Consider the following 72,089-nt stretch of genomic DNA (forward strand, 5'->3'; position numbering starts at 1 on the left):
ACAAATAATGGACTCTAGCTATAGGTAGCTGTTTTGAACCATCAGTATATAAATGTACAAATTAAAATCGTAACGCCCTTATAAACTCCCCTTTTACACACACACACACACACACACGTACAAGCACAGGCACATAAGCACATAGCCACACACAGACACAATCAGACATACACATACAGACACAAAAATACACACAAACACACAGTCGCACAACCACACACAGGAAAATGGACGTACACGGAATAGTGTAGGTTAGATGGGCTTCAGATCGGTATGACAGGTCGGCACAACACCGAGGGCCGAAGGGCCTGTACTGTGCTGTAATGTTCTACGTTCTATGTTCTAAAAGTATGGGGAAAAAGTTGCAAGAACAATTAGTCCACGATTAAAGTAAAAACAATAGTAAAAACACAGGATCTTCACAGTATATGCTGTATTTGTGATGGTGCAGGACCTCTGAGCCCATATGTACTGAACAGAGTTCACAGGGACAAAAATCAGCGATGGCAGCAGCAGCAGAATAGTTTTGGGGCTGAACTCCTGACTGACATCTGGTGGTGTAACTGAGAAGTGTCATTGCGACAGGCATTGTCTCAGGTTTGTGTTCACCTCCGAGATGGAAGAGTCAAGCAGCTTAAAATAAACGGTCACTGAAAGTAAGCTTTCCAATCAACTGGCAGCTTTCATAATTTTTAAAATTCAGTGATGGGATTTCACTGGGAAGACCCAGCATTCGATGCCCATTCCCAATTCATCTTGAACTAATTCATTTAGTCAGCAGTTGAGTCAACCACATTGCTGTGGGTCTGGAGTCACATGTAGTCCAGGCTAGGTAAGGATGGCAGTTTCCTTCCCTAAAGGGCCATTAGTGAACCAGATGGGTTTTTCCTCAACAATCAACATTACTGAGACCTGTTTTCAATTCATTGCATTTAAATTCCACTTGTTGCTGAGGTGGGATTTGAACCCATGTACCCAGATGATTATCTGAGGCCTAAGGCCTACTAGTCTAGTACACTAGCACTCTGCCATCGTTCCCTGTCTCATGCCAAGGTGATGGTATTTAGCCCCATCACTCACTCTATCCCAGACACAAGGAGACAGTAACCACCTGAGGCTATAACAAAGCATTAAAATAATCATGGATTTCAGGCCATTCAGGAAGATTTTTTCATGAAAGGATTAATTATTCACAGCAAATACTATTTAGTGTTAAATAACATTGATGGAAATAATATTCTTGTTTAACGTAATAATATTGGAATCTGTGGTGCTGAATGGACAGTTCCATTTCTACTTTCTCACATTTCACGTTCTAGTTTACAGCATTTGCCTGGAGACAGGGTCAATTTATTGTGGATAAAACTAGAGACTTAACAGAGTTTAGTGTTGTCTAAATGTTACCAGTATTATCAAGCTTATTTTCATATTTAGTTTCCAAGCTGGTGAAATACAGTCACATGTGCAATAACTTTCTGGGAACAACAGCAACTCTGAATTCCTCTCCAGAGTTTCACACAGAAACACCAACCTCATTCATTTGTTATCCCTGGAGAGAATATCCAACAGCCCAGCTTTAGCCAGGAATCTCCAGGAGTGGAGAGGCAGGCTGTGAGAGGAATACAAACAATTTGCAGAGAGACATCAATAGGTTAAGTGGGCACGAATTTAGCAAATGCATGTATAATGTGGGAAAATTGTTGGGAAGTGTGTTCTTTTTGGAAGGCGGAACAAAAGAACAGCATTACTTAAATGGAGAGAAACTGCAGAAAGCTTCAATACAAAGGGACTTGGGAGTACCTGTTGAAGGCGGTTGGAATGTTGACCCTTATTTCAAGCTGCTTAGACAGTAAGAGTAAGGAAGGCCAAGTGCAACTGTACAAGGTGCTGGTGGGACCACATCTGGAGTACAGGGAGCAGTTTTGCTTGAGGAGAAATCTCATTTCATTGGAGGCCGTTCACAGAAGGTTCACTTAGATGACCCCCGGCGTGGAGGGATTGTCTTATGAGTAAAAATGGGACTGTACTCGCTGGAGTTTCGAAAAATGAGAGGTGATCTCATTGAAACACACAGAATTCTTGAGGGGATGGACTGAGTAAATGATGAAAGGATGTTTCCCCTGATCAGAGAGTCTAGGAGTAGAGGGCATAAAGGGGCACTAATTTAAGACTAAGATAAGCAGGAATTTCTTCTCTCAGAGGATTGTGAATCTTTGAAGCTCATTGGAAAAGAGACATGTGGGGTTGGAGTACTTGTGTATATCTAAGCATAGATTCTTGATCAGTCGGGGAATCAATGCTGATGGGGAAAGAGTAGAAAAGTGGACATGAGGAGTATTGGATCAGCCGTGATCCGACTGAATGACAGAGTGAGCACGATGGGGCAGAGTGACCTATTCCCGTTCCTATTTCTGGTCTTTTGGTTAATTTCCCAGACAATTCTGTCAGCCTGGAGAAAAATGCATTTTCACAGCTATACAAACATCAGCCATGGAGTTAGAGTTGGGAAATGAATGGGCAGCTTGATGGACAGTCAAGAATCATCCAGTTCAGCATCAGAATGACCAGTCAATTTCCAGTTGGCTTTGAGAATGCAAAGCTGAAGATTGGCATATCAGTTTCCCAATTTGAAGGAATGAGGGCGCTTGGATAGTTGGATCCGGGAGATGGTGCCATAAATCTCCAGGAATGTGTCCATGGTATCAAAATTCCACCCACTTCTGGGCTCCTCCCTTCCCACAATCCTGACACACCTACACCATACAGAGAGCAACAGAGCAACAGAGAGGCATAGATAGAGTTGATAGCCAGAGACTATTTCCCAGGGCAGAAATGGCTAGCACGAGGGGTCATAGTTTTAAGCTGGTTGGTGGAAAGTATAGAGGGGATGTCAGAGGCAGGTTCTTTACGCAGAGAGTTGTGAGAGCATGGAATGCGTTGCCAGCAGCAGTTGTGGAAGCAAGGTCATTGGGGTCATTTAAGAGACTGTTGGACATGTATATGGTCACAGAAATTTGAGGGTGCATACATGAGGATCAATGGTCGGCACAACATTGTGGGCTGAAGGGCCTGTTCTGTGCTGTACTGTTCTATGTTCTATGTTCTATGTTCTATGTTCTAATTAACCACAACACCATCACATTCTCAAGGGCAGATAGAGATGACAGGGCCCACATCCCAGGATGATTATTTTTCTTAGATTTGAAGGCCTCAGAGTGGGCAGATGGCACACGGGAGTGGAAGTAGTGAGTAGTTAGACTGCAGCCAGCTTCGGCCCAGTGTCACTGGACAGTGGGCTGAAAGCTGGGAAATAGCACTCACTGCAGCCCATTTCACTGCAGAGACTCGGTGTCAATTCCAGCTGAGGTCAGGCTGTAACTCCGAGTCCACAGTTGTCTGCATTTCCGAACACAATGGCTCACCTTTCAAAGCAGTCAGAAAAAGTGGCAACCAGGCTGTCAGTGCATGGCAGGGACTGAAATGCACAGGTAAAAACTGAACACAAAGTTATCAGCTGCAAAAAAGTGACTTTACTCCGTCCATGCCAGCAACTTGATTCTATTTGTAATGATTTGCTCCTGTTGCGAATTGGCCAGTTCCCCGTTGGGTTTAGAAAGAGCATTCATTAATAAGGCAACGATAACAAAGTGTGGAGCTGGATGAACACAGCAGGCCAAGCAGCATCTCAGAAGCACAAAAGCTGACGTTTCGGGCCTAGACACTTCATCAGAGAGGGGTCGAGGCCCGAAACATCAGCTTTTGTGCTCCTAAGATGCTGCTGGGCCTGCTGTGTTCATCCAGCCTCACATTTTATTATCTTGGATTCTCCAGCATCTGCAGTTCCCATTATCCCTGCATTAATAAGGGAGTTGCTTTTCAGGACAGTACTGCACAGACAGCCCCGTGTGTTTAAACACGCACACACTGAACACGCAGTCACACATGTTGGCAATATTCAAGTACCATTAACCATTTAAATCCAAGTAACTTCCAATATATTAACTGTAGCCTGCTGTTAATCACCAAAACCCGGTCAGAGAGCATGACGACAGGAAGAAACCCGGTTCAGGGCACCGAGTACAGGGACACACCCGGTCGGGGGGGGCACCGAGTACAGGAACACACCCGGTCGGGGGGGGGCACCGAGTACAGGGACAAACCCGGTCGGGGGGGGCACCGAGTACAGGAACAAACCCGGTCGGGGGGGGCACCGAGTACAGGAACACACCCGGTCGGGGGGGGCACCGAGTACAGGAACACACCCGGTCGGGGGGGGCACCGAGTACAGGAACACACCCGGTCGGGGGGGGCACCGAGTACAGGAACAAACCCGGTCGGGGGGGGGCACCGAGTACAGGAACACACCCGGTCGGGGGGGGGCACCGAGTACAGGAACACACCCGGTCGGGGGGGGCACCGAGTACAGGGACAAACCCGGTTGGGGGGGGGCACCGAGTACAGGAACACACCCGGTCGGGGGGCACCGAGTACAGGAACACACCCGGTCGGGGGGGGCACCGAGTACAGGAACACACCCGGTCGGGGGGGGGGCACCGAGTACAGGGACAAACCCGGTCGGGGGGGGGCACCGAGTACAGGAACAAACCCGGTCGGGGGGGGGCACCGAGTACAGGAACACACCCGGTCGGGGGGCACCGAGTACAGGAACACACCCGGTCGGGGGGGGCACCGAGTACAGGAACACACCCGGTCGGGGGGGGGCACCGAGTACAGGAACACACCCGGTCGGGGGGGGCACCGAGTACAGGAACACACCCGGTCGGGGGGGGCACCGAGTACAGGAACACACCCGGTCGAGGGGCACCGAGTACAGGAACACACCCGGTCGGGGGGGGGCACCGAGTACAGGAACACACCCGGTCGGGGGGGGCACCGAGTACAGGAACACACCCGGTCGGGGGGGGCACCGAGTACAGGAACACACCCGGTCGGGGGGGGCACCGAGTACAGGAACACACCCGGTCGGGGGGGGGGGCACCGAGTACAGGAACACACCCGGTCCTCTGGCAACTCGTTCCATAAATGCACTACCCTTTGAAAGAACGTGTTGCCTGTTCGGTCTATTAGTCAATCTTCACCCTCTCATGTTAAACTTTTGTCCGCTAGTTTTGGACAGCCTCATCCCAGGGAAACGATCTTGTGTCGTTCCCCCATCCCTGGCCCTGCATGATTTGTTTTTCCTTTCTTCATGTCTGGGATGAGGGTATCACTGGCTGGGCAGCATTTATTGCCCATCCCTAATTGCCCAGAGGGCAGTTCAGAGTCAGCCATATTGCTGTGGGTCTGGAGTCACATGTAGGCCGAACCAGGTATGGATGGCAGTTTCCTTTCCTGAAGGACATTCGTGAACCAGATGAGTTTTCCCCAAAAATCAACAATGGGCTCATGGTCGTCATTGGATCCTTAATTCCAGATATTTTTTCTTGAATTGAAATTCCGTCATCTGCCATTGCAGGATTCGAACCCAGATCTGCAGAACATTATCTGGGTCTCTGGATTATTAGTCCAGCGATGGCCAATCCATCCTCGCCTGCACATCTTTAGTCTGTGGGAGGAAACCAGGGTGCCCTGAGGAAACCCACAGAGACAACGTGCAAACTCCACACAGTCGCCCGAGGGTGGAATCGAACCCGAGTCCCTGGGGCTGTGAGGCTGCAGTGCTAACCACTGAGCCACTGTGCCACCCCAACAGGAAGATAATGAACATGCTTGAGTCCTTCTGTGGTCGGTGTAAAGAACGGCTTGCGCGAATAACACTAATATGTTTAAGCAGAATCTTGACAGGTCTGTGAGACAGGGAGAAATTGATGGTTCGGCCAGGAAGGATGAGAGGAGTCTCCAGTGCAGTCTGAACACTAGAGTGGACTATTTGGGCTGAACAGCCTGTTTCTGAACTATGGATACAATCTGTTCCTGGGAAAACCTTTTCTATATTTAAACTGCGGATTTAAACCTGAGAAATGATGTTAGAAGGGTTGCTGAATGAAGTTATCTATAATGCCTGCAGCCTTGTTTGGTTCAGTTGTTGAGAATTTCCAATATTCTGGTCAGTGTTGGCAGACACTGTTAATCTGACTGCAGGTAACACTTTGCTGCAACTGATTTTAATGGGATCACTGTGCAAAGACAGTGCTGCATGCGGTCAGACCAGGACAAGTCCAGCATTAAGACATAGTAGGAACTGCAGATGCTGGAAATCTTCAGAAATCCATTTCTGAAGAAGGGTCTGGACGCAAAACGTCAGCTTTCCTGCTCCTCTGATGCTGCTTGGCCTGCTGTGTTCATCCAGCTCCACACCTTGTTATATGCAGTCCAGCATTAAGCTGTGTTTCTGTTGGTGGGGGCACTTCTCTCGCTGGGGATACCATGAACAAAGAAAGGGGTCAGCCGGGATTCCTGTTCCTACTCACCCTGTCCAATCACTGCTGTCACATACACAACACAAAGCAACACAGGACTCAATGACGAAGAGCGGCTGCATTAAATTTCCTTTTGCAGTCAGGTTCAGGCTCCATCTCGTAATTCCAAGACAATTCCGTAAATTGAAAATGAGAGCCTCAATGTTCCTGCACTCACGGATAAATGGAGCTTACGGGAAATGTCATGTATTGAAATGAAATCTTCTGTCAGAGAGATGACCGTGTGGCAGTAATTACAAGACATTACACAGAGCTAATACAACACAAATGTTTGAAAAACATTGCAGAACTGATGTACAGTTTGCTGAGGGGCACGCCAAGGGTGAAACAATGATCCAAAACTTGAAGATATTTGATTTCACATATTAGAAACTGGAACTCACTGCCCTGCAATATTAGCTCTTAACTCATGTAAATTGTCTCAGGCTCTGAATGAATGTGGACTTTGTTCGTTTGCATCGCGATGAAATGATAGGTTAGCCATGACGTGGCTACAAGGGGATTTTTTTTAACAAGGCAGCTGTATTTGTAAAAAAGAAGGCTCCTGTCTGCTCTCTGATACAGCTGTTGCATTTACAGTAATAGGAATATTTGTGAATGGCCTGCACATTTTAAACACCTCATGCTTTCCTGGCACTGCATCTGTTACCAATCTGTGAGCTATAACCTGCAGGATGAAGACAGTGCCAGGAGTCACCTTGCTCGGATACCACCCTCCATACACCTTCTGCCAGCCTTCAACACCTCCATTTCCAAACCACCAAAGCCCAGCACAGGGCTGATGCTGGACATTCTCTGGTCCATGAAGAGGCTTGGTTTGAACATTAATCTGCTGTGAAAGAAACCACCCTGAGCCCTGGTGTCATTTTGCAAAGAAAATGTTTGGGCTCAAATACATCAGAAACAAGCAGCGCCCAGGACAGGAGGATTAATCAACATTGGATACAGATTTCAGGCAATTGGCAACGGAGTGGTATGACCAGCCAGTACCTTCCCCCAGTGCATTGTGACTGGGAACACACTGCCTGAAGGAGATGGTGGGAACAGCTTCAGTTTAATTTCTACGGAAGAATTGGGTAAATATTTTGGGAGATAATTTATGGTGCTATGGGAAAAAATTTGGGGATTATTTAGATCATACTGTCAAAGAACTGGCAGATGGAGCGAGTGAATGGCCTGTTTTGTTCCAGGTCTGTAACTATCCCTTGTGTATCCAACAGGTTGATGCATACTGGCTGACCCATGGTTAGAATGCCAGCTTAGCTTCAAAAGAGATGTTCATGACCTCCACACTGTTTAACAGCATATGATTTGGGGGAGTAAACACCTCAATCTCCTTCATACACTGCAATCTCTTTGAGCACGCTGCTCTGTTGCAATGAGTGGTATTGCTGATAAAAGACACATTTTGTTGATGGCCTTTGTCTTGCATGCATCAGGACAATTTGCAAGAATACCAAAACAACCAGCCACATTTATACCGTATGAAAAAAAAGCGCTTGGTTGACAGGTAGACTCCGATTGGTGAAGGCATTACCGTGGATAATACACCAGTCAATGATGATTGACTGTTAACTTCAGCTTTTGCTAAAGGTCTCTCTGCATGTGGGCACACTCTGGCACTGGAGCTGTACAGCCTCACAAGCAGCTTGAAAGAATTAAAAACTAAGGGAGTAAACACTAGTAGAACATATGGAGTTGGTCCCCCATGTGCATTGATCCCTAAATACGTCAACTTTCTGACAAGACCTTGAAATCAGCCAATGCAAACGCACATGTTTGCATTTCTTTCAGGCTCAGCTGGGGCAGGGGGACCCTGATGTTTGGGCAGACTGGAGTCTCCATCAATTATGTCCAGACTCGCTGTTTCGAGATGGCCCTGGACTTTTGCAGTGAAGTGATACACAGGGCTAACTGGCTCTGTGTGGAGAGCAGTGTGAGGTGTTGAGTGGGGGAGGGGGCGCGAGGGTGTTGAGTGGGGGCAGGGGGCGAGGGTGTTGTGTGGGGGTGGGGGGGGCGAGGGTGTTGAGTGGGGGAGGGGGGTGAGGTGTTCAGTGGGGAAGGGGGGGTGAGATTGTTGAGTGGGGCAGGGGCTGACGTTGTTGAGTGGGGGAGGGTGTTGAGTGGGGGAGGGGGATGAGGTGTTCAGTGGGGGAGGGGGCGAGGTTGTTGAGTGGGGGAGGGGGATGAGGTGTTCAGTGGGGGAGGGGACGAGGTTGTTGAGTGGGAGAGAAAGAAAGGACCAACGATTCATGACCTTCTGTGAGAAAAGATGTTTCCTCAACTCTGTCTTAAATGGCCTTAAAATTACCTCTAGCCACTTTGAGATTTGCCCACAAGAGGAACTATCCTCTCCACCTTCACTTGGTCAAGACCCCTCAGGGACTTGCATCGTTCCATCAGGTCCACTTGTTGAGAGAGCGTTTAAGGCAGTGATTTCCAAATTCGAGTTGGTTATGGCCACAAGGTGTGAGGCATGAATGGTCATGGAGGTCCACAGCTGTGGGGCTCCTTTAACCGCTCGGACGTTTTCCTGTCATTCCAGTGCAATTGAATTCCCTGCTCACCCAATCCTCACCGTGCTCCAAGCACCCGCTTTCCACAGGCCAAACACAACCCCCATCAATCCTCACAACGCCCCCCCCTCTCCCTTCCTCCCCCCAACTCAACACCTCCCTCTCTCCCTTCCTCCCCCCAACTCAACAACCCCCTCTCTCCCTTCCTCCCCCCAACTCAACAACCCCCTCTCTCCCTTCCTCCCCCCAACTCAACACCCCCCACTCTCCCTTCCTCCCCCCAACTCAACACCCCCCACCTCAACACCCCCCTCTCTCCCTTCCTCCCCCCCCAACTCAACACCCCCCTCTCTCCCTTCCTCCCCCCCCAACTCAACACCCCCCCTTCCTCCCCCCCCAACTCAACACCCCCCACTCTCCCTTCCTCCCCCCCCAACTCAACACCCCCCCTTCCTCCCCCCCCCACCTCAACACCCCCCCTTCCTCCCCCCCCCACCTCAACACCCCCCACTCTCCCTTCCTCCCCCCAACTCAACACCCCCTCTCTCCCTTCCTCCCCCCCCAACTCAACACGCCCCCTTCCTCCCCCCCCCACCTCAACACCCCCCCTTCCTCCCCCCCCAACTCAACACCCCCCACTCTCCCTTCCTCCCCCCCCAACTCAACACCCCCCTCTCTCCCTTCCTCCCCCCCCAACTCAACACCCCCCTCTCTCCCTTCCTCCCCCCCCAACTCAACACCCCCCCTTCCTCCCCCCCCCAACTCAACACGCCCCCTTCCTCCCCCCCCAACTCAACACCCCCCACTCTCCCTTCCTCCCCCCAACTCAACACCCCCCTCTCTCCCTTCCTCCCCCCCCAACTCAACACCCCCTCTCTCCCTTCCTCCCCCCCCAACTCAACACCCCCCTCTCTCCCTTCCTCCCCCCCCAACTCAACACCCCCCTCTCTCCCTTCCTCCCCCCCCAACTCAACACCCCCCTCTCTCCCTTCCTCCCCCCCCAACTCAACACGCCCCCTTCCTCCCCCCCCCAACTCAACACCCCCCACTCTCCCTTCCTCCCCCCCCAACTCAACACGCCCCCTTCCTCCCCCCCCCAACTCAACACCCCCCACTCTCCCTTCCTCCCCCCCCAACTCAACACGCCCCCTTCCTCCCCCCCCCCCAACTCAACACCCCCCACTCTCCCTTCCTCCCCCCCCAACTCAACACGCCCCCTTCCTCCCCCCCCCAACTCAACACCCCCCACTCTCCCTTCCTCCCCCCCCAACTCAACACCCCCCTCTCTCCCTTCCTCCCCCCCCAACTCAACACCCCCCCTTCCTCCCCCCCCAACTCAACACCCCCCCTTCCTCCCCCCCCAACTCAACACCCCCCTCTCTCCCTTCCTCCCCCCCCAACTCAACACCCCCCTCTCTCCCTTCCTCCCCCCCCAACTCAACACCCCCCTCTCTCCCTTCCTCCCCCCCCAACTCAACACCCCCCTCTCTCCCTTCCTCCCCCCCCAACTCAACACGCCCCCTTCCTCCCCCCCCCAACTCAACACCCCCCACTCTCCCTTCCTCCCCCCCCAACTCAACACGCCCCCTTCCTCCCCCCCCCAACTCAACACCCCCCACTCTCCCTTCCTCCCCCCCCAACTCAACACGCCCCCTTCCTCCCCCCCCCCAACTCAACACCCCCCACTCTCCCTTCCTCCCCCCCCAACTCAACACGCCCCCTTCCTCCCCCCCCCAACTCAACACCCCCCACTCTCCCTTCCTCCCCCCCCAACTCAACACCCCCCTCTCTCCCTTCCTCCCCCCCCAACTCAACACCCCCCCTTCCTCCCCCCCCAACTCAACACCCCCCCTTCCTCCCCCCCCAACTCAACACCCCCCCTTCCTCCCCCCCCAACTCAACACCCCCCCTTCCTCCCCACCCAACTCAACACCCCCCTCTCCCTTCCTCCCCCCCCACTCAACACCCCCCTCTCCCTTCCTCCCCCCCCAACTCAACACCCCCCCTTCCTCCCCCCCCAACTCAACACGCCCCCTTCCTCCCCCCCCCACCTCAACACGCCCCCTTCCTCCCCCCCCCACCTCAACACCCCCCACTCTCCCTTCCTCCCCCCCCAACTCAACACCCCCCTCTCTCCCTTCCTCCCCCCCCAACTCAACACCCCCCTCTCTCCCTTCCTCCCCCCCCAACTCAACACCCCCCCTTCCTCCCCCCCCCAACTCAACACGCCCCCTTCCTCCCCCCCCAACTCAACACCCCCCACTCTCCCTTCCTCCCCCCAACTCAACACCCCCCTCTCTCCCTTCCTCCCCCCCCAACTCAACACCCCCCTCTCTCCCTTCCTCCCCCCCCAACTCAACACCCCCCTCTCTCCCTTCCTCCCCCCCCAACTCAACACCCCCCCTTCCTCCCCCCCAACTCAACACCCCCCCTTCCTCCCCCCCCCAACTCAACACGCCCCCTTCCTCCCCCCCCAACTCAACACCCCCCTCTCTCCCTTCCTCCCCCCCCCACTCAACACCCCCCTCTCCCTTCCTCCCCCCCCAACTCAACACCCCCCTCTCTCCCTTCCTCCCCCCCCAACTCAACACGCCCCCTTCCTCCCCCCCCCAACTCAACACCCCCCACTCTCCCTTCCTCCCCCCCCAACTCAACACGCCCCCTTCCTCCCCCCCCCAACTCAACACCCCCCACTCTCCCTTCCTCCCCCCCCCAACTCAACACGCCCCCTTCCTCCCCCCCCCAACTCAACACCCCCCACTCTCCCTTCCTCCCCCCCCAACTCAACACCCCCCTCTCTCCCTTCCTCCCCCCCCAACTCAACACCCCCCCTTCCTCCCCCCCCAACTCAACACCCCCCCTTCCTCCCCCCCCAACTCAACACCCCCCCTTCCTCCCCCCCCAACTCAACACCCCCCCTTCCTCCCCCCCCAACTCAACACCCCCCTCTCCCTTCCTCCCCCCCCACTCAACACCCCCCTCTCCCTTCCTCCCCCCCCACTCAACAACCCCCCTCTCCCTTCCTCCCCCCCCACTCAACACCCCCCTCTCCCTTCCTCCCCCCCCAACTCAACACGCCCCCTCTCCCTTCCTCCCCCCCAACTCAACACTCCCCTCTCTCTTCCCCCCCCAACTCAACACCCCCCCTCAGCCCACACAACTCAACACTTCCCCCTCACCCCCACACAATTCAACAAACCCCTCCCCCCAACAACAACTCTCACCCCCTCCCCTCCCCCAACTCAGCAAACTCCCTCCCCTCTCCACTCAACAGGAGCTTGTGACTCTAGTGCCACGGAGAGGCCGAGACAACAAACGCAGAGCTGGAGAAAATGGTGAACAGATTCCAATGGTGCAGTTTCAGAAAGATTCTCAGCACCTCTCTGTTGGTAAAGGTGATCGACACAGGGGCCCTGGAGATTGTTAATCTCGACAGCTTTGCCTTCGCACTGTGTATGTGTAACGGTAACCATGGCTATCCCGCGGAGCTACATGCCCAGAGAGTTGCTGCAGGGTCTCAAGCTCTTGGGTGCCCAAGCCTTGGCAATGGAGGCACCAGAATAGAACATCGAACAGTACAGCAGATTACTGGCCCTTCGGCCCATGATGTTGTGCCAAACCTTTACTCTAAACCTAAAGTCTGACCTCCACCCTTACCTTCTGCTATCATCCATATGCCTATCTAACAGCTGCTTAAATGCCCCTAATGTGGCCAACTCCACTACCCTCTCCAGCAATGCATTCCATGTCCCGACCACCCTCTGAGTAAAGAAGCTACCTCTGACGTCTTCCCTATATCTACCTCCATCACTTTAAAACTATGCCCCCTCCTAATAGCTACCTCCACCCTCGGAAAAAGTCTCTGGCTGTCCACTCTATCTATACCTCTGATCATTTTGTACACTTCTATCAAGTCAGATGGTGAACGTTGACACTGACAACTGGGAGACACTCGCTGAATGTCCCGGGGCAGTCAGCTTGGATGGGCGAGGGGAAAGAGAGGAGAGAAAAGGCTCAGAGAAAACAGACGCCAGACATTCCTCAACCTTCTCAGCACAATGTCCTCGCCTGCAGCAAACACAAGAGAGACAGGGTGATAGGGGCCACATCTCATATTTGGTCCAGCCTCACCTAATGCTGACCATCACAGGGAAAACTATCACCTTAGTTACAGAAGCAGCCTCAACAATCAGACGGGTATAATGCCCTGAATACTGAGTCCCACCAGGGAGTAGGGACAGGAAAGAATTCGCATTAATACTGCACCTTTCACAATCGCTTTAAATTCACGAGCATATAGTCACTGTTGTCAGAAACACAGGAGTCCATTTGTATACAGCAAGCCCACAAACAGAAATGTGATGATGTTCAGGCAAGCTGGTTTATTTACAGTGATATTACTGCAAAAACAATTATTGACCACAAGACCAGGAAGGAATCACTGCTCTTCTTTGATAGGAAATTTTTTGTGTTTGCTTTTGGGTCAGAAATTGTAGGTAGCTGACAGAGGGAGCACCGCACTCTGTCAGAGGGTCAGCGCTGAGGGAGTGCCGCATGGTCAGAGGGTCGGCACTGAGGGAGTGAGCACGGTCGGAGGGTCAGTGCTGAGGGAGCGCCGCACGGTCGGACAGTCAGTGCTGAGGGAGTGAGCACGGTCGGAGGGTCAGCACTGAGGGAGTGGGCACTGTCGGAGGGTCAGTGCTGAGGGAGTGGGCACGGTCGGAGGGTCAGTGCTGAGGGAGTGGGCACTGTCGGAGGGTCAGTGCTGAGGGAGCGCCGCACTGTCAGAGGGTCAGTGCTGAGGGAGTGGGCACGGTCGGAGGGTCAGTGCTGAAGGAGTGGGCACGGTCGGAGGGTCAGTGCGGAGGGAGTGGGCACGGTCGGAGGGTCAGTGCGGAGGAAGTGAGCATGGTCGGAGGGTCAGTGCGGAGGGAGTGAGCACTGTCGGAGGGTCAGTGCTGAGGGAGTGCCGCGCACTGTCGGAAGGTCAGCACTGAGGGAGCGCTGCACTCTGTCGGAGGGTCAGTGCTGACGGAGCACTGCACTGTCGGAGGGTCAGTACTGAGGGAGCGCCACACTGTCGGAGGGTCAGTACTGAGGGAGCGCCACACTGTCGGAGGGTCAGCGCCGAGGGAGCGCCGCATTGTTGGAGGGTCAGTGCTGAGGGAGCGCCGCACTGTTGGAGGGTCAGTACTGTGGGAACGCTGCTCTGTGGGAGGGTCGGTGCTGAGGGACCGGGCACTGTCGGAGGGTCAGTGCTGAGGGAGCGGGCACTGTCGGAGGGTCAGTGCTGAGGGAGCGGGCACTGTTGGAGGGTCAGTGCTGAGGGAGCGCTGCTCTGTGGGAGGGTCGGTGCTGAGGGAGCGCCGCACTGTTGGAGGTTCTCACTCCCTGGTGGATGTTTAGCACCTCTGTTGTCTTCGAGTTGGATATAAATAAATGTCTGACACTTCTCTCAAAAATTAGGAATCTGTTGTATAAAAATGACGCAATGTCACATGATCTTGCTCCCTCTTTGCAGCCTCGTGGTAAGGTGTAATCTCAGGGCCTCTTATCATGAGGTAGGTGACGCTGGCCAGGCCGGTATCTATTGCTCCAATGCTCCACATTGTGTGACTCCAGACTCACAACATCGGCCAGGCCAGCTGAGGCCGGCAGCTTCCTTCCCTGAAGTATACTAGTGACCCGGATGAGTTTTTACCCTAATAATCACCACCGGTTTCATGGTCATCATTAGATTTTTAACTGATGTCACATTCCATTAATGCTATGGTGGGATTTGAACCCAGGTCCCCTCAGCACTATCTAGGCCTCTATATTAATATTTAGTGATAACGCCACCAGGTCATCACCTCTCTCTAAAATAAGCCTAATGGTTTCCTTCCACCTAATGGGATCAGGAAACATTCTGCAGTAGCACAATGGGCCGAAGCAATATGATAGTGAGCTCACGGTTTGCTCCTCAATGGGGAGGAGGTCAAAGTGAGAAATGGAGAGAGTAGATGGAGTGGGAAAGTGGGAGGGAGGGAATGGGGATGGAAGAGGATCATGAAATAAAGCAGAAAATGCAACAAAGTTTCAGCTGGACTGAAGGTCAATGCCTGGAATAGGTTTAGCGTTGGTGTTGGGTGCAGATGGATGAAAGGGGATTAAACCAACCAGAGACCCACAACCCCAGCAACAGGGCCAACCCACATTAAGGAACGGGTTTGTGGCCCCTAAATCGTACAATTAGCTGGGAAACAGGTCCCTTTGACAGAATGATCTTCGACAAGACTCTCAGTAACTGTGGAGAGATTCCAGTGTTTTCTGGTCTTTATTTCACAAAAGGCAAAAGCGAAAGTGAACTTGCAAACTCTATCAATCACATGCAGACGTTCTGTGAGAGGCTAACCCTCCACATCTAACAGCAGAGAGAAGAGAGACAGACTCCAACTGGAAATCATAGCTTCAGCGGCTTCAAAGCTGGAACTGTGCAAAGCCAAAGATCTCAGCGCTGCTCTGTGACTGAGACAGAACCGTCCTGCGGCTATCAGTTCTTGCCTTTGACACAGATGTTAACCAATTTTTGTTGTCAGCAGGGAAGATTGAGCTCTCTGCATCCATCAACAGATTACATTACACTTTGCAATGGCCCACCTTCATCCATTGGCCAAAGTGGTCCTGAATCTTTACTCCAAGCTAAGGTATAGATAGGCTAATGGGTTGTGGGGACAGAATCCTTCCGTCCCCATCTCACTATCTCACACACGCTAACACACACACTCACTCACAACTACAAATGTAATTCTTAAGACTAAAGGGATTAAAGGATATGGAGAGAAAGTGGGAACAAGGGACTGAGTTCGATGATCAGCCATGACCACATTGAATAGCATTGCAGGCTTAAAGGGCCGAATGGTCCACTCCTACTTTCTTTTGTATCTAAGTCTAATTCTCTCTCTCACTCATACACAAAGGCAGATAAACACATTCACAAATTTTCACAAGCTCTCACAGACAGACAGAGACACATTAACAGTCACACACACACAGACAGTCATGGACACACACTAGCACACACACAGACTCATCAATGCAGACACACCAACAGTGACACACACAGCAGACTCAGACACACCAGCACACAAACTGGTGTTGTTTGCTGTAGAAAATAAAGATTAAATGTGGAAAAAATGAATAGCTTTAAATTAAATATAGATGCAGAGAGTTAGGGAAGATATATTAGCAATGGGAGGGGACGGGGCACAGAGTGGGCATAAAGGGGACATTTTCAAGTTGGCAGGTTGTGACTCTGCTAGTTCCAACCGTAGTAATGGCTCAGATAGAGAGACAGGTGGGAATGTGTCCTGGTTTGCTGGCATTACCAAATTAAATGGCAAGTGTGAAAGTGAAGTATGGGGCGGGCAGCAAGGTGGCAGATGGATTGTAATGTTGGGAAAGGTGAGGTGATTCACCTTGACCAGAAAAATAGTAAAGCAGAATTTATTTGAAAGGCTATGAAGTTAGTAAACGTTGACATACTGAGGGCCTTGGGTGTGTAAATTGCTCGCCATATGCTTGAGTATACAGCAAGCAGTTAGGAGGGAACATAGTATGTTGGCCTCTATTGCAAAGGGATCAGAGTGCAGGAATAGAGAAGCCTTGCTACAGTGATACAGAGAGCTGGCAACATTACCCCTGCAACGCAGTGTGCAGTTTCAGTCTCCACATAAAACAGAGAGTGTCAAAAGCAGAGTTTGGAAGAGGAATGTGTGACTTTCGAGGGGAGATCAGCCAGGTAAAAGAGGAGAAGCTGAAAGATGAGGACTTCAGGGAGGATAAACTAGCAACCAGGAGATGATGCCAAGATTCACAAGACTACAATGAGAGGCTGAGTAAATCTCGAAGTGTTGAAATCTCCTGCAATTTTTCTCGGGAGATGAACAAGATTTGAAAAAGTGGTTGACCCAGAAGTTGTTGCTGCTGGCTACTGAATCTCAAAAATGAGCCCATGGTCTCCAGTTAAAGGGATGGTCAATGTGAGGAATCTCTAGGCCCTGAGGGCTCTCAATGCTCAGTCACTGGGGCATGGTCAGGAAAATGGGATTAAAAGCCAAAGATCATCCATGACCATATTGAACAAGGATCTGGGGAACGGGTCTCCTGGTCACAGTGGAATGGCCTCTGCTGTGAAGTGCAAATGCCCAGCAGCAGACATTGAGAAACAAGCTGTCAAATTATTGCTAAACACCAAACCAGTTCACTTCTATCTCACTTAACCAACCCACATTTACATGTGACTCCAGTCCTCCACCAACACCATCTTTTAACAGGCATCAAATAAATAGCCATCAAATGTCAACCCTTCCATCGAAGATCACAACCCAAACAAAGTTAAAAAATGCACAGCGTATCATCAATACATTTGCTTAATTAACAGGAAACAATATTGTGACAGCTTTTACACAGTGAATATTATCAAGCAACAAAGTGTGAAGCTGGATGAACACAGCAGGCCCAGCAGCATCTCAGGAGCACAAAAGCTGACATTTCGGGCCTAGACCCTAGACCCCCTCTCTTATGAAGGGTCTAGGCCCGAAACGTCAGCTTTTGTGCTCCTGAGGTGCTGCTGGGTCTGCTGTGTTCATCCAGCTTCACACTTTGTTATCTTGGATTCTCCAGCATCTGCAGTTCACATTATCACTGATACAATATTCTCAAGCATAAGTTTCATCAGTTTATGTCAGGTACTTGGTGCAACAATGGTACACCACTTCCATCTGCTGGTCACAAACAGTATTACATACCATCAGAGCAAATGGCTTTCCCAAGATAAATAACATAGCCTACAATTTCATCGTCTGTCTCTACTTCTCAGGGATATGGGAACTGGCAGGAGACTGGCACGAGGTGATAGGACTAGTGCAGTCACAATGGGCTGAATGGCTTCCTTCTGCATCCTAACACTTTGGCGATTCCGTGATATTCTTGAACGATCGCTGGTATTAAATTCGGACTCTCAGTCTCACTGTTGGAGATGAGGTTTCCCTGTCTGTCCATTCATCTTCCATGAGGTGGTTTTACACCAACATCTAAGAGTTTGGTTTTGAGACAGACAGGTCTAGGAGAAGGCAATTTTGGGTTTCTTTATAATATTATGATACCATTATAATGTTATGTCGATTCTAATAGTGCACAGCAGACTCAAAAGGGTCGACTGGCCTACTCCTGCTCCTATTTTCCTGCTTTCTGTTCTTCATTAAGATGAAACAGTACAATACACAGTCATCAGAGATCCACCAGGCTCCAACATTAATATAACACTATTGAAACAACCACCGAATGATTTTCTTCATGCATTCTTAACTTCTTCGCTTCCCCATTCACTTTTTAACTCCACCCACAGTGTTAATTATACCTAGTGAGCAGCTGCTCCTGGTGTCACAGAGCTACAGCACAGTAAAGGGCCCTTCAGCCCATCATGTCTGCACCAGCTAGAAACAAGCACCTCTCTATTCTAACCCCATTTTGCAGCACAACGTGGCCCATTGTCTTGTATGCATTGGCACTGCAAGTGTACATCTAAATACCTCTTCAATGTTACGAGGATTTCTGCCTCTAACCAGCCTTACAGGCAGTGAACTCCAGATTCCCCCCACCCTCGGGGTGAAAAAAAATTGTCGCATCTCCTCTAAACTTCCTCCTCCTCAAATCTAGGGCCACTCGTCATTGATCCCACCAACGATGGAGGCATTTGGAAATGGTACTTTTTCTGCTTTAGATCCTCCCAGCGAACAAATAAATTGCCTGGCTACTGGTCTCAAAGAACTGACAATCCTCTAGGATGCCAGAACAAGTGTAAAGACCATAATCTTTGTATTTTTGATTGGGGTCTGAAATGGGGAAAGGACTAGTCTAAAAATCAAAGATGGTTGATGGATTGCTGCATGTTTTAAAAAGTAAGTTACTATGCTCATTGTAAGTGTTGTTTACGCAGTTGATGATGCTAGCAGTGGGAAAAGATAAGTTTCAGACCAGCAGGAGCTAAGGGACAAGCTAAGTACAAGTGCAGAATCAGCCAGCAACAAAGTGGCCGATTGGTCTGTGGATAAGGGACCAGTTATTGATGACAAAGGGCTTCTGCCTGCCAACAGCTACACGATTGGCTCTCAGGTTGCTGATCAGCTTGGAGGGGGTTGCAAATGTTTGTGGAAAATTCGGAGGGGAAGGAAGGTTTTAACTCTGTAGTAAAAAGCGCCTCAGCCCTTAAAGAACTAGGAGCATGAGTAGGCCATTCAGCCCCTCAAGCTTGACGTGCCACATAACACAATTGTGGCTGATCTTATCTCTGCCTTAATTCCACTTTCTTGCCTGACCCTTTAACCCATTACTAATTTACAAATCTGTCTATCTCCTGCTCAAATTTACTCCATGTCTCAGGATCCACTGCACTCTGAGATAATGAATTCCACAGACTCATAGCTCTTTGAGAGAAGTAAATCCTCCTGATCTCTGTTTTAAATCTGTTGCCCCTTATCATAAAACTCTGACATCTCATTCTAGACTACCCCACAACAGGAAACACATTGTGGATGTGAGTTTGCCGCTGAGCTGGAAGGTTAGTTTTCAGATGTTTCGTCACCATTCTAGGTAACATCATCAGTGAGCCTCCGACGAAGCGCTGGTGTTATGTCCCGCTTTCTATTTATCTGGTTAGGTTTCCTTGGGTTGGTGATGTCATTTCCTGTTCTTTTCTCAGAGGGTGGTACCAAACTCTCACCCAGAAACTCAACCTGAGCTACAAATCTTCTCAAAACTTGCTAGGAAACATTTTCTCTCTACATCTACTTCAATCCCCTTCAGCATCTCATAGACCTCAAAGGGATCACCTCTCATTCTTCTGAATTCTAGCACATATGGGTCTAAACTGCTCAATTTCTCCTCATAAGACAAGCCTTTCATCAAGATAGTTGTTTTACTTTTTTTTATTTTAGCCTAGTTTTCTAATCAACCATTTGAGATGGTTATTATACACCTTTAGAGCAGGTGGAACTTGAAATTATGCCACATTATAGTTACTTTATTCTGTCCTGATCAGTTGATGTAAGCTGTATTTAATCAAAGACCTCTGTTTTGAAGATAATGCGAACTGCAGATGCTGGAGAATCTGAGATAATAAAATGTGAGGCTGGATGAACACAGCAGGCCAAGCAGCATCTCAGGAGCACAAAAGCTGACGTTTCGGGCCTAGACGCTTCATCAGAAAAGGTGGATGGGGAGAGAGTTCTGGAATAAATAGGGAGGGGGGGGGAACCGGAGATGGAGAGAGGAGAAGATAGGGGGAAGAGGACTGTATAGGTGGGGAGGGGATAGGTCAGTACGGGGAGGACAGACAGGTCAAGGAGGTGGGATGAGGTTAGTAGGTGGGAAATGGAGGTGCGGCTTGAGGTGGGAGGAGGGGATAGGTGAGAGGAAGAACAGGTTAAGGAGGTGGGGAGCTTCACACTTAGTTACCTCTGTTTTGGACTTCTGTTTCTAAACTCTTCATCTCATATGAAGAACATGGCACACTGTTGGAAATGGGGTGCCGGTTACAAACCACTGCAAGTAGTTAGAGAAGGAGGATCAAGGGGCAGTGTTCTGATCAGCAAAGGGAGCATCCTAGTGAACCCTGTAAACAGGAATGGGTTGGTAAGTGGAGCAGAGTCTATGAAATGATCAGCCACGATCTTACTGAATGGCAGGCCAGGCTTGATGGGGCAGATAGCCTACTCCTGCTCCTATTTCCTATGCTCTTAACAACTTCCTCATGTCGCCTCTCACCTGAACCACCGTTTTTTTTTGTGTCGCTCAAGTATGTATGTGTACGGGGGTTAAGGGGAGGGGTGGTTTTGTAAACTGGCTTGAAATTTAACTAGCAGAGTCATATGCTAATGGTTCATGATTGCACCAGCTGCAGCTGAACAGACAAATTTGTAATAGTTACTCCTATAAAGTACAGCAACCTGCTCCATACTCAGTCAACCTGAGCCGAAACAACACATTAGTTGGGGAATTCTGAATATTTTTGGTAAAAATAGCAACTGTTGTGATGACCCTGACAAGAGTGGGTCTGATTTCTAGTGCACTAACCCATTGAGGAGTGACACAGCTTCCTAGATAACTAGGAATCAAACAAGGCACATTCATTCCAGAGAAAGCAGAGAGGTGAGCAGCTCCTTTTCAGGCTGGAAGAAGCAACAGAAAACATTTCTTCAGGGTCATTTGTAGAACCACCTGCTTCTCTTGATCTATATTAATGGCTGACACTTGGGTTATTGGGCCAATTTCAAAACTTGCATTAAATCCAAAACTTGAAAGTAGCGTGAACGAGGAGGAGGGCAGTGCTAGATTTCAAGAGGATGTGGGCTGGTGGAACAGGAAAGCACATCGTCAATAAAATTTAAATGTGGGAGGGGGCGGGGGGGAGTGCAAAGTGATACAGGTGTGATATGAAGAATGACAAGAGGTAACACACAATAAAGGACACGATTATAAAGGTAAGGAGGCAGAAGCAAGGGGTGTGGATGTGCATACACTGTCAACAATGGCAGGACAGGAGGAGAAAAGGAACCCTGGGTTTTATAAATAGAGACATCAGATACAAAAACAAGGAGATGACTGGGAAAGGTCTTTAAAACCCTGGTTGGGCCTCAGCTGGAGAATTATGATCATTTCTAGGCCCTGACATTTTGGGAAAGTTGAGGACATTGGAGAAGACACGAGAATGATTCATCAGAGGGATTCCAGGGATGAAAGATCTCAGCGACATGGTTACAGTGGAGAAGCCAACATTATTCTCCTTTCAGGAGAAGGTGGTTATGTGTGGTACAGGTGTTTAAAATTAGGAGGAATCCACAGGTAGTGAGAAACACTTCCTATTGGATCGAGTACCCGGGACACTGGCAGATGCATCAGAGGCAACGTGGGAATAATTGTTATCTGCAGCGAGTTACTGGGATCTGGAATGCATAGCCTGAGAATGTGGTGAATGCAGGTTATCCAAGACAGAGATTAAAAAAAATCATACAGCCAACAGTAAAAACATAGTAATGCAGGTCTTGTTCTTAAAACTGGCACAGACAAGTTGGGTCTCGGTCCGAAATGTCAGCTTTCCTGCTCGGCTTACTGTGTTCCTCCAGCTCTACACTGTGTTATCACAAACAAGTTGAATGGCATCTTTCTTGTAGAATTTTACAGTGCAGAATGAGGCCATTTGATTCTTAAGACAGACCCAGCTCATCCCATTCTCCAGCCCTATCTCTTTCATCCTCTGAAATTAGTCACTTTTAAATATATATCCAGCTTCTTTCAAACTTCCTACCACTCTCCCAGGGATCACATTCCAAATCTGAACAACACTCTCAGCAAAGATGTTTCGCCTCATCTCACTTGCTGATATTATTGATTACTCATTCATACAATATGGATGTTGCTGGTTGGGCCAGTATTTATTGTCCATCCCTTGTTGACCTGTAGAATGAAGTGGAGGTGCTGGCATTGGACTGGGTTAGACAAGGTCAAAAAAATCACACAACACCAGGTTATAATCTGGCACATGGCCCCCTAGACCTCACATACCACCCCACCAACCTCCAGATACAACGTATCATCCTCCGACACTTCCGCCATCTACAATCCGACCCCACCACCCAAGACATTTTTCCATCCCCACCCTTGTCTGCCTTCTGGAGAGACCACTCTCTTCGTGACTCCCTTGTCCGCTCCACACTCCCCTCCAGCCCCAACACACCCAGCACCTTCCCCTGCAACCGCAGCAAGTGCTACACTTGCCCCCACACCTCCTCCCTCACTCCCATCCCAGGCCCCAAGATGACTTTCCACATCAAGCAGATGTTCACCTTCACATCTGCCAATGTGGTATACTGCATCCGCTGTACCCAGTGCGGCTTCCTCGACATTGGGGAAACCAAGCGGAGGCTTGGGGACCGCTTTGCAGAACACCTCTGCTCGGTTTGCAATAAACAACTGCACCTCCCAGTCGCGAACCGTTTTAACTCCGTCTCCCATTCCTCAGACGACATGGCCATCATGGGCCTCCTGCAGTGCCACAATGATGCCACCCGAAGGTTGCAAGAACAGCAACTCATATTCCACTTGGGAACCCTGCAGCCCAATGGTATGAATGTGGATTTCACCAGCTTCTAAATCTCCCCTTCCCCCACTGCATCCCAAAACCAGCCCAGCTCGTCCCCGCCTCCCTAACCTGTTCTTCCTCTCACCCATCCCTTCCTCCCACTTCAAGCCGCACCTCCACCTCCTACCTACTAACCTCATCCTGCCTCCTTGACCTGTCCGTCCTCCCCAGACTGATCTATCCCCTCCCTACCTCCCCACCTATACTCTCCTCTCCAGCTATCTTCTCCTCTATTCATCTTCGGTCCGCCTCCCCCTCTCCCCACCCCCCTTTCTAAAGAAAGGTCTAGGTGCGAAACGTCAGCTTTTGTGCTCCTGAGATGCTGCTTAGCCTGTTGTGTTCATCCAGCTACACACTTTGTTAACCAGGTTATAGTCCAACAGATTTAGTTTAGTTTCCCTACAGTGTGGAAACAGGCCCTTCGGCCCAACAAGTCCACACCGCCACTTGAAACATTCCACCCAGACCCAACCCCCTATAACCCACACACTTCTGAACACTACGGGCAATTTAGCATGGCCAATCCACCTAGCCTGCGCATCTTTGGACTGTGGGAGGAAACCGGAGCACCCAGAGGGAACCCACGCAGACACGGGGAGAATGTGCAAACTCCACACAGACAGTAGCCTGAGGCTGGAATCGAACCCAGGTCCCTGTCGCTGTGAGGCTGCAGTGCTAACCGCTGAGCCACTGTGCCACCAGGTTTATTTGAAAACACAAACTTTTAGAGCCTCACTCCTCCCTCAGGTATCAGTGGTGGACCGAGACCCTGAAAGATTCTGTCTTCAAACAAACCTACTGGCCTATAAACTGGTGTCGTGTGATTTTTGACCTTGCCCTGGAGGTGATGGTGAGCTGTTTCCTTAAATCGCTGCATTCCTGGGGAAGTAGGCATACTCAGTGCTATGAGGGAGTTCCAGGATTTTGGCCCAGTGACACTAAAGGAACAAGGACATATCCCCAAGTCAGGATGGTGAGTGGTTTGGAGGGGAAGCTGCAGGGGGTGGTGCTCCCATACACCTGCTGCCCTTGTCCTTCTAGATGGAAGCGATTGTGGGTTCAGAGCTTTGGTTGAGTTGTTACTGTGTATCCTGTAGACGGGACACAACTGGGTGCACGGGTGGTGGAGGGAATGGAATGTTGAATGCGATGGCTGGCATGCTAATTAAGTCAGCTGCTTTGTTCTGGGTGGTGTCCTCTTGTGCAGTAGACATTCAATGACTCCATATCCTCCAAATGTACACTTGCGTGTTATTTCCCACGTCTCCCCATCCGTTACTTGGTACGTCCCAGTCCCTGTGTCATATGTTAGCCCGGATGGCGCAGAGAATGTACTACCAAACATTCACAGCTCAGTCCCATACTGACACTCTCATTCAGCAGGCAGTCAGTGGATGGCCATCGGTCATAGGAGCCTTTATCTTCTCCCTTACTAATCCCCAAAGTCAAGTAGAACAGGCAGCAGCACAGATCAAGGTATGAGCCAGAACTTCAGCAGAGAGACACACCACCATCAGAACAGTCATTAGACTTCATCTTACAAACATAGAACAGTACAGCACAGGACAGGCCCTTCAGTCCTCAGTGTTGTGCTGAGCTTTTACCCTAAACCTAAGGTCTAGCTAACCTCCACCTTTACCTTATACTATCATCCGTATGCCTAATAGCTGCTTAAATGCTCCTAATGAAGCTGACTCCACTCCCCTCTCTGGCAATGGATTCCACGCTCCTGCCACTCTCTGAGTAAAGAACCTACTTCTCACATCTTCCCTATATCTACCTCCACTTACTTTTAAACTATGCCTCCTCATAATAGCTACCTCCACCCTCGGAAAAAGTCTCTGGCTATCCACTCTCTATCGATATTCATACCAGTTATTGCCAAAATGTATGTGTTGATATTTTTTAGACTTCTTTAAAGTTCCCCAGGTCCTTTCAAAATCGACAACCCCTTATCACAGGCTCCTCAAACAGCAGAAATTGGCTCTCCTGGATGATAATGCCAGCACTCAAACTTTTTTTTTAAGAATTTCTCCTCTCACCCTTGAGTCCACTGTTTGTAGGAAGTGCCTCAATCTTTCAAATGCAAACTGCGCTGAGACCACAGAGGCTCCTTTGCTGTTCAGGGAAGGGTCTAAGTTAGAGATTTTGGGGTAAACATGTTAGCATATGGGTACTGACAGGAAAGAAATGATTTGGTAGATAATTCCATTATCATTCAGAGGCAGAAAGATCGGAACCCGAGTGAAGTCAAGAGGATGAGAAGCATGGCCAAAGTTTTGCTTTTACACAGAGGATGCTGGATGCCTGCAATGTGCTGCCAGGGGGAAACTGGTTGAAGCAGATTCAAGGGAAATGTTAAACAGGCATTCAGACAGATACATGAATAGGCAGGGGATAGAGAGATATGGACCATGTGCAGGCAAATGGGATTAGTTCAAAATAGCAACATGGCCAGCACAAACAGGGTGAGCCAAAAGGGCCCATTTCCTGCACTGCACTGTTTGGTGTTCCCAGGAAAAGCAGTAGGTACTCACTGAAAGCCCAAAAGGTAGTTAACTATAAAGATTGAACAAGAAAAACAGGAAGAGGTTTCAAAGAGGAAGTCATTTTGACACAAATATATATATTTTAAAGAACTGCCTAAAGTAGATAGGCCAACAAGATGCAAGGCCATGATAATGTGAGGCTGGATGAACACAGCAGGCCAAGCAGCATCTCAGGAGCACAAAAGCTGACGTTTCGGGCCTAGACCCTTCATCAGAGACCTCTCTGATGAAGGGTCTAGGCCCGAAACGTCAGCTTTTGTGCTCCTGAGATGCTGCTGGGCCTGCTGTGTTCATCCAGCCTCACATTTTATTATCTTGGATTCTCCAGTGTCTGCAGTTCCTATTATCTCTCTTACCCAAGATGCAAGGCCATATTGGATTTGGTACTGGGTAATGAGCCAGGCCAGGTGTTAGGTTTGGAGGTAGGTGAGCACTTTGGTGATAGTGACCACAATTCAGTTACGTTTACTTTAGTGATGGAAAGGGATAGGTGTATACCGCAGGGCAAGAGTCATAGCTGGGGGAAAGGCAATTAGGCAAGATTTAGAATGCATAGGATGGGAAAGGAAACTGCAGGGGATGGGCACAATTGAAGTGTGGAACTTGTTCAAGGAACAGCTACTGCATGTCCTTGATAAGGATGTACCTTTCAGGCAGGGAGGAAGTGACCGAGCGAGGGAAGCGTGGTTTACTAAAGAAGTTGAATCTCTTGTCAAGAGGAAGAAGGAAGCTTATGTAAAGATGAGGCATGCAGGCTCAGTTAGGGCGCTTGAGAGTTATAAGTTAGCCAGGAAGGGCCTAAAGAGAGTGCTAAGAGGAGCCAGGAGGGGACATGAGAAATCTTTGGCAGGTAGGATCAAGGAAAACCCTAAAGCTTTCTTTAGGTATGTCAGGAATAAAAGAATGGATAGAGTAAGATTAGGGCCAGTCAAGGACAGCAATGGGAAGTTGTGCATGGAGTCCGAAGAGATAGGGGAGGCGCTAAATGAATATTTTTCGTCAGTATTATTACAGGAAAAAGACAATGTTATCGAGGATAATACTGAGATACAGGCTATTAGACTAGACAGGATTGAGGTTCACAAAGAGGAGGTGTTAGCAATTCTGGAAGGTGTGAAAATAGATAAGTCCCCTGGGCCAGATGGGATGTATCCTAGGATTCTCTGGGATGCCAGGGAGGAAGTTGTAGAGCGTTTGGCTTTGATCTTTATGTCGTCATTATCTTCAGGAATAGTACCAGAAGACTGGAGGATAGCAAATCTTGTCCCCTTGTTCAAGAAGGGGAGGAGGGACAATCCTGGTAATCACAGACTAGTGAGCCTTACTTCGGTTGTGGGTAAAAGAGTTGGAAAGGATTATAACAGGTAGGATTTATAATCATCTAGAAAGGAATAATTTGATTAGGGATAGTCAACACCGTTTTGTGAAGGGTAGGTCATGCCTCAAACTTTATTGAGTTCTTTGAGAAGGTGACTAAACAGGTGGATGAGGGTAACGCGGTTGATGTGGTGTATATGGATTTCAGTAAAGTATTTGATAAGGTTCCCCACAGTTAGCTGTTGCAGAAAATACAGAGGCAGGGGATTGAGGGTAATTTACCGGTTTGGATCAGAAATTGGCTTGCTGTAAGAAGGCAGAGGGTGGTGGTTGATGGGAAATGTTCATCCTGGAGACCAGTTACTAGTGGTGTACCGCAAGGATGTGTTTTGGGACCACTGCTGTTTGTCATTTTTATAATTGACCTGGATGAGGGCATGGAAGGACGAGTTAGTAAATTTGCGGATGACACTAAGGTCGGTGGAGTTGTGGATAGTGACGAAGGATGTTGCAGCTTACAGAGAGACATAGATAAGCTGCAGAGCTGGGCTGAGAGGTGGCAAATGGAGTTTAATGCGGAAAAGCGTGAGGTAATTCACTTTGGAAGGAGTAACAGGAATACAGAGTATTGGGCTAATGGTAAGATTCTTGGTAGTGTGGACGAGCAGAGAGATCTCGGCGTCCATGTGCATAGATCCCTGAAAGTTGCCACCCAGGTCGATAGGGTTTTTAAGGCGGCGTACGGTGTGTTAGATTTTATTGGTAGAGGGATTGAGTTTCGGAGCCACGAGGTCATGTTGCAGCTGTACAAAACTCTGGTGCGGCCGCACTTGGAGTATTGCGTATAGTTCTGGTCGCCGCATTATAGGAAGGATGTGGAAGCATTGGAAAGGGTGCAGAGGAGACTTACTGGGATGTTGCCTGGTATGGAGGGGAGGTCTTATGAGGAAAGGCTGAGGGACTTGAGGCTGTTTTCATTAGAGAGAAGATGGTTAAGAGGTGACTTAATAGAGACATACCAGATGATCAGAAGATTAGATAGGGTGGAGAGCCTTTTTCCTCAGATAGTAATGGCTAGCACGAGGGGACATAGCTTTAAATTGAGGGGTGATAGATATAGGACAGATGTCAGAGGTAGGTTCTTTACTCGGAGCATAGTAACGGCGTGGAATGCCCTGCCTGTAATAATAGTAAACTCAACAAGTTTAAGGGCAATGGAATGGTTATCGGATAAACATATGGATGATAATGGAATAGTGTAGGTTAGATGGGTTTGAGATTGGTTTCATAGGTCAGCGCAACATCGAGGGCCAAAGGGCCTGTACTGAGCTGTAATGTTCTATGTTCAGTCTCCACCAGGTCACGGCCTAACACGAGACCTCATGGGACCGAGTGATACACACTATACCGGGTCAAACAACGACAGCATTTTAAATAATAATAAAAATATGGTTTAAAAAAAATAACATTGGCCTGTCAAATCATAAGAACTGCAGATGCTGGAGAATTTGAGATAACAAGGTGTAGAGCTGGATGAACACAGGCCAAGCAGCAGAGAAGCTGGAGAGCTGACGTTTCTGATCTGGACCCTTCTTCCAAAATGGGGGAGGTGAAGGGGATTCTGAAATAAACAGAGAGGCGGGGGGGAGGTGGATGGAAGATGGATAAAAGGAGCAAAAAGGTGAAAAGCAGATAGACAGGTCAAGGATTCGGGGATGGAGCCAGTAAAGGTGAGTGCAGATGAGTTAGGATTGGAGTTGGTCAGTCAAGGGAAGACGGACAGGTCAAGGAGGCAGGGATGAGGGTGGGGCAGGGGTTGAGGTGGGAGGAGCGGGTGGGGGGAGACAGACAGACAGGTCAAGGAGGCGGGAGTTGCGGGAAACTTGAGAATGTGGTCGAGGGTGTTTTCAACGACTGTAGAGGGGAAGGTGCTTCTTGTTTTCAACAGAGGATATAGATTTAAGATAATAAAAGAATCAGAGAGGAGATGGAAATTTATTTTATGCAGAGTTGTTGCTGTAATTTTGAATCTATGCCTGAAAGGGAAATGGAAGAGTCAATAAAGTTAGAAAAGAATTGGATAAATAGTTGATACAGGAAAACTGTCCAGGGCTGTACAGGAGCTGAAATACAGAAGATCTTTTAAATAGATAGGCTGTAAAGTCCCTCTCTTGCCCTGTATCACCTGGCTGAATTTAGAAGAGCATATTAAAATCATTTCCAATTTCAGATTACCTGTAATTACTTTTGTTCATGTCACCATAACCCCAGTAGGCCATTGGGATACTCTGGTTAGAAATGATGGGTGGTGGTTTAAACTGAGCATCACAGCATTTCAGGCAATTGGGACAGCTCAAGGAGGAAAGTCTTCCATGGCAGTCCCCGCCTGTATGGGAACTGAAGTTACTGCTGGTGCCACTAAATCACGAAACAGCACTCCAGCCAACTGAGCTAATCCATACATTAAATGGCACCTTTCACCTTCAACTGCTGCTAAAATGAACTAAACAAGTCTACAGGAAACAGCAGTAGGTCCTATAGCTCTTCAAACCTGCTCTGCCATATAGAGATGGCTCACATGAGTAGCAGTTTCTGGATTGCAAGAATAAAGGCAGGCTTACAGAAATGGTTGAATTAGGCAGTAAAACACAAGTTTGAGACAATCCTGCCTCTTCCCCTTCTTGATCAGAGTGTCCAGGTTTCATGATGTGTGCTTACTGGTCTGCAGTGAGATTTTAACCACAAATTCATGACATGGTGGGTTAAAGCTCTGGTTGTCTTTCTGGATTGCTTACCAATATCTCTTCTCTGTTGACCCTCCAATACATGTCCACAATTGTACACCACAAGCCTGCTTAAACTGTAGAATCATAGTCCCTAGAGTACAGAAACAGGCCATTCAGCCCAGTGAGTCCATACCAACCCTCCAAAGAGCATCCCACCCACACCCACCCTTTTCTCCGCTATCCCTGTAATCCTGCATTTCCGACGGCTAATCTACCTAGACTGCACACAACTGGACACCATGGGGCAATTTCCCACAGCCAACCCACCCTAACCTGCACATCTTTGGATTCTTTGGCGGGGCGGGGGGGCGGTAACGCACAACTGGAGGATCCGGAGAAAACAAACATGCAGACAAGGGGAGAATGTGCAAATGTCCGAGGGTGGGATCGAACCTGGGTGTCTGGTGCTACAAGGCTGCAGTGCTAACCACGGAGCCATTGTGCCACCATCAAGCGTACTCAGAGATTGTTTGGAGTATTTCTTTCCTTATTAGATTACAGCAATGGTCACACCTCACATTGAATTGAGATTTTGTTATCGGCAATTTTAAAAAGCTGGAAATAACAAGCTAATCTAAAGGCAATCATGAAATGCCAACTGTCATGAAAATCCACTTTGTTCAGTAATGTCATTGAGGGAAAGAAAGCAGCCTTCCTCACCCAGTCTGGCCTACATGTGACTCCAGGTCCACAGAAACAGTCAACTCTTAACTGCCCCCAGGCCACTAGGGGCAGGCAATAAATGCTGGCCTAGCCAGTGACACCAACATCCCATAAGCAAATGGAAACAGTTCGAAGATACACTGAGTTATAAAACTGAGAAAATCTTAAGGTTGCGAAAGGTGCTATACAAATGCAAGAGTTCTGAATTATTGTGCAGAGGGATCTTGGTGTCCATGTACATAGATCCCTGAAAGCTGCCACCCAGGTTGATAATGCTGTTAAAGCGGCTTACGGTGTTTTAGGTTTTATTGGTAGAGGGACCGAGTTCCGGAGCCGTGATGTCATGCTGCAACTGTACAAAACTAGTGCGGCCTCACTTGGAATACTGCGTACAGTTCTGGTCACCCCATTACAGGAAGGATGTGGAAGCATTGGAAAAGGTGCAGAGGAGATTTACGAGGATGTTGCCTGGTCTGGAGCGAAGGGCTTATGAAGAAAGGCTCAGGGACTTGGGACAGTTCTCATTGGAGAGAAGGAGGCTAAGAGGGGATTTAATAGAGTCATACAAATGATCAGAGGATTAGATAGGGTGGACAGTGAGAGTCTTTTTCCGAGATGATGACTTCAGCTTGTACAAGGGGGCATAGCTACAAATTGAGGGGTGACAGATTTAAGACAGATGTCAGAGGCAGGTTCTTTACTCAGAGAGTGGTAAGGGCGTGGAACGCCCTGCCTGCCAATGTAGTTAACTCAGCCACATGAGGGGCATTTAAATAGTCCTTGGATAAGCATATGGATAATGATGGGATAGTGTAGGGGGAGGGGTTTAGATTAGTTCACAGGTTGGTGCAACATTGAGGGTCGAAGGGGCCCGTTCTGCGCTGTATTGTTCTATGTTCTATTGAACTGGTTTTCCTCCTTTGTCTGATATTTAATTCTAAGTTTCATATGAAGCTATGAAACATCAACCGCTGATGCCTGACGTTATCGAGAGCCGGATCCTAGAGACAGTATAATTACAGAGTGTTTACAACAGTCACTAATGTTTACAATTGGCAGGTTCAGTAAATTAAATTTGAGATTTACCTGACGTGTAAAATTGCCCAGGCACATCCAGTTTATGAGAAACGCGACAAATTCAATCCCACCGATTATCACCACCACTTTTGATCAGCAAAGTAATATCAGGGGTCTTCAACGGCACTACCAAGTGGCAATTGCTCAGCATTAACCTGTTCACAAACACCTGGTTCGGGATCCACTCGGCTTCTGATCTCATTGTAGCCTTGGTTCAAACACGGACAAAAAAAACAAAACTCCACAGGCCAGAGAAATCCACTGACATCAAGGCAGCATTTGACAGGGTGCAGCCTTATTATTTTCCTTCTTATTCATGATGTGTCATTAATTTAGGTGCTGTGGTCTGGCAACTTGTAAAACTTCTCACTTTTTTTTTTGTTAAAAATACACATGACAATAAACTGCTAATCTATTCCATCAAGGGCCTCTAACTAAACCAGAGCCAAGGCGAATCAGGGGAATATTCACCACTGACTGGATTTATATTTGGTACAAAGGAGGGTGTGGTAGTTTTTGGAAGGTCAGTCATCTCAGCTCCTCGGGGTAGTGACCTACACACAACCAACTTCAACGATCTTTTCCCCATGACCGCATCGTGTTCAGTGCCCTTCAAAATTTCTGATACCAAAGACGATGTTGCTCTGTATGGACAAGGACATGGCAATAGCCAGGTTTGGGCTGACAATGAGAAAAGCAATATTCATAGCACAAGTGGGCAATTCCCATTTGGAGTAAGAAAGAATCTAACCATCTCCATTTAATATTCAACAGCATCATAATTATCAGTGAATCCCCCACTATCAATATCCTGGGAGTCACCACTGACCGGAATTTTAATTCGATCAACTACATAAATACTGTGGTTGCTATAGTAACAGGTCAGAGGCTGGGAATTCTAATGAGTCCACTGTCTCCTCAAAACAAAGTATAGGAATATGATAAAATACAGCTTCAACGACAAAAGGCTCTGATATTTAAAAACAAAACAGTATGCTGAACTGGCACCTCAAAACCCACTCAGCCTCCATAACTGAAGCACAGTGGTGGCAGCATACCATTTACAAAAGCGCTGCAGTAATTCACCAAAACGCTTCTGACAACAGCTGACGCATGAGAATATCACTTCCTGCCAGTTTCCCTCCAATCCACACAGCACACTGAACTACACTGCTGTTCTTTCACTGTGAACCCTGGGCGTAACTACACCAACACAGGCTGTAATGACTCAAAAAAAACATGCCTGCACACCACCATAAGGGGAATTAGGAACAAATTCCAGCCTCGGCAGGGACACCCACTTAAGAGAAAACAAAATGCACAGTAAACCCCTGGAGAGAGATAGTAAAGATCTGACTGTGTTGTTTAAAAATGTTGTTGGTTGAGAGATAAGTATCAGTCAGGGCACCAAGGGAAACTCGTGTGTGTGTCTCGGAAATAGCTACAGGATATTTTCCACCCACTCAAGGGGACAGTTGGAGCCTTAGTGTAATGTAAAGAATCCCCAACAAGCAACACTCCTGCAGAAGTCCACTAAAAATTTCAGTCTACATTTTATCCTCAAAATTCTAGAGTTTGACTTGAACCCTCAATTCATTGACTCGGAGACACAACTGGCATTAGTAGCAGAGCCAACAGAGAGCTAAACACTGGACTGCCAGCCCCTTCTGTAGGATGTCCTCATAGAGTTCGAGTCACACCAATTGAGGCATCTCAGCTCCCAGCTTTCAAACTCCTGATGAGACACAAGTTGTTACATTAAAAGAAACTTTTATTTTTGTTCTTAACATATTTACAGCAGGTTTAATTAGGATTATGATATTTTCGCAGAGGATTAAGGAGCCCCATTGTGTCAACGTCACACTGTGTGCAGTCTGTGTTTAGGAAGGGTATGCAGCATCTAGCAAAAAGAAGCATTCAGGAGTATTTATAGATTTCTGTGTAAATTACATGGCATAGAAAAGGAAGTGTTCTGAAACTGTACCCTGTGAGGAAAATCAAAATAAACCTCACTTTTGCCCCCTCATCAACACCCAGGATTTACAAAGAAAACAAAAAGCGACCTTGTTGCAGCTCCTCCAAAAAGAAAATCAAAAATGTAAATGTGTTTGAAAAAAATTTGGTTGAGGCACTGGTCAGGAATCAAACTCAGTAAATGACTGGTCTACACTTGATTAAAATACTCTTAAACAGTTCAATTATGAGAGGAAGGTGGAAGAAAATAATTAACAAGTTTGAAGTCAACTGTCTTGTGTGGATTGTTTTGAAAGGTTTGATTATGATCAAGAAATTTTTTTTTATAAAGAGTAAGTGAGAATGGAAGAGGAGGGAATCAAGTCAATGACAAATGTAGTATTCAAACAGTTGCATCACCTCAATTATACAAACAGTTATGGACATGCTACAGCAATTCAGTCACTTGCATGTATCAATCTGCACTGCGTCTCTATTTCATAATTGTACAGTGGACTCTGTATAACACAGGGCAGTGCAATGGGGCCGCTGACCCCACAGGGGGAGGAAAAAGCGCCGTACCGGGAGTCATGGGCTTGAAAGTTGTAGGTGCCAACACAAAATGAAAATCCAAGAGAAGCTGGGGCCATAGACTATTGGTTTCCCCACTCTGTTCCTCATCCTCCTGTACAGTATGCTGTAATGTCATACTGCACAAACCCCACCCCCCAACTCTCTTCCCCCTCCCCAAAATGCACTCCAGGTGATCATTCAGAAATTGACTCCATTCACAACCTTCACTGCATTAACAAAACACCCACAACTGTGACATATAACAGAGTCAGTGCTTCACCAGACTGGCCATCATTCTCACATAGCAGCCCAGTTTTCTAGGTCCCGCATGTCTTCGTCTTCCTCTTCCTTCTTCTTGGCTGCAGAAACTGAACAACAAACGATGATGTGAAAGCTTGTCCAGTTCAAAACTCTCACTCTCTCACACACACACAATACATAACATTTCCTTAAACCAGTTATGTCGCTGTCACATTGTTTGCAGCCTGTGGAGGATTCACTGTAGCACATTTACAGATTTTACCATATGTAAATGGAGCATCTGCCCCTTAAAGAAAACAAGAACTGTAAATTGTAGGAATTTTTTTTTAATAAATGTTCAAGGTGGTGAGTTGGGCGACTAAGAACTTCCAATGGTAGAAGAGCGAACCCACCGAAACTGCGCTGATATTAAAAGGTCGCAATTGGTGACACTGCAAGTGTAGCCAAGAATGAGATAGTGGGAGAGCTCTCCCTGTCATGCCTGGGAATTATACTCCTGTAATCATTATCCCCAGTGCCAGGAATTTTATGCACATAATGTATATTATGTAATCACCTTCAGCTCATTGTTTCGTGAAGAATGAATCCTAGTTTTAATCAGGAGAGTGCTCAGATGTTTCCATTGCCCATGTCCTCTCACTGTGAGACTCCAGTTAAATATACCATTTGTTGAGTATATGGATTCCTCAACAGAGCTGGCTCACACTCGAGGGAACTAAATGAGTGCCTCTTGTGCTCTACCATTCTATGTAATTCCTATCCAAGGTCCCACACAACTCCGACATGACAACTAACAGTCTTTTATAAGATGAAGAGTACCAATCATTCCCCTCAGCCCAATCTTTCCTTCTCCAGTCACCCTCCCTTCACTCTGTGGTGACGAAGCAATAACATTGTCAGAGTAGACCAAAGAAATGCGGCTTCTTGACTACAAGAGCTGATTCAAGGAAGCTGATTTTTTTTGGGAATCAGGAGTAAACCTGACATCAGTGACTTGGTGAAGCTGGGAGGGAAATGTAGTGTATGTTGCTTACCTGGCGTGGCTGGGAGGGAGGTGGAAGGAACATTGGGAAGTGGCACATTCTCTGCTCCTCCAATTTCCAGCAGGCTCTTGTCAAGTTCTTCCTGTTCTAGCTCTTCCAACTCGGCCATTAGCTCATCCTATGGACAGGCACAAACAACAGGTTAAACGCTTGAAGCCACCCAAAAGCAGATATTCACAGAGGGATTATCAAATGCTGAAGCAGCTTGATCTCTTAATATGGCATCCTTCCTTCACAGCAATATTGGTAACCTAATTAAATGGGCATGTGCTGATGTCAGAAAGCTGTATAATTGTTTCAAAACAATGAAGTATACAGACAGCATGGTTTTGTGCAGGGGGTGATCATGCTCGATTGAGTGTTTTGAGGTGGTGACGAAGATGACTGATGAGGGGAAAGCAGTTGATGTTGTCTGTGTGTTCAGTAAAGCCTTTTACAGGGTCCCTCAAGGGACACTGGTACAAAAAGTGAAGTAACATGGTATCAGGGATGAGCTGGCAAGATGGACACAGAACTGGCTCAGTCATAGGAGACAGAGGGTAGTGGTGGACTGGAGGGCTGTGGCCAGTGGTGTTCCACAGCGATCAGTGCTGGGACCTCTGCTGTTCACGGTCTACATAAATGATTTGCAGGAAAACGTAGCTGGCCTAATTATAAGTTTGTGGGCGATACAAAGATTGTTGGAGTTCAAGGCAGTGAGGAGGATTGCCCAAGGATAGAGCAGGATGTACGGATGAGTTGGAGGCAGATAGAGTTTAATCTGGACAAATGTGAGGTGATGCATTTTGGAAGGTCAAGTACAGGTGGAAATTACATGTTGTGTTTCAAGACAGCAGGCAGCGTGAAGGTGCTCAGGCTGCTGCGTCCCGACTGAGCTGTTGTGGGTTGCAACATCACCCAGCTAAGGGGAGGTGCCCCAGTTGCTCCATTGGCTGTAATAATGATACGCAGAGGGATCTGGGTGTGCAGGTCCACAGATCACGGAAGGTGGCAGCACAGGTAGATAAGGTCGTATAAAGGGTTTATGGCATGCTTGTCTTCATTGGACGGGGCGTTGAGCAGAAGGATAGACAAGTTGTGCTGCAGCTTTAGGCCACACAAGGAATATTGCGTACAGTTCTGATCACCACACTATCAGAAGGATTTTAAGCTTTGGAGAGGGTACAGAAAAGGTTTACCAGGATGATGCCTGGTATGGAGGATTTTAATAATGAAGAAAGGTTGGAAAGACAGAGTTTATTTTCAATAAAATGCAGGAGGTTGAGGGGCGACCTGATAGAAGTTTATAAGATTGTGAATGGCATGGATATAGTCGAAAGCATGAGACTCCCCAGGTGGAGGGGTCGATTACTAGGAGACACAGGTTTAAGGTGCGGGAGGTGGGAGGACGGCGTTTAAAAAAGACGTGTAAGGTAGGTTTTTCACACAAAGGGTGGAGTGTGCCTGGAACGCACTGCCAGAGGAAGGTGGTGGAAGCAGACATAATAGCAACATTGAGGATACATCTGGATGAATACATGAGGAGCAAGGGAATAGAGGGAAACAGATCCTGTAAGTGAAGAGAGTTTTGGGAAAGAAGGGCAAAATGTGTCGGCACAGGCTTGGAGGGTCGAAGGGGCCTGTTCCTGTGCTGTATTGCTCTTTTATCTCTATAATGGAAACTAGAGGGAATGACATTTCACTAGATGTTGATGGAAACTCATGGTGTATGAACAAGGTACACTACTGCTAATGTACAAAGTAGCACCTAAATCCAAGTGGCCGGTTGCAAATTTTCAGAATCGATAATTGATTCTCGCAAGTCTGAGACACCGACAAGCAATCGGTATCTTTCCTCCAAGTCTTCCTGTTATTTTAAAACTTGCTGGATCTCCATTTTAAACCACAGGAAGTTGAGCCTGGACAGTTAACATTACCAGTAACAACACATTGCTATCCTCTTTTCATTTCTCTACATACAATCGTTTGTTCCTTTCTGTATCCAATTTGATTCAAATACACCATCTTTCTCTAGTATTGCTCTGTTTTTTTGTCAACTTTACATTAGGGGAGGTGATGGTCTATTGGTATTATCATGGGGTCATTAATCCAAAGATCCAGGTTCAAATCCCACCATGGCAGATGGTAGAATCTGAATTCAATAAAAAATTGGAATGAGTCTAAATGAGGAATCCATTGCCAATTGGCAAAAATCACCCATTTGCAAGCCATCTTCAGTTAGTAGTCATTTCAGATCGTTATTGTACAATGGGGATAGTTGTGGTCCCAACACCGACTCTCGTGGAACTCCATTCGTCACGGGCTTCCATCCTTTATCCCCAACTCTGATATTAGCCAGTCAGGCAATCCTCTGTTCATGCTGGTGTCTTGCCATGGGCTCTTATCTTATTTAAGAGTGTCCTGTTCGGCACTGTCAGAGGTCTTTTGGAAATCTAAATAATGGTCATTGGCTCTCTTTTGACTAACTTTCTCAGGACCTCCTCAAAGAATTTTAACTATTTGTCAGACATGATACCCCCCTTGACAAAGTCGTGCTGACTCCACCCCAGTTTACCATGCACTTCCAAGTACTCCACAATCTCTTCCTTAATAAATGAACTCGAAAATCTCACCAATGACCAAGTTCGGGCTAACCGGTCTATAGCATCCAGTCTTCTGCTGCCATCCCTTCTTAAATAGGCATGTTACGTTAGCCATTTTCCAGTCCTCTGGGACCCTCCCCGATGACAGTGATTCTTGAAAAGTCACCATCAACACCTGTGCAATCTCCTCAGCAATTTCCTTCAGAACTCTGGGCCGTAGTTCACCTGGTACAGGTGATTTATTCACCTCAGACTGTAACAATGCTGTCACTTTAAAAGGTTTGTCCTGGGTTTTGTTTTGAAGAGAGGTCTAAAGGCAGAAGTATTGAACTGGCTACTGAGGGCTGCTTGAGTAAACAGCTCAGGTGGTCTTGGGCTTTTCAAATTAAAAAAAAGTTTGAACAGGTGTGGCCAGGTCTCTCAGATCCAGATTTCTGGGTTTTGTGTTTTTTTTTAAACCCCCAGTAACTCTAGTGAGTTGGAAGCTTCACTGAATGATTCCTAGCTGCTCCTTTCTCTGAAATGTCTCCATGTTCTTTTCCCCCTGGCTCAGAGAGCTGCATGTAAAAATCGGTGTTTGAACTTGCCTTACTTATTGAGGGGTGTGTTTATGGAATGTTACTAAATTGGACCAGTTCATTTGCAATAGGTACGATATCAATTATTTGGCTAATTTTTCCAATAGTTAAGTTATTCTAAATACCTTTCTTTGGTTTGCATTTTAACCAGAGTGAATAATTAAATCTCTGATGAAGGGTCTAGGCCCGAAACATCAGCTTTTGTGCTCCTGAGATGCTGCTTGGCCTGCTGTGTTCATCCAGCCTCACATTTTATTATCTTGGAATTCTCCAGCATCTGCAGTTCCCATTATCTCGAATAATTAAATTGTTTTCTTACTGTTGAGTAGTTTGATCAGTCACATCACATCTGGAACACACCTCTACCTTTAAAATAAGAAAAAGTTAGGATCTAGACTACCCTCAAAGTATTTTCAGGGGGTCTGCTCTGGTCTGGTCCATAACAAGACCTTTCCCCAGAGCCTTCTGTGCCTGTCTTTGAGAGACCGTGGGAGCTGGAATTAAGGAGGGCTGGATTTAAATCTTAGGCATTAATTAGATTATCTTGTGCTTCAACTTTGGTCTGCTCAGGCTACGGTGCTACTAATAAAAAAGTTAAAACTTTTGCCTGCTGCAAACTGCAGTGCCCGTTGTCAGTTATTTATAAAGTCTGCTCCCAGTTATTCAAAATTCCCATTTAGGTACAATTGAGGTCAATTTTGATGGCCAGTGAGTATTTTCATTTTACTGTGCTTTGAATATAGGGGTGGGAGGCTGATTTGATTTAACTGTGCTATAACACCATTGAAAATACAAATTAAAAACTAAATTAAGTAACTCAGGACACTTCAGGAAGGGGGAAGAATTATTTGGATGCTGTATTTCAGGAGACAGTCACACCCTGTGGGTTAAGTGCTTCAAATTTAAACAGCAGCCAGCAACAGGAGAATGTGAATACAAGCGAGGTTTTCACGCAGAGGGTGGTGCGTGTATAGAATGAGTGCAAGAGGAAGTGGAGGAGGCTGGTACAATTTCAACATTTAATAGGCATCTGGATGGGTATGACGCTCCAGGGAAAATACCCCTAGCATTTTCAGCCTCCCCCTGCAGCTCAAGCTCTCCCTGTAGCTACATTTCCAAACCCTGGCAACATCCTCATAAATCTTTTCCGAATCCTCCAGTTTCACAACATCATTTGTACAGCAGGGAGACCAGAACTGCATACAATATTCCAAAAGTGGCCAAAACAAAGTCCTGCACAGCAGTAACATCACCTTCCAACTCCTATCCTCAATGTACTGACTAATGAAGGCAAGGATACCAAATACCTTCTTCACTATCCTGCCTACCTGCGACTCCACTGTCAAGGAACTATGAACCTGCACTCCAACGTCTCTTTATTCAGGACCTTACCATTAAGTGTAAAGCCCTGCCCTGGTTTGCCTTTCAAACATGCAGCACCTCACATTTATCTAAATTAAACTCCACCTGCCACTCCTCGGCCCATTAGCCTATCTGACCAAGATCCCGTTGTATTTGGAGCTAACCTTCTTGCTGTCCACTACACTTCCAATTTTAGTGTCACCTGCAAACTTAGTAACCATCCCTCCTATGTTCACATCTAAATTACTCATAAATGGCAAAAGGCAGTGGGCCAGCACCAAACATTGTGGTGCACCGTTGGTCACAGGCCTCCAGTCTGAAAAGCAGCCCTCCACACCACCCTGTCTTGTACCTTCGGGCCAGTTCCGTATCCAAACAACCAGCTCTCCCTGTACTCCATGTGATCTAATTGCGCTAACTGGCCTCCCATTAGGAACCTTGTCAAACACCTTACCAAAGTCCATATGGATCACATCCACCACTCCAGCCTCATCAATGCTCTTTGTTACTACTTCAAAAAAACTCAATCAAGTTAGTGAGACATGATTTCCCACACTGACTGTCCCTACTCAGTCCTTGCCTTTCCAAACATTTAAATCCCATCCATCAGGATTCCCTCCAACAAACTACCCACCACCGATGTCAGACTCATTGGTCTACAGTTCCTCAGCTTTTCCCTACAATCTTCCTTAAATAGTGGTACCATGTTAGTCTTCTGGCACCTCACCTGTGGCTATCGATGATACAAATTTCTCATCAAGGGGCCCAGCAATCACTTCTCTAACTTCTCACTGGGTTCACCTAATCATGTCCCAGAGATTTATCCACCTGTATGCGTTTTAAGATATCCAGCACCACCCGCTCTCTAATATGGGCATTTTTCAAGATGTCAATATTTATTTCCCCATGTTCTCTATCTCCCACATCCTGCTCCTTCCATAATTAGGGGGTACAGATATTATCCTTTGTAAGTAGTAACGAGACTCCCACATGGTGTTTAATTCCCACCTAATGCTAAGGTAAGGGACACCTCAAAGCAGCCTGAAAAGGTTATGAGAATGGGAGAGGAGTGGATCGAGCTGCTGTGGTCCATGTTGGGACTAAGAAATAGTTAAGCATAGGCAAGGGGTCCTGCTTGAGGAATATCAGGAATTAGGAACAAAATTAAAGAACAGGGCGTCAAGAGTTATAATAATCCATAGATTATACGAGCCACATGCAAATTGGCAGAGGTAAGAAAATTAGAGAAATAATTAAGACAATTTCAGAGGCATACCACACACAAACAGACCCTTCAGTCCAACTAGTCCATGCCAAACATAATTCTAAACTAGTCCCACCAACCTGCACCTGGCCCATAATCACTCCAAACCTTTCATATTCATGTACTTATCCAAATGTCTTTTGAAACTATTGTACACACATCCTCAGGAAGTTCATTCCAAATGTGAGCCACCTTCTGTAACAAAAATAAAAACTGCCCCTCATGTCTTTTTAAAATTCTCTCTGCTCACCTTAAAAAAAGTATCCCCTAGTCTTGAAATCCCCTCAACCTGGGGAAAAGATAATTACTATTAACTCTATCTACACCTCACTATTTTATAGACTTCTAAGTACACCTCAATCTCTGATGCCCCAGTGAAAAAAGTCCCAGCCTTTCTTTATAACTCAAACTTTCTATAGCTGGCAAATCCTGGTGAATTGGTGACAGCAAGCATGGTAGATGCTGGAATCAGAGACAACATAGTGTGGAGCTGGAGGAACATGGCAGGCCAGGCAGTATCAGAGGAGCAGGAAAGTTGATGTGTCAGGTCGGGATGATTTCTGAAGAAGGGTCCCAACCTGCCAAATCAACTTTCCTGCTCCTCTGATACTGCCTGGCCTGCCGTGTTCCTCCAGCTCCACACCGTGTTGTCTCCAACATCCGGATAAATCTCTTCTGAACCCTCTCCAGCTTAATAATATTGTTCCTATAACTGGACACAGAATTCCGGAAAAGACCTCACCAATGTCCTGTACAGCTGCAACAAGACTTCTCAACTCATACTCAAAGGACAGAGCAACAAAAGCAAGCTTGCTAAAATGCCTTTTTAACCGCTGTCTATACGTGACACAAACTTCAAAAAATTATATACCTGAAGTCTTCAAGATAGGGCAAATAAAGATAGACAGTGTCCACTGGTTGGTGAATCTAGGACTAGGGGGCACGGTCTGAAAATCTGACCATTCAGGAGATGTGTTAGGAAGCACTTATACACACAAAGGGTGGGAGAGGTTGGAACTCTTTCACCACTGGTAGTGTATGTTGGCTCAGTTGTTAATTTTAAATCTGACAGGGATAAAACTTTTGTCAAACAAAGGTATTAAGGAATAAAGGGCCAAAAGGCAGGTATACGGAGTTTGGCCACAGATTAGCCATGACGTAACTGAATGGCGTACTCCTACACTGCTTCAGGGTTTACAAATTTCAGAGTCTGATGCAACACTTACCTCATCGAAGTCTTCACCAAAGCCTACTGGTTTGGAAATTGCTTCAGAGATTTCCTGTGCCAACTCCTGTTGCTCTGTGATGTCCTGCATTAGCTCATCTACTTTGTCAATGTCCCTTATTAGAAAAAAATCCAAGATATAATGAACTCACTGTTAGCTCAACTTGATACAGCAAAACAAAGATCAAATTCTGTTACTATCCAGTCCACAGTACATTAGGAAGACACAGGAGGGTTCTTCCAGCTCACTGGACATGTTTTTACGCGAGTTATCATGATGTGGAGTGCACTGCCTGACAGCATATTCAATAGCAACTGACAGAACAGAAATGGATAAATACTTAAAAGTGGAAATATGACTAGTAATAGCGAGTGGGATCATTCGCTAATTTTCTCAAAAACCTGGTGGGATTCTGACAATTTGAATGATATTCCATACTGCATGAGTCCATGTTGAGCCTAGGAACGCCAGTTTACTATCACACAATTTACAAGCAACAAGCTTTATAATTGGTAAACAGATTAATATAGATATTTCTAGATCACCAGGTAAAAAAGAAGTTATTTAAAAGGATGTATTCTAATCATTGGAGCATTCACCCTTAGGGAGATATTGTTGGTGTGGCACAGACCAGAGGCTACCAGATTGCACCTTGATTTACGCCGAGGTAGCCGACAGTGATATCAGAACCGCTGCAAACGTCTCTCAGCGATTATAGGCTTAAAGAAAAGGGAGTAGGTTACAGGCTGAGAAGGGGGGTAAAATAAGCTCAAGCTTCCTTATCTGCTCATTGTAAGACAGTGCCATGCACTTTTCATTGTTAGTTTGTAGCATTTACTGCAAAGAAACCAGCTATTTGGTTAGCTGAGCCATGCTGGTTTTTATGCTCTACATGGGTCTCCTCTTGCACTCCCTTCTTTTACCTCACTTCGTTTGTAGGTAGGTAGAAAGCCAAAGTTAGGTACAGACTTTTAAAAAGATTAAACGCAGTATGCTGCAAATGCTCAAACTATTAGTAACTCAATTTGAACAGGCAAAACACATTTTACAAACAACAGTCTTCTATTCCTTCATCGCCCAAGTGCTTCTACCTGGTGTCTGTAGGGACTTGCTCAACAGTGAATGAATTGATAAAAAGAAAACCTAAAACCAGTGGGCTTCAAGGGGACAGGTTCCCACCATCTTCAAGCACAATAATGCTCCCATTCCAAGTAAATTTGAAAGAACGTGAAATAACATGACCTTGTGCCCAAACCCGAGAGACACTGCAAACTCAAGCCATCCCATTCCTTTCAATATTACTGACTTTAAGATTACGGCAACCCCAGATAAAACAATGGGTTTTTCCAACTGCTCCAGCTTCCCTCCCATCTCCCTGTAGTAACAATTTTGATGAGTAGGACACCAGTAGAATGGAGGCCAAAACCTCTTCAAAAATTGCTAGCAACTGGACAGGAAGTGATCAAAAAGTTAACTAAATGTTTCCTATCTGTGCACATGATCCTTGATTACATTCATAAGCAGTAAAATGGGCAAGTCACACACACCCTTGCCTTCTAATAATAGGAAGGCAAGAAAAGCAGCTTATCAAAGACTAATCAGGAAAATATGGAGGGGCAAGAGATAACGGGAACTGCAGATGCTGGAGAATCCAAGATAACAAAGTGTGGAGCTGGATGAACACAGCAGGCCAAGCAGCATCTCAGGAGCACAAAAGCTGACGTTTCGGGCCTAGACCCCTCTCTGATGAAGGGTCTAGGCCTGAAACGTCAGCTTTTGTGCTCCTGAGATGCTGCTTGGCCTGCTGTGTTCATCCAGCCTCACATTTTATTACTATGGAGGGGCAAGTTAGGTTTTTAGAAGGATCTACTGTTGCATTTCCCTTAGAGGTGGTGTTAAACAGGAATTCATTCCACATTTTTCTCTCTAGTGTTAACTTCTACAGCTGTAATATTAAGACACCAAATGTGTCAACTCACTTACATGTTCTCATGAGCAGCTTTCATGGCCTTGGCAGCAAAGCCCATGTTTTTGAGAACTTCTGTGTTAGTGTTTGCATTTTCCAGTGCTTCTCTCTGGAACTCAATAGTGGACAGGGTGCCATCAATCTGAGCCAGTTGCTTTTCATATCTCTTCTTGCGCTTTAGAGCTTGCAATGCAGCTACACAGTGGAGGATACAAAGAATGAGTAAGTTGGACAAACACTTTCAAAGAGCTGCTCAGCACCACATTCCATTATATGAAACGGACTCTCCCTGGGAAATCAAATTAACCCTCATAATAGGACAATTGTAGAAGAGGTGAAAGATAGAGGGAGCAGGAAGCAACAAGGTTGGATGGCCCCCCTGACCCCACAAGGTCTCTCTGGCTCAAGAATGTGAAGCTGTGTATCTGGGAGGGTGGGATGGACATTAAACACAGGCATAGGAGTTGCTGCAGTGCAGTGCGCAGACACTTTCCAGGAATCTGTGAAATTACACAAACAGGATTCATCGCCATGTTGGAATAGGCTGCCCATAAGCTGCTGTAATTTGAATTTCTTTCATCTGCATGAGTACAGCATCCAAGAGCACATGCTCCATGGAGTTTGAGGTCAGGCCCTGGTGCATAGATAGGTGCTAGTAAACAAAGTCACCAGGCAGGTATGGGGTCAAGGCAGCTCTGGAAACAGATACAGAACTGAATTAGCAAGGTCGCAGTCACAAACTCAGTGAGAATTCCAAGTGAGGAGACAAAACGTTTTGGAGACACAGGAATGTATTTGCAGGACTGGAGTGACGAGTCAAAAGGAGGCATTAAATCAATCTTGTTTGGGAGACGGTTCAAATCAAGTTTTGTACACAAGAATACGGGCAGCTAGACCTATCTATGAATCCAGACTAAAGACTAACTACAGTTACTGGCAGATATCCCAGCAACAGTTGGTGTATCAGGCTGTTGCTGTCAGTCCAGCAGAGACAAACCAGTGAACAGAATAAGCAGAAAAACCAAACTTAATAAACACGCTGCCATTCTGTTGTGTGGAGAAAAGTGATGGCACACCCGCAAACAGAGATGGTGCTCACAGCAGGAGTCTAAACCCATTCCAAGGGCACGCACAGCAGTGAACTCAGAGGACATGACAGTGGACTGATTTGATTGCCTTTCAGCTGAAGGTAAGATCAAAGTTTTCACGTAAATAATTACCATAACGCTCCGAATAATTAGACATCCCAAGATAAAACATCACACATGTCCCTTCAACAAATGAACATCACGTTCAAAAGTGAAGAGGTGAAAGAAATATCTGGTATGGTTCAGGTTGTATACAGTCATAGAGATTTACAGCACGGAAACAGACCCTTCGGTTCAATTCGCCCATGCCAACTAGATATCCTAAATTAATCTCCGTGATTAATTAATTTTAAGAACCAGTGAACTAAAGAACCCACGTTCGCCACAATGTCTGTGTTTTCCATGGGATAAGTGGAGGGGGATGCCCTCAAGAGGTAGCAGTGAGCCTAAATTAGCGCTATCACTAAATCGTTACCATTTGATTAACTATTTTTGAATGTGCAGCTTTAACATAAACATGCAAGTGACTGAATCTACTGAAGTGTAGCCATGAAGCCCATAACTACAGCCACACAGTAATTTACAGTAAACAGCTTGGCTTGTGAATACTAAAGTCACAATCGCTATGGCAACACACCTTGGGAAGCTGTACCTGTGACTGAAGATGTGGATTTTGAAATGGATCCTTTGATGTAAGCTAAGTAGTACATTAGATTCCCTACAGTGTGGAAACAGGCCCTTCGGCCCAGCAAGTCCACACCGCCCCTTGAAGGATCCCACCCAGACCCATCCACTAGCCTGCACATTTTTGGACTGCGGGAGGAAACCCACGGGGAGAATGTGCAGACTCCGCACAGACAGTCGCCCGAGGCTGGAATCGAACCCGGGTCCCTGGTGCTGTGAGGCTGCAGTGCTAACCGCCGAGCCACCGTGCCACTCTGAGATAGCTGAGGCTGCAACACCAACGAACTGCCAGGTGAACAACTTAAACTTGCTGCTGAAAAGTATTCTACACACTTCAACCTCAAGGTGGAAAATCCCATCCAAGCTACTGTGCACTGATCTTCATTTCAGCTTCCAGCAAATCAAGAATAAGAGCCACCAGCCATTTACTACCCTCTCCAATCTGGTTTGCTGTTTTGTACAAACTGAGGACTCTGCACAAGTCATTATTTTAAATTAATTAATTAATTCATTCATTCATTCATTCAGTGGCTGTGGGCAGCAGTAGCAAGGCCATCATTTATTACCCATCCCCATACAACTGAGCACAGATATCAGTCAGAGAGAGCGGGGCTGCGGACGCGGGAGAATCCGAATAGAGCGGGGCTGCGGACGCGGGAGAATCCGAATAGAGCGGGGCTGCGGACGCGGGAGAATCCGAATAGAGCGGGGCTGCGGACGCGGGAGAATCCGAATAGAGCGGGGCTGCGGACGCGGGAGAATCTGAATAGAGCGGGGCTGCGGACGCGGGAGAATCCGAATAGAGCGGGGCTGCGGACGCGGGAGAATCCGAATAGAGCGGGGCTGCGGACGCGGGAGAATCCGAATAGAGCGGGGCTGCGGACGCGGGAGAATCCGAATAGAGCGGGGCTGCGGACGCGGGAGAATCCGAATAGAGCGGGGCTGCGGACGCGGGAGAATCCGAGATAGCAGATTTGGAGAAAATACAGAGGCATGGGATTGAGGGAGATTTAGCAGTTTGGATTAGAAACTGGCTTTCTCTAAGAAGGCAACGAGTGGTGGTTGATGGAAAATATTCAGCCTGGAGTCCAGTTACTAGTGGTGTGCCTCAAGTTTCTGTTTTGGGACCACTGCTGTTTGTCATTTTTATAAGTGACTTGGACGCATGTACAGGTGGATGGGTTAGTAAGTTTGCAGATGACACTGAAGTTGGTGGAGCGGTGGACAGTGTCGAAGAATGTTGCACGGACACTTGGATAAACTGCAGAATTGGGCTAAAGGTGGCAAATTGAGTTCAATGCGGATAAATGGGAGGTGATTCACTTTGGGAAGAATAACAGGAAGGCAGAATACTGGGTCAATGGAAAGATTCTTGGTAGTGTAGATGTGCAGAGGGATCTTGGTGTCCATGTACATAGATCCCTGAAAGTTGCCACCCAGGTTGATAGTGCTGTTAAGAAGGCTTACGGTGTTTTAGGTTTTATCGGTAGAGGGATTGAGTTCTGGAGCTGTGATGTCATGCTGCAACTGTACAAAACGCTAGTGGGGCCTCACTTGGAATATTGTGTGCAGTTCTGGTCGCCCAATTACAGGATGTGGAAGCATTGGAAAAGGTGCAGAGGAGATTTACCAGGATGTTGTCTGGTCTGGAGTGAAGGTCTTATGAAGAAAGGCTCAGGGACTTGGGTCTGTTCTCATTGGAGAGAAGGAAGCTCAGAGGGATTTAACAGAGACATACAAGATGATCAGAGGATTAGATAGGATGGACAGTGAGAATCTTTTTCCGAGGAGCATGACATCAGCTTGTACGAGGGGGAATAGCTGCAAATTGAGGGGTGATAGGTTTAAGACAGATGTCAGAGGCAGGTTCTTTACTCAGAGTGGTAAGGGCGTGGAATGCCCTGCCTGCCAATGTAGTTAACTCAGCCACATTAGGGGCATTTAACAGTCCTTGGATAACGATAGGATAGTGTAGGGGGATGGGCTTAGATTAGTTCACAGGTCGGCGCAACATCGAGGACCGAAGGGTCTGTTCTGTGCTGTATTGTTCTATGTTCTATGTGTCGAGCTGGATGAACACAGCAGGCCAAGCAGCATCAGAGGAGCAGGAAAGCTGACGTTTCAGGACTAGACCCTTCTTCAGAAAGGGGGGAGGGGAAGGGGGGCTCTGAAATAAACAGGGAGAGAGGGGGAGGCGGATAGAAGAAGGTTAGAGGAGAAGATAGGTGGAGAGGAGACAGATAGGTGAAAAGAGACAGGGATGGAGCCAGTAAAGGTGAGTGTAGGTGGGGAGATAGGGAGATGACGGGTCAGTCCAGGAAGAATGGACAGGACAATGGGGCGGGATGAGGGGCTGGGGCTTGAGGTGGGAGGAGGGGATAGGTGGGAGGAAGGGCAGGTTAGGGAGGCGGGGACGAGCTGGGCTGCTATTGGGATGCAGTAGGGGTAGGGCAGATTTTGAAGCTTGTGAACGGTCAGTCCTCAGTAAAGGGGTCACATTTGTTCCCCCTCCACCCACACAATGAACACCAGTCACATTTGGATATAGAGCAATTTTTCTGCCGCCTCCGCCTCCACACTTATTTCTTCAACAGTGAGCCTAACTCTTCCTCTACTGACCCCTTCTCCCGCCACTAACACACCCCCTTCTCCTAGACGCCACCCAAGGCCTCCAACCTTCCCTCGAAACGTCAGCCTTCCTGCTCCTCTGATGCTGCTTGGCCTGCTGTTTTCATCCAGCTCTACACCTTGTTATCTCAGATATCAGTAAACTCTGTTACTGCATGTGTGGAGTTACAGGTCAGCCAGGTCACTGTAAATCAAATCAGTTGAGTTTTTAATGCAAGTAAGGCTGCGCTCACCATTACTGCTGTTTGTAACAAAAATTCAGATTTATTTAACTGGCTGAAAGTAAATGCCCCAGCATCTGTAGAGGGTATTGAATTTGTATTACTGGGATAGGCAAACACGTACAGTATTATATCAACTGCTGTTTAAGTCAGTCAAAATATATTTCCACACTTTGTCAGTAAATGACTCATAGGTTTCAAAATTCCCTACACTGAAGGAAGTGATTTGAAATAGTTCCGCAACATGTTAATATCACATGCTGGTTTTAAAGACCTTTCCATTAGTCAGTCTTTGAAATATTCCACTTTTACCAGAAACATTTCAACACAAATCAACAACTTTATTGGTTACCTTTCTACTTTCCAACCCCTCGCCCACTTCCACTCTGACCTCACCGTCAAGCTCATCATTTGCCAAGTCCCAAGTCAAATCAACTCCCACATTGAAATATTTTTCTTGTGGATGAGTAGCATATCACCTCTGGAGATTCCAGCTGGTACTTAATCACCCCTGGTATCCCTATACTCATCTACATGACATCAATTCGCTCACCCAGACCATGGTCAGCCCATTGACTTCACACTATTCTATACCCCTTCACTGAAAGGTCGCTCAATTTCAGTCTACCCCTTTACTCGAGGATCCTGATCAACCCTGAGCCAAGCTCAGAAGCCCACCAGACAGCACCAAGAATGCCTACTTTCACATTCTGAATACTATTTGGATCTGTAGCTCCCTCAATACTCCAAAATTCTTATCCATGCCATTCATTCAGTCTGCAGGCTTAGCGTTCTCAAAGCCTCGCTCATCGGTGTCTCAAGGCCCAAAGGTTAAACTACTTATCCAGAATTTCAATGCTCTCATACTGTTCACAACATATTCAAACATCACTAACCCCAGGTCCAGAATACAGAGCTCTGACCTCCAGTTTTAGAAATCCCCATTGTACCTGGTTCCATTCCATTGCTGCATCTTCTAGCTTCAGTGCCCCTTTTAGACCCCTGTTCCAACTCTAGACTATTGCCAGTTCAGCACCAGCCCTTCTAACATTTTTGACCACCTGTGAAATAGACTTTAGTTAGCTCTCTGTCCTACCAAAATCATTTCGGCATTTTTAAAGCAATATAATGATTTACAACAAATCTAAAACCACAGGGGCCTAACTTTAGTGGTCTATAAAAGCCATATGAAATGCATTTTTTTGCAAGACAATTTAAGCCAGCTGTTTTGTTTTAAACACAGCCTCCGATTACAATTTCCACTCTTTCCCATTGCCACTGGGTTCAGAATCCCTAAACGTGTCTCAGTTTACTAGATTAGGTTTTGTTGCATGATGAGAGAGTAGACTACAGATCAGATTATTCTTACCAATGGATTTAGTGCTTGCATATTAACTTTGTGATTTGCTTAAACACAGTATTAAAATGTTCCATTGGGAATTGCAGTTTTAAAGCTGCAAGCATAGCATGCTCTCTGTTCTATGTACATGTAAGGAAATGCCTGCTCACATGTACACACAAACAGCCTCCTCACCCCACCTGGGGGACATTTGGATTCTGATGGTGTAAATCAGATGCTAACGAATCAGGAACCTACTCTGCATCTCTCCTGATCGTTGTATTTACATTTGACGTCAAATGTAAATAAGTTGAGAGATGTAAACCTGGCCCATTTTATTCTGTCAAAATTACCTCCCTTGTGCTTTAAGAAGGGTTTCATCCAAAGATATTAGAAGATGAAATGACTGGTAAAATAACCCTCAGGTTGCTAAGGTCTCGTTTTGCATACTGGAGGGAAAGCCCATCACAGCCAGAAGTGAACAATAGCAAGCGGCATGCAGTTTTCAATTCTAAGCCACATAAAGAATACTTGTAACTATGACTAAGATAGAACACTTGTCATGGTTCAATGCAATTCACTTAATCAGCTTTCATTCAACATTCGGCAATCTGCATTACAAAAAATGCAAGTTAATACATTGAAACATCCCAAGGTGCTTCACTGGAGCACCAGATAAACAAAATAGGGAGACCTGGTCAGATGACCTAAACATAAAGTGGTAGGTTCGAAGCAGACGTTTAAGAGAGGGCAAGGTGGAGAGGTTCAAGGGAAGAATTCCAGAACTCAGGACAAGGCATCTGAAGACACTGCAAGAAATCTTGGAGCAATAAAAATCTGCACTGCTCACAGTCCCTGGAATCCACAGAGAATCCTCAATGACAGCAGGTGGTGCCAAACTGCTTTCAGGGCAATGGGAACTTTAGAAGGAAGGCTTGTTGCAATGTTGGAAATGCAACAGCCAACTTGCACACAAAGCTCCCACAAGCAGCAATGAGATAGACAGCAGATAAATGTTTTCGATCGTAATGTGGAAAAATAAATCTTAAGCAAGTTACCTATATAAACTCCCTGCTTAATAAATACCTGAGGAGATGATGCATTGTTTAAGGCTGTGTGGCTCACTCCTGATGAGGGTACTGATCACAGTTTCACAGAGCGTGCTCTCCAGCATCTCTCTTCAACATGCGAGTATGAGCAGCAATCACACATTGAAGTACTGAAGTTAACCAAGATCAGCTCAAACTGCACAGACCAAAGGATAAAATTCGGAACTTTCAGACGTGTACACGTTTAGAAACAAAGAAATGTCCTGCTCACCAGTTCCACACAATCATTTAAAAAAACATTTATTCAACGTTATGGCTGCTTATTTGCACTTGTGACGTTACACTCCATCCTACAGAAACAAACTTGGCAATCCCAACACAGAAAATGGCACCCTGGAGCAGTGAATGACTCCCTACCTCCTCAAAATGTGGATGGGTCATTCACTAAGTAATGGCTGGGACACTTTAAAATAAAAATGGATCCCTTCCATTTCAGAAGTCATCATATTGGCTTCCCTCCCTCTCCACAGATGCTGTCAGACCCACTGAGCTTCTCCAATACCGCGTTTGTTTCAAATTTCCAGCAACCATGGTACTTTGTACACTGTCTATGAAACAATAGCTACAGGAAAGCAATAGGAGATGAGAGCCAGTCCTTTGAATTCCTGGAACGTGCAACAGTACTGGAGAGAGGTCATATAGTCCAGTCGTTTGTGGGGATGCCAGAATTGGAATTAGAGCAGATAGCAAAATCTGCCAGAAGGATCTCTTTCATTTTCCAATGTTTCAAATTCTGAACTGTGTTATGGCCCTATCCCCACCGCAGGCAGAGATATCTTGTTAAAAGCTTTAGGACTGTCTACAACAACAATAAACCAGCAAAGACCGAGAAAGAATGGCCTCAGTGAGAACCGAAACATCTGGATATAGAGAATGTTTAATATATTGAGCTTTTTACCTGCATCTTACCTGGCTAAGTTTAACATCCATACTTGAAGCTGTGTTTGTTTTCTGCATGCTTGGGAAATATATTTGTTTGCATTTTACTGGGAAGTAAAATCTATTTGCACATTTTTAATCTAGATGGATTTCAACCATGACACTAATCCCTTACTTGTTTAGCTCAAAATCACCTCTCTAGCTTTTTCTTACAAACTGCACCTCATCAGGTACACACTGAATTGGGAACCCAGCAGCCCCCATCTTAAATATAAAACCTCTGCTGCAAACAAACAGCATGTGGGAAGACTGCAAGACCACTCCATCCTAAATACATCACACATTTCCAGGTCCAGCTGCACCCTGCAATTTTTTGAAATGCGTGCAAAAATACAACCCTTCTCTTTGGCCAGTTTATGCCCATAAAAAGTCACTTAGCAAATTAACAAAATCACCCATTACAAGTACATAATATAGGGTGGTAAACATACGAAAGGCTAAATGCAGTTATGAAAGATGGAACTACTCCGAAGAAAAATAACGGAGTGGGAGGGGCGTGAAGGGCAAAGTGTTTAATTGGATATTATCATTTGTAGCTCAGGTTGAGGTTCTGGATGTGAGTTTGCTCGCTGAGCTGGAAGGTTAGTTTTCAGACGTTTCATCACCATTCTAGATAACATCATCAGTGAGCCTCTGACGAAGCTTCGGAGGCTCACTGATGATGTTACCTAGAATGGTGACGAAATGTCTGAAAACTAACCTTCCAGCTCAGCGAGCAAACTCACATCCAGGATATTATCATATTTACACACAGTAGGTAACCAAAAGAGTTGTTAGAAAATATTGAAACCCCACTTAGTCATGAGGTCTAGGTTTTATCAGGTTGAGATTAGGCCTTGATCTTATACCAACTATACAGACAATGTCAGGCTGCTGCTCAACTAGGGTGTGAGACAGCTCTCCTAATATTGGCATGATAAGGATGATGCTGCATGGTCGAAAGGGCTGTGTGCCATTGTCATTTCCAGTGCTTTAGTTGATGCCATGCAGTCTGTCAAGTTTCACTCCTTTCATCAGATTGCAGGCAGAGCAAATAATTGGGGAAACTTATAGATGTTATCATTTTATTGCAACAGGAATTTAATGCAAAAGTAGGAGGTTATGCCTCAGTAATACAGGGTTCTAGTGTGCCCCCATCTAGAATACAGTGTATAGTATTAGTCTCCTTATTTAAAGCATGCAAATGCATCGGAAGGAGTCCAAAGCAAATTTATAAGACTAGTACCTGGAATGTTTTTCAGGGTGGCTTTCAAAATTAGAATTATCTGAAAAGGTAAAACAAAAGCTAGACTGTGGGAAAAAGACTAGTCGAGGTGCTCCTGCTGAAAGCTGGCACAACATGTTAAATGGCCACCTTCTGTGCCGTTACAACTCTAAGACATGGCATTGTAGGTGCCTGTTAGGACAGCAAATCTACATGGAAGAACAAAATATTCCAAAATATATTTGGAACTTTTTTTTAAACTGGATTTACAGGGACTAACTTGCATCAAAAACAAAAAGGAACAGCTGTTAAATTAGGGCCAAGGCAATAAACAGTGAAACGAAAAAGCACACTTTCCATTCAAAGATCAGTAGAAGCGTATAATTCTGGCACCTTCGTAAAGATCTACCAATTGATCTCTACTTTGAAATAATGGTACCAAGGAATCTGAAGCAAAGGTGAGTAAACGTATTTGATGTACAGTCACCTAAGTAACTGGTGAAGCAGGCTCATGGGGTTAAGGGACACTACAGCTCCAACAATAAAACATTCTTTCTCAGCAGTCCAGAAGAACCTAATTAGAACATTCCTCACTTTGGAGAAACTTTCCAGCTAAAACGATTTCTTGCAAAAACTTTACGATCAATTATACAGCATGGTTTGGCTAGACTTTAGCAGCTATTCTCAGCAGGAATTATGGACTGAGGGCGATCACCGAACCAGACTAACAGACAGATTTGTAACAAGCATAGCCTTTGAACAAGTTGTATCAGAGCTATACAAAGCATGGGGGATGCTTCAGAGAGAGGGTCAAATTAGCAAGTTTCAGTAACATTTGAGCGCTGTTGGCTCCCCAAATTCAGCCCTGTTAAAGGGTACCATGTATGCCTATTTACAAAAAATTAGTACCAAATACAATCTAGATATAAACAGTTATTAATTCTGCTAAATATTACATAAAACTCAGTACCTACCTGTCCCTTATGAATGTCAGTGCTGTTAAAACAGGTTGGTAAATAACTTTTATTGAAAGAAAGAACAATGGTGCATTTGTGCACAAATGCAAACATATTAAGATGTATTGGAGTGCAAAAGATCAGAATTTTTTTTAACCTTCAGAGAAGAAATTTGACTGCAATTGTTTGAAGGGTCGGTATTATTGAAATTTAATTAAGTTCAAAGCACAGAATAGAATAACATAGAAACATGAAGACATTACCTCAGAAAACTGGGAATAAACACAGGCCGAAATAGTATGTGCACAGCTAGCTGCTCTTCCAAATCAAACAGGTCACACCATGTTATAACGTTTTAAATAGGTTAATACACAACATCGGTAAGTATTGATGATAATAGGTAGCATTTGTATACCAAGTTGTTCTAATTTACCAAAATGAAACAAGGACAAAAGGTCTTCTGCTTAATTCCAAGGGATTAATTTAATGAAATTAGCTTAATGTGTTCAAGCCTCAAAATGTAGAACTTGAGGACAGTGTTTTGGCTGATCCACTAGCACGTTGCTGAGGGAGTGCTACATGGAATCACAGTCCATGTTGAATCCTAGTCACACAGCATGGAAACCGACCCTTCAGTCCATCTTGTCCATGCTGACCAGGCATCCTGAACTGAACTAATCCCATTTGCCTGCGTTTTGCCCATCTCTCTCTAAACGTCCTTACTCATGTACATATCCAAATGTCTTTTTAAAGATGCTCCAGTTGTACTCACTTCTGACATTTCCTGTGGCAGCTCATTCCAGTACATCAAATATGCATCCCTGTGTGAAAATGTTGTCCCGTAGGCCCGTTTTCCCAATCTTTGCAATCTTAACTTACATCCATGCCCTCTAGTTTTGGACTGCCCTACCTCGAGAAAATACCTTGGCTATTCATCTTACCTAGGACTATTAATAATTTTATAAACCTCTACAAAGTCAACCTCAGCCTCTAATGCTCCAGGGAGAAAAGCCCCAGCCTATACTTAGAACTCAAAGCCCCCAGGCCCAGTAACATTCTTGTAGATTTTTTTCTGTACTTGTTCTAGCCTTCCTATAGCAAGGTGACTGGAACTGTATGCATTATTCCAAAAGTGGTCTCAACAATGTCTTGCACAATCACAACATTGCCACCCCAACTCCTAAATCCAATGCTCTGGCCAATGAAGGCAAGCATGCTAAAGGCCATCTTCACCAACCTGTCTACCTGCAACGCCACTTTCAAGGAACTATGAGCTAGTACCCCTAGGTCCTTCTTTTGAACAACATTCCTCGGGGCCCTACCATTGACTGTGTAACTCCTACCCCTAGTTTGCTTTATCAAAATGCTACATCTCATATTTACCTAAATTGAACTTCATCTGCCACTTCTCAGCCCACTGGCCCATCTGATCAAGATCTTGTTGCACTGAGGTAACCTTACTCAATGACCACTACACCAATTTTAGTGTCATCAGCAAATTTACTAACCATACCTCTCATACCCACATCCAAAATGTCTCAAAATGACAAATAACAGTGGACCCAGAACCAATCCTTATGGCACATTGCTAGTCACAGGTCTCCAGTCTGAATAACAAACCTTATACTCTCACCCTGTCTTCTACCATCATGTCAATTTTGTATCCAATTGGCTTTCTCTCCCTGGAGCATGTGATCTAACCTTGCTAAACAGTTTACCATGCAGGACATTGTCGAAGGCCTTGTTAAAGTCCACATAGATAACATCTACCACTCTGCCTTCATCTATCTTCTTGGTACGCTCTTCAAAAAGATCTATCAAATTTGAGTCACATTTTCCACGCACAAAACCACGTTCACTATCCCTAATGAGTCCTTGCCTTTCCAAATGCAGGTAAGTCCTGTTCTCATAGACTCTTCCAACAACTTACCTACCACTGACTTCAGGCTCATGGGTCCACAGCTCCCTGGTTTTTCCCTGCAGACCTCCTTAAACATTGGCACAACATTAACCACCCTCTAGTCTTCTGGCACCTCCCCTGCGGCTGTCGACAATATAAATATCTCTGCAAGGGTCCTCATAATCACATCCCACAATGTTCTGGAACACACTTGAACTGGTGATATTAAAATAAGGCTCCAGTCAACAACGCAAAAGAAACTATGCACAATGCTTTGTCTGTACTTTGACCAATGGCCTTCTCTCAATTAGAAGCAGAAACTGGTTAACTGAAAATGTTTCCTGGAACTTCCTGCATGCAATGAGACTTGCTATCCAAGTAATTAGCACCACAAAGTACTTTGAACTAACCTAATAAAGGGATATTTCACTTATTAGTCAGCAAATTCCAACCTTCAGAGCTCAAAGGAGCCAGGTACATGTTCGAAAACATGCAAACCTAGTCCAGTGCCCAAATGGTTCATTTACATTGCAGGCTACAAAAATAGATGCACCAGAGATTCAGAAATAGCTATAGCTGCTGACACCGTGTTGCAGCTCAATTTTCATTGCCATGGCTCACCGTGAAATAATCTACAAATGATCCACATTTGGAAGGAACTCCTTCCTGAAATCAATAAAAGCAATTCAGGTAAACTCAAGCTTTATGTTATCCTGTGAAATTCATTTATTTAAAATGTTATAGTTTAGGCAACTGCACTAAGGGAATAGATATCATGAGTCAGGATATGAGAGTTCCCTTGCAACAGCAAGTTATGTGGAGCTCATGATGATTTCAGCACGTTTAAAATTAACAAGTTACATATATTCTATTGAAGGGTTATTAAATAATGGGTTTACTGAAGTGTTGATACACAAAAGGCAATACTTGCTGGCCCAGCCAATGATACCCACAACTCTTGAATGAATAAAAAGAAAATAAGAGAATTTAAACTCTATCCCTTGGATTTCAGTGGCATAGGTGTCACAGAAAGCCACACAAACAACCACGTATGGGGGCTACCAGTGACTGGAAACTGTACAAGTGTAAATGTTATGGCTACAGAAGGTAGGAATCATGCAACAAGTAACACCTCCAAGCTCCACACTGCCTGCCCCCTGCCCACTTCCCACAAGGCGCAAGTCAGGAGCATGATGGAATATTCCCTACTCCCATGGGCGAGTGCAGTTCCACAAACACAAGAAGCTTGACACAGTCCAGGATAAAGCAGCCTGCTGGATTGGAAACACATTCATGAACATCCGCTCCCTGCATCACCAATGGTCAGTAGCAGCGGTGTCTACTATCGACAAGAGGCACTGCAGATATTCAAACATCATTAGATGGCACCTTCCAAACTCACTACCATTACTATCTAGTAGGACAGCAGATACGTGGGACGACCACAACCAGCAGGTTCCCCTAAAAGCCACTCACCATCCCGAGGAGGATATCATTGTTCCTTCACTGTCTCTATGTCTAAATTCTTAATGGCATTGTGCATCCACCTGTACCAAATGGCCTACTGTGGTTCAAGGGGGCAGCTCACCACCACCTACTCAAGAACAATTAGAATTGGGCAATAAATGCTGGTGATGTCCACATCCCATGACTACAAAACACCTCCCCACTAAATGAAGCCTCCCTGCCTGCTGTACCTTCTACCACTCACCCTACCCGCTGTCATGGGGTTCAACAGCCTTGACCCAAATGGCTCGTCAGGTGCCAACTGGAGAACTTCAGAATGGCAAGACTCGTGTAAATAGGTGTTGTTGTGCATTGGTGCCATTTTCTGCTTACTCTTCAATGACCCAGCACCATGTGCCAACTAATATGGCATTTAGGGTGATATGCAAATGCAGGGGGCAGAAACCATTTGGAATTCCAAAATTCCAAAATCACAGAGTGATTGAGATAAGTCACTTGGAGGCATCTAGAGCTGCTGAAAAGGCTCCATTATAAACAAACATTCTTCCTTTTAACAGATGTCACCAGCCATGCACTTACATTTAGTTCACATGTAGAATAACCTCATCTCTAGTCAGCAGCTGCCCACAGTCCCAAGATTAAAGTCGACCATTACCATCAGGGCACAGAACTGCTCCAAACAAACTATGGCAAAATGCATTTAAAAAAACTTCCCACTGACAAGGCACTGCTTGGGAATGAGGCCAACGAGGAACTAATTTAGAGGAATATCATAAAAAGTAGGCAGCCAATGGCAAATAATATTGGCATCTGCTGTGAGGGCACCTGAAGGAACTGGACTGCACTCTGAAAGTTTGTGATTTCAAATAAATCTGTTAGACTATCACCTGGTGTCGTGAGACTTTTGACTGCTTTGCACAATGCAGACTAGCTGTAACAACTCTGTAGCTTCTGCTCATAGTAGTACTTTTGGGACGACACGTTTCCTGCATAAATAATACTGCCCAGTTGTACAGTTCACCACAGAGATCCACTAATCAAATTTACACCAGAAAGGGATAGCTGCTGATGGGGATGTTAGTGGCTGACAATGGGTTGGTTGCAGTAGCAGCTGACGTGACAAGGCCTGGTATGTGAGGTTGGGAATAGGACATGGGATCTGCTCAGGCCCAAAACTGTTGAACACGATAGAGTCCAGAAGATCACAGGGACCCCAAGCAAAAAATAAGATGCTATTCTTCCAGCTTGTGCCGAACTTCACTAGAACACCGTAGCAAGACTGACACAGATATTGGTCAGTGAACACAACAGAATGTAGCCTTTTTCAAAGTGCTCACTCACTCTGCTTCATCTTCCCAGCATACAGGAAGGCACATGGAGACCAACAAATACGGTAGGCTGAATGAGTGAAGTGCAGGTGACACGCTGCACCTATCACTTACTCCTCCTCATCGCCATCACCCCATCTTCAGCATATATGCCAAACTTTTCCAAGCTGCAATCAATTCTGAAGAAGAGTCACTAGACCTGAAATGTTAACTCTGCTTTCTCTCCTCAGATGCCGCTACCCCTGCTGAGTTTTCCCAACATTGTTTTTGTTTCCGATTCCCAGCATCCATGGTTCTGTTCTCATCAACAAACCCTGCTCCCAACATTCCTTGGATAAATTCCATTCCATCAGCTCTTTATACCACATCAACAGAAACTCAAGCCAATGCCCCATCCCCACCAATACTGCTCTGAAACTGCCAGGGGAGGCAGGCCATCTTGTCGATGCTCCTCTTCCCCTCGCACAATGCTGTGTAAAGAAGCAGCAGCTTTCCATCACCACCTGAGTGAACCAGTCAGGTTTTTATAGTAGCAGCAAGTTACTAGAGATGCTGGGATCTGAACTGAAAACAAGAAAGTGTTGGAATGAAAGCGTAAAGATTACTTTGACCAAATCCAACTTTGGGGTTTGAACTCTGAATTTCTTAAATTGACAATACAGAGTCATGAGATTACGGTTCTATATTCGAGTAGAACTGCAGGCTTTTGAAACTGTTCCAATACCAAATGTGAGAAAATACAACTAAGATCTTGCTGTCCTGAGGCAGAAACCAAAATCCCTGTTGATGGGAAAATTGTCAACCCCGTTTCTTGGGCTACTGTAACCAAATAGCCAAGTAATTATGGCTGAATGAACTAAATCATAAGTATTTAAATTCAACAGTTACTAACTCTGCTAGCCACTTGAGTCTCTGACATTTGCAGAAGGATACAACTTTGGCAAAGATTAACACAAAGCAATTTAAAAAATATAACTTCAATTTGTTTAAAGGCTTTCAATTCTTTTTAAAAATACATTCAAGTTCAATGAGATAGCAGGAACTGCAGGTGCTGGAGAATGAGATAACAAGGTGCAGAGCTGGATGAACACAGCAGGCCAAGCAGCATCACAGGAGCAGGAAAGCTGACGTTTCGGGCCTAGACCCTTCTTCAGAAATGGGGAAGAGGAAGGGAGTTCAGAAGTAAATAGGGAGAGGGGGGGAGGCGGATAGAAGATGGATAGAGGAGAAGATAGGTGAAAGAGACGGGGATGGAGCCAGTAAAGGTGAGTTAGGTGGGGAGGTAGGGAGGGGATAGGTCAGTCCAGGGAGGACGGATAGGTCGCGAGTGCAGGATGAGGCTAGTAGGTAGGAGATGGGGGTGGGGCTTGGGGTGGGAGGAGGGGATAGGTGGGAGGAAGGACAGGTTAGGGAGGCGGGGACAAGCCTACCTCCTCCCTACCGCCCCAACTGAACTCACCTCTACTGGCTCCATCCCTGCCTTTATGACCCGTCTGTCTCCTCTCCACCTGTCTTCTCCTCTATCCATCTTCTATCCGCCTCCCCCTCCCTATTTATTTCAGAACCCCCTTCCTGAAGGGTCTAGGCTTGAAACATCAGCCTTCTTGCTCCTCTGATGCTGCTTGGCCTGCTGTGTTCATCCAGCTCTACACCTTGTTATTTCAAATTCAATGTCTGCATTCGATTTGGGATAGCAGCCTTTGTACTTTTATATTTGGTCTCCGAAGAAATGACAGGTTCTGCAGTTAGACCTGCAGCCAGGCTCCTGAGGCGGAGGTTGTGTTGCAGAATAGGCTTTCAGTTCAGCTCCTTAAACACAAAACCATTTATAAGACTGAGAGAGTCAGTGGGGGAGAATCATATCTCCTGCTTCTAATGAGCTCTTCGAAGCGTGTTCTGTAGAGGAAATGTAAGGGATCACTTGAAAGAGAAAAGGTTAATGGTCAAACTGCTGGGAGCAGAGATGTGAGCAATGAAGCCCACAATCACCCTTTAACAGAGATATATTTACGTCCTAAACAGTCAAGCTACAAAAATTCAATAATTCTTGCTTTGCCCTTGTACATTATCCCCTTTATGGTTCACCTCACTGCAACAGCTTGCATCAAAATATAAACGAGCAGGGAGCCAAAACTACCTCCTCTGAGTAAAAAGGCATTTAAATTAAGAGCGTGTGGAACAAATGAACAGTGACAGTCTGTCGTTAGCTTCTGCTGAACTAAAGATTAAAAAAAGTTATTTAATTAGTTTGGTTACAACATCTCAACACAAGGTCAGAATCAAATCCACTCTGATCTCTTTTTTGTATACATCAGGTACTACATGGCAGGAAGAACAAGCCATCAGGAATGCCATCACTGTCAATGCAACTTTTTTCCAGAGCCATCCTCAGCCTACTGCAGTGTTCCAATGAACTCAATGCAAGCAAAGGAACAGTACCTCATCTTTGCACGAATCATTTTACAGCATTCTACTTTACAATCTAAAATTGTGTTGATTGTAATCTGTATTCCCATTTGATGGTATCATATTTGTTCTGTTATTTCTTCTGTTTCTCCTGATTCTTTTACTTTGCTTTTAGACAGCACCTATTTAAGATCCTACCATTCACACCATCTCTCCAAATACCTTTAGTTTTTTTTATATGTACCATTACTTTTGGCCTTGCACTATGCACTTAATCTTTCATCCCACAGATCCTTATTTTAATTCTTCTTCCTTCTCTGACCTATCAATGGCTGAAGACTGAATTCATTGTTAACTTTTCCCAAATTTTGTCAAAAGTCACAGATCTGCAATGGTAACTCTTCCTTTCTCCACAGATACCATTTCCAGCATCATCTGTTTACAGTTTCCAGTGACTTCTCTCTCCCTTGGTTCACTATTCACAAATTGTTGTCAGCAGCGAGGAAGAGAGTCAGGATTAAGTCCACAATAGTATCAACTGCTCTACTCTTGTCCTACTATGTGTACACACATATTTCATTTGCAACATGAAACTTTCCAACACAAGGACCATTGGATCTGCAAGGGAGCACACTCCAGATCTGCAAATAGAAAGGCCAAGGCTCAGGGACACTCGGGGCTGGGAGGGAGCATACTTCCTGGGTTGTCCAGATGAGTTCGAGAAAAGTGATCATGAGAACATTGAGATGATTGCTGGTCAAGCAGCTGCTGCGAGGGACTGTCTTCCTATCCCAGAAATTTGGAAAAATGTAAATTTCCATATTAGTATAGGGAAAGCAAGAATTCATGGGGTCAGAAGAAGCTGATTCGTAAGGGTGAGGAATTTCAACTTTCCATCAATCTATTGTTTTGAGTTAATGGCACAAAAAAGAACAATGACATTTTCTACTTGGCTCAAATTTTGTTTAGGAGTAATGTAACGTAAACCTATAGCAGGAGAGTTCAGTCTCAAGTGCTACACAACCTGCAATCTGTGAGAAGTCTTCAGACGCTTCTGGCAGTCTGGATCGCCACATCTGCAGGAAGTGTTACTGGTTTAACTGGCTCATCCACAGGGTTTCAGTGCTTAAGCATTAGTTGAAAGCAATGTAGTGCAAACACAAGACTGAAAGTTACGTAGATTGCACAGCTTTACACATGGTCAACCCAAGGAAATGCAACTACCGTTCAGAAACAACCCACAGTGCAACACACTCGAGAACAGTTAGTGTGCAATAGAAAACAGCGAGAGCGAGAGTTACTCTGGGGAGTGCCGTCACAGCCTAGCGGCACAGGTAGACAGGAGAGAAAGAGGGGAAGAGGCGAAGTGGCCTAACAGCAGGGAAACTGAGCAGCAGCAATCTTTCAAAACAGGAAGCAGGGAGAGTGCACAGTCATGTTCCTGTAAAGGGGAGGAGTAGGACCAACAGGTCTAGAGAACTCGATGTCAAGGACTGTACTGAATTGAGTAAGGGGCAAGAAAGGGCAGCTTATACTAGGTGCTCAAAACACCAGCTAAAGGGCACGTAGAAAGTCCAGGGGTTTATCAAAAAAATGAAGTTAGGAAAAAAAAGGGCATGAAAAAACACTAGCATGTAAGAAAAGAAAATCTAAAGGTGCTTTCTGAAGTTTATTAGAGGCAAGAGGAAAACCAGGGGAAGAGTAAGCTCCAGCAAGAAGTAAAATGGCAAACTATGTGAGAAGCTAGAATAGACAGCTGAGAGCGCCAAGGGAGTAGACTACAGGGGCCTTGGCATTAAGTTTCAACTCCTCTCTGGTCGCAGAAGGGGTGCCAGAGGTTGGATGACAGCAAAGGATGGTAGGAATAAACCATGGAGCTATAAGCCTGAGTCTAACATCAGCGGTAGGGAACATATGAAAAAAATTCAAAGGGACAGTCAACCTCCACAAGGAGCGGCGACGATAAATCAAGGACAATTTGCGTGGCTTGGCCCAGGAAAGGTGGGAGGGACGGGGAGGAAGAAGAGAGATCATGTTTGACAGGCTTGAGTGAGTTTTTGAGGTGGCAGCTACGTACGTAGGTGAGTGAAATGCAGTTAATAGAGTTCACATTGACTTCAGCGAAACTGTTGACAAAAATGGTAGCTTAGAGACTTGTCAAGAAAGAGAGAGTGTCCATAGAACCCAGATAAATAACAGGACCCACAACTGATTTAATGCAGGAAGCAGACAGCCGGGTTCAGTGCTGGGAACATTGCTGTTTGTAGCATCCATTAAATAGTCCAGACACAAATGTAGCAGGCTTAACCAACAAGTTTGCAGATGATATGAAAACTGGTGATGTGATAAACAGTGAGGAGGAAAGCCTTAGACTACAGGACAATACAGACAGGCTAGTCAGTTAGCAATGAGGCGAAAGGTATTTAAAATCAAAAGCAGTAAGACAGGTGGGTAAGTTGAAGAAGAATGCATATCGAATACCTGCCTTTAACAGGCATTGCACTCGTTACAAAAGCAAAGAGGTTATGATGGTCTTTCATAAGATGTTAGAAGGCCACAGTTCTGGTTGCCTTGCTTTGGGAAGTAGGTGAATGTACTGGTGAAAGAGTGGAGGAAATCGACCAGGATGTTGCCTAGACCTGAAGGTTTCACTGAAGGAAGACTAGTTAGGCTAGGGTTGTTTTATTCAGCACACAGAGAAGGGGTGAGGGGGCGGTGTCGCTGGGTTGGTACTGGATTAAGGTGTAGATAGTTCAGATTGGAGGAACCATAATCCTACTGAACGGCAGTGCAGGCTTCAGGGTCAAATGGCGTACTCCTGTCCCTATATCCTAAGGTCAAAAAATTATTCCCTTTAATAGAGTGGGTGAAAAACCTTATAGCTATGTCCAATGGCATGGGGCAGAACTTCTGCAGACTGCACTGGACTTAAAGCATTAAGTCTGCTGCTCTTTCCAGAGGCTTCCAAACTTACTGAGTCTCTCCAGCACTGTCTTTTTCATTGTTAAACTTGAGTACATGGATGCTTGATGACTGGGCAGGACGTAATGGATCATAGGACCTCGATCCATGCTGAAAATCTACGATTATTTCATTTTTGTTCTAAACAGAACTGATAACACAAGTCCCTTTACAACCAGTGAGGCACTTCTGAAATGGAGTCACTGTTGCACCACAGGAAAATGGCAGTTAATCTGATCTCAGCAAGGTCCCACAAACAGCAATGATAAGATTGGTTAGTTCATCTGTTTTTCTTTGGTTTTGTGACTGTGTATGCTTTAATTCAGTTGTCAACAGAATATAAGCTTACCTTGCACAGATACGGGGCTATCAGCAGTTTGTAAGTCAATGTGCAGAAAAGAACCAGTCCCTTTCGTGAATATACACATTAAAGTGACTACACAGGCTATGCACAGTGAAGACTTAGAGAGAATATGATTGCGATGGCTTCTCATTGCCAATATCTGATGAGAAATGTCAGTAACAATTTTGACTGCGGGTGATTTGTATTTTAAAATCATTTATGCATCTTTGAATTATAAAGACATCAATGTATATATTCTGGTACACTCAAGATATAATTCTTGTATTATCTTCCCTGTCAATTAGATGGGTGAAAAAGAACCCATTGTACTATTTGAAGGAGAGTTTTGCTAACATCCTATTACCACTTTTGAAAACCAGCTCTGTTGTATGCTGAATGCAATTTGCTACTGCACTTCCTTTAAAATGGCAATTTCATTGTATTGAAACATGAAATAGTGTAACAGAGTGAAGACCACACCCTTCCCCTTTTTGGAATGAGAAAAGTGCCTTTCTACAAACATTTTTGAATTGTTTTCTTTACAAAGAGTTCCATCTGTCATCGCTTTAGGGATGAAGGTTGACAGAAGGAATGTTATCGTTGCCTGCCCATTGTTAAAAGGTAATCTTTACGCAGCACCTTTCTGACTCCAGGAGGTTCCAGATCTCCATACATCCAGCCAAGTACATTTAAAACATGGTCACTACTGCAGTGCAGTAAATTCAGTGAGGTTAAGTCTGAGAAGAGTGGCAAGCTCTACTTCACCCCTGTGGACGAAATGGATTTTTTTCAAGGAGTGGCTGAAGATAAAGTAACAGCCTTCATACTCTATTAATCATGACTGCCTTGAATAAATAGCACAATGACACTGGACTAAACTCTCACATGATGAATGATCACTTAAAAAGGAATGAAGACTTAACCAACTATAAAGCACAGTCAGCATGTTCAACAGTGTTACATAGGTGGCGATGGAGAGGTTCGACAGCTTGTTAACTCTGAAATTCAGCCTTTCAAAATCATAATTTTACTCAGGCCATAGCAAGGTAAATATCCCCAGACTGAAATAATTCTTATCACTCAGGGCTAGTCTTTATCATTGAATGCAAAGAAAAAAAACAATTGACAGGGGTATTACTCAAGCATTGTCAGATGGCTTAACAACATGACGACTCAATAAATCATGACAAGGATCGCACTCATGACTGTTTTGACTCATGGCATGCTCTACAAAAGTAAAAATAAGCCATTACCAGCCAGTTAGAATAAACTCAGAGTTGGGTTTGTCACCTTACAGTATCTCAGCCATATGTTGTACTTTACATACCAGGCTAAACTGAAGTTTGTTTAGTATCCACACCCAATGACATCATCTTGCCCGACATGAAGCAGAGGAGATGTAATTCTAAACTTAGAACTGCAGTGTGCTACATTGATGGAAGACACCTCACTAAGAAAGAGTTCCACAAGAAACTCACTGAGGCAAGTTATGTCAAACTCAGCTATGAGAACATGTCTCAGCTGAATTTACTTGCGGGTTATCACACCAGTTGTACGTTTTAGGATTCAGGGACTGATGGACATTCAAATGTCACCTCAAAACCTGCCCAAAAAGAGCTGAGCTTTGACAGCAGACAGTATTGGGATTAGGTCATACAGCCCATAAAATGACTAATTCCTCAATGCAATGCTGTGATCTATAAAACAGAGTGCAGTCTTGGTGCAGTCTCACCAAAACAAGACCTTTTTTTGCACTAAAACCTCTGCAAATTAAAACACACCTACCATTTTCCTTCAAATTCGATTGCTATATGTATACAAGGTCCCTCAAATACCTCTGAACACCAATATTCACTGGTCTGGCCCTATTCAAAAGGAATTCTACTTTTCACATATGGCTTTGCAGTTCTTTGCATTATATTTAATCTGCCACTTTCGCGCTAAGCAGATCTAATGATATTTTTCAGCCACATCACATCTACCACCCTGTTCTGTGTTTATCATATTAAATCTGAACATATTACAAGCAGTTGAGGTCTAGGTGTAAGTCTGTCATTCTGGAAATGACTGATTTATCCCTATGTGTGTCTGTTCAGCAACCCTAAATCCTTGCTGACGCCTTACATCAATCTCATGAACTTTTGCAACCTTATCTAATTAAATCCACTTGCTCCCTCCTACTCTGCTAGTTACACCTCAATTTTCGACAGATTGGTCAAGCACATCAATACTTCCAAACAAAATGTTGATTGTGTCTTGTCATTAGGTGACTCTACCCAAGCATGAATACAGTCCACAATTAATTTAATTTTCTTTCTGGTAGAGAGATTAGGTTAAGACTACACTGTACCTAGAGGTCACCTCAGCATGCATGATGCGCTGGAAATTACCAGTGGCTTCACGGAGAACTTGGTTCTTGGAGCTAAATGTCCACTTACATGTACTGAAGTATGATTTAAAGAGAATGCATGAATATTAATGGAATTAATGAATATGCAATTATTTGCTGTGAAGAGCACACTTCCCATTGCAAGTGACAGAATTAATGGTACCTCCCAATTTCACTCTTGGCAGTCACCACACATTGGTCACTTATGCGACTCCTGCAACAACGCCCCCCCCCCTGCCGCTTCTGCCCCCCCCCGGAGTATCTAGATCTTGGCACAACACCTAAACAATTCTTTCTTTTAACACACAGAACTCTAAGTAAATCTTACAAACTCTTAGAAAGCACTGATTGAAGAAAGTTTAAGAGGTCAGAAAAGTATAAAAGATTGGAGCTTTGCTACTCTATTTTAATGTGAAAAACATTCAACAAAAGAGGCAATATCACCATTAATTTGTCATATATTATTTTGTTTAGGATCCTGAAGTATCTTCATTATGGGGCACTGCCTCAGCGCAAACATCTTAATTTTAAAAAAGTCACATCATTAAAACAGCCTGCTGGTGACTACAAGTTGTCAGAGATAGAGGGTAAGGAATGTGTTAAAAGGAGAGACGGAGGTCAAAGAGACACATGGGAGAAAGCTGAATAGCTCCAATGATGGGCCAAACTGATGTGCGTGTTGCCAACAGTAGTGAATGAAGGGAGAACCGAATAGCTCATTGAGGATAGGCAAGTGAGATTTGCGTGGGAAAGGATGCTGCAGCGTGCTGGAGGAGGAGAAGTTGGAAGGCAGACTACGCAGGAACTGAAAATAATAAAGGCATTGAATGATCAGTCATGCAACTGTAGATTTCCATTCATTAACATGAAAATAGTACAAGCACGATCAACCTGAATGTTTCTACATCCTTGACCAAAACACTGTCACAGAGGTTGACTTTTATTCTCCCCCTCCCCCGACCAAAGGCATCCCTTCTTTAAAGGGAAGTCTCTGAAAAAGTCAAGCACCACATCATATACTTCGGGAATTCTACTCAAATATTACAGCAAGACTTCGTATATTGAGAGATACAGGACAGAGAAATACCACTGCTCATGAATTCAGGCAAATCACGCTCAAATTTAGCCTCAAAGCAGTTGTGCAAAGATCGCATGGAAGTCTCCCAAAACTGATGATTCAATTACATAAAAGGGCTGGCCCATTCATGAATTTCAGCCAATGCATACCGTCGAGGAAGCACTGGTCATTTAAATCAAAATAGGTCAGAGCCAGACAGGAAAACATTGGCACTGAGCTCACAGAGAAAAACAAACTCAAACTCATTTCAGGATGAAGTTATAATGGGCTGCAAGGTCCAACAATTACTTTAAAAGATTTTTGTTGGATAGCTTGAAGCACAATAAAGATGATTCATTGAGTTCCAAAACACATGAAAAGCACACACCCATAGAAATACTTCAAGCTAGTGACTAGCTAGAAGTATTGCAACAGACAGCACACAGTACTGCCTCTGTTTTCACTCCAACTTGCATTTGCAAAGCACCTAGGACGTGGTTTAAAAAAGTTCAAGGCACTTCCCAGGAACAAACAGAAACTGGCACTGACCCTGACGAACAGTGACTAGGACAGATGGACCAGTTTCAAGGAATGTGAGGGGAAGGGACAGATATGCTCAGGAATGGAATTATAAAATCTAAGAGCCTTGGCAGCTGCTACAGCTACAAGTGATGGTTTAAAGTCAGGGATGATGATGGCAGTGGTAACGTCACTGGGTTAGCAAGCCAGATGTTCTGGGGCCAACAGAAAACAGAAACATAGAAGGCAGCAGCAGGAGTCACCCATTCAGCCCCTCAAGCCTGTTCCACCATTCAATCTGATCAGAGTTCAATACGCTAATCCCACCCTCCCCTCAAATCCATCACAATTCTGCTCTTAACGGTTCAATTATTAAGCTCTTTTTGAAGCACAAGCATATCCAACAGGAACAGACCAGCTCACCCGAGAACACAACCCTAATACACCAAAGCTTACCAGTGAGGAACAAAACTGACAGTGACATAAGCAATGGCCTAATGGTATTATCACTGGATTGTTAATCCAGAGACCCAGCAAATGTTCTGGAGACCTGGGCTCAAATTCCACCATGGTGGACTTTGAATTCAATAAATATCTGGAATTAAGAGTCAAATGATGATCATGAACCTTTTGCCAATCTCAGAAAAACCTATTTGGTTCACTAGTGTCCTTTAGGGAAGAAAACTGCCTTCCTTACCTGGTCTGGCCTAAATGTGACTCCAGACACACAGCAATGTGGTTGACTCTGAACTGCGCTATAGGCAATTAGGGAAGGGCAATAAATGCTGCCTGGCCAGCAACACCCTCATCCCATGAATGAATAAAAAAAAACCTGGCAAACTCACTTTACCTGATCGGACTGTCTATTTTGGTTGAAGGAAACAGGGCAGCACTTCCCTCCTCCAAGCTCCACAAAAGTTAGAAAGTTGCATACATCACTTTAAATGCAGATGTTTGATAAAAGCAGCAGAATTCCCTGACTGCTGGTAGTGCAAACTCACCCAACCTGTGATGTGGACAGTTCTGACTTTGGTAGTAGGTGTCTGGGAAAATTCCACAAATATTTACTTTGCTCAAGAAAAAGAGCATTATTCAAATGGAATTTCACTTTTTTTGCCAAACAGTTTGAGCTGTGAATTTTTTGTTGGGGTGGGGTGGGGAGGGTAGGGTGTAGATAGGAGTCATTCATCCCCAGCAGCATATCAGTACTGCAGCTGAGGAGATTACCATACTTTTACATCACCCCATGTTAATTTAGTCTCTAAACAGCCGAAGCCAATTCTGAGTATTTCTCTGCCTTATTGCCAAGTCAGATGATTGGAGAGTTACAACACTGATGTCGGGACTGTTCATCCCACACTTTGCAACACTGATATTGCATATGATTAAAGACCATTTGTGTGAAATTGAATACATGGTTTTTGTTTAAAAACTCTGCAGCTACAAAATTACAAAGTCTACTTAAAGGTTGTGGGTCCATTGAAGTGTGCAAGATCTCAGAGTACAAAAACGTTACTGGTGCATGATAGAGAGGTTAGGATTTAGCCTGGAGAGGAAAATAAGACAATAAATAGGTGATCAAACTCACTAGCAGTGTTAGTGGAACACATGTGACCTTCCCGTAATAGGTGAAACTTCTATCTCGAAAAGGGAATTTTAGGGAATGATAAATGAAGTTCCAATTTTGGACACATTCTGCAGTTTTGGATGAAATTCTGCTAAATTAAATGTGCAGAGCAGAATGCAGGGCAATAAATTATGCAAAGTCTGTTGTCTTAATGACTTTTTTTCACTAGCTCATGAGCTGTTTTTAGGTAACTAATTGTGGAGGTGAACGCTCCTTCAACAAACAGAGGAGCATGACTATCTAATCCAGAATATGATGTGGAGATGCCAGGGTTGGGCTGAGGTGGTCAAGGTCAAAAAAAAATCACATGATCAGGTTGCCTTGAAGACATCTAACATCCCAGCCTCCACTGCGCTCCATGGCAATGAATTCCACAAGCCCACCACTCTCTGGCTGAAGAAATGTCTCCTCATTTCCGTTTAAATTTACCCCCTTTAATTCTAAGGCTGCGCCCACGGGTCCTAGTCTCCCCGCCTAACAGAAACAACTTCCCAGCGTCCACCCTTTCCCTGTTGTACAAACTGTTCCAATGTTTTCCTATTTAACTAAAAGAGAATGTTTATTTGTATAACATTTTAAGTCCTGAGCGTATCCGTAAGCATAACCAAAGGACAAAGAAAATTACAGCAATGGAACAGGCCCTTCGGCCCTCCAAGCCGGCGACAATCGATATCCTCTGTCTAAACCTGTCACCTATTTTCTAAGGGTCTGTACCCCTTTGCTCCCTGCCCATCCATGTATCTGTCCAGATACATCTTAAAAGACACTATCGTGTCTGCATCTACCAATTCTTGATCTCACCAGGAATCAAGGGCCATGGGGAGAGTGCAGGGAAGTGGAGTTGAAATGCCCATCAGTCATGATTAAATGGCTGAGTGGGCTCGATGGGCCGAATGGTCTTACTTCCACTCCTATGTCTAATGGGCTTATAAGCCGACAGGTTTATTTGTTGTGTGAGTTTCGACCTAATCCAAAATATGTTAAGCATGCAGAAGATGTCTGAACAGCAGAAATATCAGCATCACCGCACGTGACAAATGTGTGAAGTCACTGTCTTTGACACTTATTAGGTGCATTCTACCATGTGGTATTTGTTTAAGAAGAATGTATCTTTTACATGAAGGATATTTTTAGCTTCTTCCCTTCTGATTATTTTTACTTGCCTCAGATTTTTCCAGTTAGCACAAAAGCAGAATATTTCATCATTTTTAAAATTGGATGCTGTGAAAAGCATCTAAAAGTTTCATGAATTTTGCTTTACTTTCCAATGTTTGGCTCTAATTATATTCTTAAATTACCATATAGATTTGAGCTTTAATATTTAAAATACATCTCATTTTAATTAAACTTTGAAGTTTTTGTTTACATTCATCTATCAAAGCATATGCTTTGTTCTGCATTCAAGAAAAAGGCAATGGTTTCATATAACATTTGTTATGAAAATAATTCAAACTTCATTAAAAGTTTAAATTGATTTTGTCAAACATACTACTGCCAATTCAGTGTTTTGTGCTCCTATGAGTCCGAGTTAGCATTGTAACCTTATTACAGAGGCATTCACACAGGAGGTGGATAAATTCCAATATTTC

General features: G+C 45.5%; 1 protein-coding gene across 1 annotated transcript; it reads right to left on the bottom strand.

Annotated features, from left to right (window-relative positions):
• Positions 1 to 33,277: 33,277 nt before the first annotated feature.
• Positions 33,278 to 58,231, bottom strand: LOC125461479 (putative charged multivesicular body protein 4B-like protein CHMP4BP1). The gene is made up of 5 exons (XM_059652893.1): positions 58,115 to 58,231; positions 44,353 to 44,573; positions 42,370 to 42,484; positions 35,349 to 35,475; positions 33,278 to 34,421 (listed from the first exon to the last, which is right to left on the bottom strand). The coding sequence occupies exons 1-5, from the start codon at positions 58,229 to 58,231 to the stop codon at positions 34,351 to 34,353; spliced, it is 651 nt and encodes a 216-aa protein (XP_059508876.1). The 3' UTR covers positions 33,278 to 34,350.
• Between the last annotated feature and the right edge of the window lie 13,858 nt (positions 58,232 to 72,089).

This window comes from Stegostoma tigrinum, chromosome 19 (genome assembly GCF_030684315.1).
Source record: "Stegostoma tigrinum isolate sSteTig4 chromosome 19, sSteTig4.hap1, whole genome shotgun sequence".
NCBI lineage: Eukaryota > Metazoa > Chordata > Chondrichthyes > Orectolobiformes > Stegostomatidae > Stegostoma > Stegostoma tigrinum.

What these genes read in the sequence shown, in the direction of transcription:
- LOC125461479 (XM_059652893.1), bottom strand. Translation starts at nt 58,231, where the DNA reads ATGGCACCAATGCACAACAACACCTATTTACACGAGTCTTGCCATTCT. An exon ending in AAAGCTGCTCATGAGAACAT is followed by an intron (nt 42,485 to 44,352) that starts GTAAGTGAGTTG and finishes TTTTCTAATAAG; the next exon opens with GGACATTGACAAAGTAGATG. An exon ending in CTCCCTCCCAGCCACGCCAG is followed by an intron (nt 34,422 to 35,348) that starts GTAAGCAACATA and finishes TTTGTTGTTCAG; the next exon opens with TTTCTGCAGCCAAGAAGAAG.